The following is a 72,089-nucleotide window of genomic DNA, read 5'->3' as shown; positions in this document are numbered from 1 at the left end:
GGCACCAGTACAACAGAAGGATTTCATCACAGATCTATATAATGCACACATGCAAATAGCACCTCAGGATTGGTTAAAGGATTCCCATAACACAATACAACGAGGTTTATTGTATCACGACAACATGCTGTTAGTGCCTACCTCTGAATTACAAACACAGGTGATAATTTGGCATCACGCCTCACCGTTGGCAGGTCATCCTGGTTGGGTAAAAACCCTGGAAAATGTGCAAAAACACTTTTGGTGGGACACTATAAGAAAGGACATTAAGCAATTTGTCACTACCTGTCCAATTTGTGCAAGAAATAAATCTTCTCATAAGGCCCCTGACGGCTTGTTAATACCAATGCCAACACCCAAACAACCTTGGCACACTGTGAGCGTAGACTTTATTGTAGGTTTACCACCTGTAAAATCTTTCACAACAGTGTTGGTTATAGTGGATTTTTTATCTAAAATGGCACATTTTGTACCATTACGGAAATTACCCACGGCAGCAGAATTTGCCGATATTTTTATAAGGGAAATTGTGCGTTTACATGGTTTGCCAAGCAAAGTGGTGTCAGACCGAGGGAGCCAGTTCAACTCTAAATTTTGGAAAAAATTATGTAAAAAACTGAAAATAGATGTGGCATTATCCACTGCTTTCCACCCAGAGACAGATGGACAGACTGAACGACTGAACCAAACCTTACTTCAAACGCTACGTTGTTTATTGGCTGATTATTCTAGTGAATGGTTGGAAGCTCTCCCTGTAGCGGAGTTTGTTTATAATAATACTGAGCATTCAGCTCTACTGTGCTCACCATTCTATTTCTTGCAGGGGTATCATCCAAGAGCTATACCCATTTTGTTAGAAGATTCTCTGTTACCTACAGTAACGGATAGACTAACGAGGTTAGGTGACATACAAGACAAAGCCAGGAAACATTTATTAAAGTACAAGGAAAGCATGAAAAGACAAGCAGACAAACACAGATCTGAGGCCCCAATGTATAAAATTGGTGACAAGGTATGGCTCTCCACAAAGAACCTAAACATAGAGGGATCCCGAAAGCTGCAACCACGTTTCATTGGACCCTTTAGTATAACTGCCACAGTAAACCCGGTAACAGTAAAATTAGATTTACCAAAAGAATATCCAGTACATACTACATTCCATGTGTCCTTGCTTAAGCCGTACAATCCAAAAACCCGACCTGAACCACCACCTCCACCCATACCAATTAAGGGAAATCTAGAATATGAAGTGAAAAGCATAAAAGACTCAAAAAGAATTAGTGGACGTCTGTTTTATTTAGTAGAATGGAAAGGATATGATGAATCTGAGAATTCATGGGAACCAGCATCATATGTACATGCCCCACAGCTGATTAGACGGTTTTATTTAAAAAATCCAGGAAAACCCCATCCTGTAGGAGGGCCTTTGAGGGGGGCAACTGTTAGGGTTTGTGCACAGCAAAGAGCATGTCCCCTCTCACTGCACTAGTGGGTTCTGTAATAGCTCCCTTTTAAACTTACTATTGAAAGCCTTTCTTGTTATCTCACCTTCCCCCCTAGGCTTCTGTGTATGTTGTTTAATGTGCTGTTTTGTTTACACATTGGGCCTTGCTTTTACCAAGGCTTCTTTAAAACACTCCTCTCTAGGCCATGTGTTAATTTAACTCATTTGCATAATAACTGAAACTCTGCACACCTTTCAAGAACATGTGCAGCATGTGAGGACCACACCCAGCTCTTTAAACCACACCCAGCTCTGCACACCTTTCAAGAACATGTGCAGCATGTGAGGACCACACCCAGCCCTGTCTATAAAAGGCAGCCCCCGAGCCTCACCCAGTGCTTGTGCTCGTCTACCTCCCGCTTACCTGAGGACAGATCCCTCGGCGCTGGCACTCCTGCTCTCTACAGACTTTCATTGGCTTCAATGGGCGCAGCTGCTGGCTCTTCCTTCTTCCGGTTTCCGGTTCCTCCTTGCCTCAGCCTGTCTCCTGCAAGCAACCCGCAAAAGAGAAAGAACACAAGGTTAGACTGATCAGTATCTCTTGCCAGCAACAAGTAAGTGCAAAACTTTTATTACCTGAAAGAACTTTGACAACAATTTCTGGATTTGTGTATAGACAATTTGAAACAAGATACCTTCCACGAACATTGTGATTCAAACTCTTTGTTACAAGAATACTTTGCGGAACTTTGCAAAGCAAACATACTTTTTTTTTATGGAACTTTTAAGAATCGAACTGTGGAAACCATTAACAGCAAGGCAAACAGTAAATCAAGGACTTGCACAAATTACATGCTGTATTTTGACGTAAAAGTACAGTATTTGTTTTATAAAAGATTCTGGAAATATGGGAAAAGTGAGTCTGCTATTGGGAATTTAGGCTTTAGTTATATTAAGATGAATGTTTGATATTGGTAATTCTGATAACGGTATTTGTTTAATGTTTTAGAAGCTTTAGAGTAATAGAAAGCACATCCCAGAGCAGTAACACATTCCAAACCTGGAAACTAGACACCAAGATCCAAGAGGTACTTTTAGAAGAAATGTTTTAATAAATGAAGGGATAGTCAGGAACCCAGTTAGGAATAGGTTGTACTTATCTGTTCTTTGTTTATGTTTCATTAGGCACTAGTTTCTACAGAAGTCAGAGAGGGCCGCAGATTTGTGCAGCACTTCAACAGTGGAAACGCAAGAACAGTGTTGTCTCTTTATTTTATTTTATCCACTTCCCCCCTTCCCTTGAGCTTCTGTTCTTAGTGCACTGTTTTAAAAACTAGTGTGCTGGAACAAGCAGTTTCAGGGTGGGGTCGGATTGTCTTCAACCTCCATCAGAACTGAACAAGGACTCAGGTGAGCTGGGCTTTGACAGAAGCACAAGCCTTAAAAAAAAAAAAATCAGTTCTGGTGGACGATGAATATCGGGGAAGAAATAGAGGGCATTGACGTCACGGATATGGCGCAGGCCCTAAATGAGGACTTGGCTCCTAATGAATCAGTGTCTGGCATCTTGCAACATATGCAAGAGGAAATCGAGAGATTAAAGATGGAGAATACCTCTTTAAAACAGGATTTAAGCAGGTATAAATTTAGGGTATCTCAGTGGAACACAGCTTTTACGCCTTTGTTTAAAACCTCCTCAGAGACAGGGGCGCCATCAAAACATACAACTTTGCCTCCCCCAGTTGAGGTCACTGTTAATGTTCCTAATGCTGTGCCCTTAGCAGCACCTGAACGTTTTCATGGAGATAGTAACAAATTCAATGTTTTTATCAATCAATGTCAATTACACTTCGTTTGTAAGCCACAACAGTTCCCTACTGATGCTACGAAAGTGGCATTCGTCTTGTCTTATTTGGGTGGCACAGCAGCCAATTGGTCAATTCCTTTCGTGGAGAGGGATGATCCCATCCTCCATAATTGGAATCAATTTAAACGTACCATGACCAGCCTTTTTGCAAAACACATTTTCATGCAGGCAAGTGATAATGAGCTTTTAAATCTTATACAAGGTAACAAGGATTTATTGACCTATCTCACTAGTTTTAATCGTTAAGCGTGTCTCCCTTTTCTATAAAGGTTTGAGAGATGATTTAAAAGACGCGCTGGCTCATATCGTTGATTTGCCAGAAGACTATTCGGACTTTGTAGATTTAGTTGTGAAATTAGAACATAGACTAGGAGAAAGAAAGGGAGATAAATACAAACTGGAATCACAGTTAACTTTTATTAGACACGAGAAGAAAGACCCAGATAATAAACTCCCTGAACCTGAGCCTATGCAAATAGGGACACTCAGAGGTCCACTCACATCAGAGGAAAAAGAAAGAAGGAGAAAACTTCAATTATGTTTATATTGTGGAAGGGCAGGTCACTTTGCCAGAGAATGTCCAGTAAAGCCTAAAAATCCACGAAAGGGTGCTGTTTCCTCCACCTCCTTAACTGAATCGAGAAACGATTAAGCTCGACAAGGGGAGAGGTTACTTGTTCGAGAAAACATCTTAATCAAACCTCTAATGCTGCAGCCTTCATGGTACCGCACATACCTAGACATTTCATAATTCAGGTCGTTTTAATTGTTACTACCCAAGTGAGGCATTCTCTCCCTGTCCTACTGGACTCAGGCGCGACAGGAAATTTTGTGGATAATAAGTTAGCTGAAAACTTAGGACTTCCTATGTGCCTAAAGCCTTGTCCAGAAGCAGTATGTGCAGTGGATGGGTCAGAATTGACCTCTGGATTAATCACAAAACAAACAAGTCCACTTGTTATGGTCTGTCAGAACGGGCACACAGAGGTGATTAGCTTTGATCTGATAGATACTCCTAATTTTGGTTTGATTCTCGGGGTACCCTGGTTAACAACTCATAACCCAAAAATTGATTGGGTGAATAGAACTGTTACTTTGGATTCCTCTTTCTGTAGAACCAATTGCTATCAAGAAGCAGGTACAGAACAGAGCACAGTATTACACTGAGCTAGTGTTACACAAGATGAACCAAGTCTCCCTCCTGAATATTCTGACTTTAAAGACGTCTTTGATCCAGTAAAGGCTAGTGTGCTGCCCCCACATAGGTCTTATGACTGTCGTATAGATCTTATCCCAGGGGCCCCTTTACCTAATAACAGAGTATATGCTTTGACTGACGAAGAAACCAAATACTTAAGAACCTACCTAGATGACCTACTACAGTCTGGGTTCATCCGTCATTCCACATCTCCGGTGTCATCTCCACTCTTTTTTATCCCGAAGCCGGATAAATCCCTGCGCACGTGTATCGATTATAGAAGACTAAATAAGGCTACAATAAAGAATAAATATCCTCTTCCTCTAATACCTGTGTTGTTGGATCAATTAAGACATTCTACTGTATACACTAAACTAGATCTGCGGGGAGCTTACCACCTGGTCCGAGTAAAAGAGGGGGATGAGTGGAAGACAACTTTCAAGACAAAGTTTGGTTTATTTGAGTACACAGTAATGCCCTTTGGGTTATGTAATGCCCCTGCGGCCTTTCAGTTCTTTATAAATGAGGTCCTACACAAATTCCTGGACGTTTGTGTCATAGTATACATAGACGACATCCTCATTTACTCTAAGAACTCAGAAGAACATACCCAACATGTTCGTGCAGTATTATCAAAGTTAAAAGAAAATCATCTTTTTGCTAAGTTAGAAAAGTGTACTTTTAATGTCAGCAAGGTGGACTTTTTAGGATACTGCCTGTCACCTCAAGGAATAACTATGGATGTAAAGAAAATCAGTGCTATTGCTGATTGGCCAGAACCATCCTCTGTAAAAGATATTCAGAAATTTCTGGGTTTCGCCAATTTTTATAGGAGGTTTATTGCACATTTTGCAGACATTGCGGCCCCAATAACTACCTTGTTGCGGAAAGGGAAACCATTTCTTTGGACTGATGAGGCGGCACACGCCTTTCAACTCCTAAAACAAAAGTTCACTTCAGCCCCAATTCTGAAACATCCTGATCCTGACTTGCCTTTTTTTGTTGAAGCGGATGCTTCACAAGTAGCTTTAGGAGGAGTTCTCTCTCAACGAGATGCAGTAGATGGCCAGTTACATCCTATAGCCTTCTATTCCAAAAAGTTATTACCAGCTGAACAAAATTACACTGTGGCTGAATGGGAACTACTAGCTATCAAAGTAGCCTTTTCAGAATGGAGGCACCATTTAATGGGAGCCAAGTACCCAGTTACAATCTTTTCTGACCACAGGAACCTACAGTTTTTTGGATCACTTAAAGCACTAACACCACGTCAGATGCGCTGGTTAATTGTTTTTAGCACATTTGACTTTGTAATAACCTATAGACCAGGTGCACAACAAATTCAATCTGATGTGTTATCTAGATACGGACATACCTCAGACATGAAACAAGATAAAATAGGAGAACCCATTATTCCTCCCCAAAAGTTTTTGGCACCAGTACAACAGAAGGATTTCATCACAGATCTATATAATGCACACATGCAAATAGCACCTCAGGATTGGTTAAAGGATTCCCATAACACAATACAACGAGGTTTATTGTATCACGACAACATGCTGTTAGTGCCTACCTCTGAATTACAAACACAGGTGATAATTTGGCATCACGCCTCACCGTTGGCAGGTCATCCTGGTTGGGTAAAAACCCTGGAAAATGTGCAAAAACACTTTTGGTGGGACACTATAAGAAAGGACATTAAGCAATTTGTCACTACCTGTCCAATTTGTGCAAGAAATAAATCTTCTCATAAGGCCCCTGACGGCTTGTTAATACCAATGCCAACACCCAAACAACCTTGGCACACTGTGAGCGTAGACTTTATTGTAGGTTTACCACCTGTAAAATCTTTCACAACAGTGTTGGTTATAGTGGATTTTTTATCTAAAATGGCACATTTTGTACCATTACGGAAATTACCCACGGCGGCAGAATTTGCCGATATTTTTATAAGGGAAATTGTGCGTTTACATGGTTTGCCAAGCAAAGTGGTGTCAGACCGAGGGAGCCAGTTCAACTCTAAATTTTGGAAAAAATGATGTAAAAAACTGAAAATAGATGTGGCATTATCCACTGCTTTCCACCCAGAGACAGATGGACAGACTGAACGACTGAACCAAACCTTACTTCAAACGCTACGTTGTTTATTGGCTGATTATTCTAGGGAATGGTTGGAAGCTCTCCCTGTAGCGGAGTTTGTTAATAATAATACTGAGCATTCAGCTCTACTGTGCTCACCATTCTATTTCTTGCAGGGGTATCATCCAAGAGCTATACCCATTTTGTTAGAAGATTCTCTGTTACCTACAGTAACGGATAGACTAACGAGGTTAGGTGACATACAAGACAAAGCCAGGAAACATTTATTAAAGTACAAGGAAAGCATGAAAAGACAAGCAGACAAACACAGATCTGAGGCCCCAATGTATAAAATCGGTGACAAGGTATGGCTCTCCACAAAGAACCTAAACATAGAGGGATCCCGAAAGCTGCAACCACGTTTCATTGGACCCTTTAGTATAACTGCCATAGTAAACCCGGTAACAGTAAAATTAGATTTACCAAAAGAATATCCAGTACATACTACATTCCATGTGTCCTTGCTTAAGCCGTACAATCCAAAAACCCGACCTGAACCACCACCTCCACCCATACCAATTAAGGGAAATCTAGAATATGAAGTGAAAAGCATAAAAGACTCAAAAAGAATTAGTGGACGTCTGTTTTATTTAGTAGAATGGAAAGGATATGATGAATCTGAGAATTCATGGGAACCAGCATCATATGTACATGCCCCACAGCTGATTAGACGGTTTTATTTAAAAAATCCAGGAAAACCCCGTCCTGTAGGAGGGCCTTTGAGGGGGGCAACTGTTAGGGTTTGTGCACAGCAAAGAGCATGTCCCCTCTCACTGCACTAGTGGGTTCTGTAATAGCTCCCTTTTAAACTTACTATTGAAAGCCTTTCTTGTTATCTCACCTTCCCCCCTAGGCTTCTGTGTATGTTGTTTAATGTGCTGTTTTGTTTACACATTGGGCCTTGCTTTTACCAAGGCTTCTTTAAAACACTCCTCTCTAGGCCATGTGTTAATTTAACTCATTTGCATAATAACTGAAACTCTGCACACCTTTCAAGAACATGTGCAGCATGTGAGGACCACACCCAGCTCTTCAAACCACACCCAGCTCTGCACACCTTTCAAGAACATGTGCAGCATGTGAGGACCACACCCAGCCCTGTCTATAAAAGGCAGCCCCCGAGCCTCACCCAGTGCTTGTGCTCGTCTACCTCCCGCTTACCTGAGGACAGATCCCTCGGCGCTGGCACTCCTGCTCTCTACAGACTTTCATTGGCTTCAATGGGCGCAGCTGCTGGCTCTTCCTTCTTCCGGTTTCCGGTTCCTCCTTGCCTCAGCCTCTCTCCTGCAAGCAACCCGCAAAAGAGAAAGAACACAAGGTTAGACTGATCAGTATCTCTTGCCAGCAACAAGTAAGTGCAAAACTTTTATTACCTGAAAGAACTTTGACAACAATTTCTGGATTCGTGTATAGACAATTTGAAACAAGATACCTTCCACGAACATTGTGATTCAAACTCTTTGTTACAAGAATACTTTGCGGAACTTTGCGAAGCAAACATACTTTTTTTTTATGGAACTTTTAAGAATCGAACCGTGGAAACCATTAACAGCAAGGCAAACAGTAAATCAAGGACTTGCACAAATTACATGCTGTATTTTGACGTAAAAGTACAGTATTTGTTTTATAAAAGATTCTGGAAATATGGGAAAAGTGAGTCTGCTATTGGGAATTTAGGCTTTAGTTATATTAAGATGAATGTTTGATATTGGTAATTCTGATAACGGTATTTGTTTAATGTTTTAGAAGCTTTAGAGTAATAGAAAGCACATCCCAGAGCAGTAACACATTCCAAACCTGGAAACTAGAGACCAAGATCCAAGAGGTACTTTTAGAAGAAAATTTTTAATAAATGAAGGGATAGTCAGGAACCCAGTTAGGAATAGGTTGTACTTATCTGTTCTTTGTTTATGTTTCATTAGGCACTAGTTTCTACAGAAGTCAGAGAGGGCCGCAGATTTGTGCAGCACTTCAACAGTGGAAACGCAAGAACAGTGTTGTCTCTTTATTTTATTTTATCCACTTCCCCCCTTCCCTTGAGCTTCTGTTCTTAGTGCACTGTTTTAAAAACTAGTGTGCTGGAACAAGCAGTTTCAGGGTGGGGTCGGATTGTCTTCAACCTCCATCAGAACTGAACAAGGACTCAGGTGAGCTGGGCTTTGACAGAAGCACAAGCCTTAAAAAAAAAAAAAAACAGTTCTGGTGGACGATGAATATCGGGGAAGAAATAGAGGGCATTGACGTCACGGATATGGCGCAGGCCCTAAATGAGGACTTGGCTCCTAATGAATCAGTGTCTGGCATCTTGCAACATATGCAAGAGGAAATAGAGAGATTAAAGATGGAGAATACCTCTTTAAAACAGGATTTAAGCAGGTATAAATTTAGGGTATCTCAGTGGAACACAGCTTTTACGCCTTTGTTTAAAACCTCCTCAGAGACAGGGGCGCCATCAAAACATACAACTTTGCCTCCCCCAGTTGAGGTCACTGTTAATGTTCCTAATGCTGTGCCCTTAGCAGCACCTGAACGTTTTCATGGAGATAGTAACAAATTCAATGTTTTTATCAATCAATGTCAATTACACTTCGTTTGTAAGCCACAACAGTTCCTTACTGATGCTACGAAAGTGGCATTCGTCTTGTCTTATTTGGGTGGCACAGCAGCCAATTGGTCAATTCCTTTCGTGGAGAGAGATGATCCCATCCTCCATAATTGGAATCAATTTAAACGTACCATGACCAGCCTTTTTGCAAAACACATTTTCATGCAGGCAAGTGATAATGAGCTTTTAAATCTTAAACAAGGTAACAAGGATTTATTGACCTATCTCACTACTTTTAATCGTTTACTCACCGAGACACAGTGGCCAGAAGAAAAGCGTGTCTCCCTTTTCTATAAAGGTTTGAGAGATGATTTAAAAGACGCGCTGGCTCATATCGTTGATTTGCCAGAAGACTATTCGGACTTTGTAGATTTAGTTGTGAAATTAGAACATAGACTAGGAGAAAGAAAGGGAGATAAATACAAACTGGAATCACAGTTAACTTTTATTAGACACGAGAAGAAAGACCCAGATAATAAACTCCCTGAACCTGAGCCTATGCAAATAGGGACACTCAGAGGTCCACTCACATCAGAGGAAAAAGAAAGAAGGAGAAAACTTCAATTATGTTTATATTGTGGAAGGGCAGGTCACTTTGCCAGAGAATGTCCAGTAAAGCCTAAAAATCCACGAAAGGGTGCTGTTTCCTCCACCTCCTTAACTGAATCGAGAAACGATTAAGCTCGACAAGGGGAGAGGTTACTTGTTCGAGAAAACATCTTAATCAAACCTCTAATGCTGCAGCCTTCATGGTACCGCACATACCTAGACATTTCATAATTCAGGTCGTTTTAATTGTTACTACCCAAGTGAGGCATTCTCTCCCTGTCCTACTGGACTCAGGCGCGACAGGAAATTTTGTGGATAATAAGTTAGCTGAAAACTTAGGACTTCCTATGTGCCTAAAGCCTTGTCCAGAAGCAGTATGTGCAGTGGATGGGTCAGAATTGACCTCTGGATTAATCACAAAACAAACAAGTCCACTTGTTATGGTCTGTCAGAACGGGCACACAGAGGTGATTAGCTTTGATCTGATAGATACTCCTAATTTTGGTTTGATTCTCGGGGTACCCTGGTTAACAACTCATAACCCAAAAATTGATTGGGTGAATAGAACTGTTACTTTGGATTCCTCTTTCTGTAGAACCAATTGCTATCAAGAAGCAGGTACAGAACAGAGCACAGTATTACACTGAGCTAGTGTTACACAAGATGAACCAAGTCTCCCTCCTGAATATTCTGACTTTAAAGACGTCTTTGATCCAGTAAAGGCTAGTGTGCTGCCCCCACATAGGTCTTATGACTGTCGTATAGATCTTATCCCAGGGGCCCCTTTACCTAATAACAGAGTATATGCTTTGACTGACGAAGAAACCAAATACTTAAGAACCTACCTAGATGACCTACTACAGTCTGGGTTCATCCGTCATTCCACATCTCCGGTGTCATCTCCACTCTTTTTTATCCCGAAGCCGGATAAATCCCTGCGCACGTGTATCGATTATAGAAGACTAAATAAGGCTACAATAAAGAATAAATATCCTCTTCCTCTAATACCTGTGTTGTTGGATCAATTAAGACATTCTACTGTATACACTAAACTAGATCTGCGGGGAGCTTACCACCTGGTCCGAGTAAAAGAGGGGGATGAGTGGAAGACAACTTTCAAGACAAAGTTTGGTTTATTTGAGTACACAGTAATGCCCTTTGGGTTATGTAATGCCCCTGCGGCCTTTCAGTTCTTTATAAATGAGGTCCTACACAAATTCCTGGACGTTTGTGTCATAGTATACATAGACGACATCCTCATTTACTCTAAGAACTCAGAAGAACATACCCAACATGTTCGTGCAGTATTATCAAAGTTAAAAGAAAATCATCTTTTTGCTAAGTTAGAAAAGTGTACTTTTAATGTCAGCAAGGTGGACTTTTTAGGATACTGCCTGTCACCTCAAGGAATAACTATGGATGTAAAGAAAATCAGTGCTATTGCTGATTGGCCAGAACCATCCTCTGTAAAAGATATTCAGAAATTTCTGGGTTTCGCCAATTTTTATAGGAGGTTTATTGCACATTTTGCAGACATTGCGGCCCCAATAACTACCTTGTTGCGGAAAGGGAAACCATTTCTTTGGACTGATGAGGCGGCACACGCCTTTCAACTCCTAAAACAAAAGTTCACTTCAGCCCCAATTCTGAAACATCCTGATCCTGACTTGCCTTTTTTTGTTGAAGCGGATGCTTCACAAGTAGCTTTAGGAGGAGTTCTCTCTCAACGAGATGCAGTAGATGGCCAGTTACATCCTATAGCCTTCTATTCCAAAAAGTTATTACCAGCTGAACAAAATTACACTGTGGCTGAAAGGGAACTACTAGCTATCAAAGTAGCCTTTTCAGAATGGAGGCACCATTTAATGGGAGCCAAGTACCCAGTTACAATCTTTTCTGACCACAGGAACCTACAGTTTTTTGGATCACTTAAAGCACTAACACCACGTCAGATGCGCTGGTTAATTTTTTTTAGCACATTTGACTTTGTAATAACCTATAGACCAGGTGCACAACAAATTCAATCTGATGTGTTATCTAGATACGGACATACCTCAGACATGAAACAAGATAAAATAGGAGAACCCATTATTCCTCCCCAAAAGTTTTTGGCACCAGTACAACAGAAGGATTTCATCACAGATCTATATAATGCACACATGCAAATAGCACCTCAGGATTGGTTAAAGGATTCCCATAACACAATACAACGAGGTTTATTGTATCACGACAACATGCTGTTAGTGCCTACCTCTGAATTACAAACACAGGTGATAATTTGGCATCACGCCTCACCGTTGGCAGGTCATCCTGGTTGGGTAAAAACCCTGGAAAATGTGCAAAAACACTTTTGGTGGGACACTATAAGAAAGGACATTAAGCAATTTGTCACTACCTGTCCAATTTGTGCAAGAAATAAATCTTCTCATAAGGCCCCTGACGGCTTGTTAATACCAATGCCAACACCCAAACAACCTTGGCACACTGTGAGCGTAGACTTTATTGTAGGTTTACCACCTGTAAAATCTTTCACAACAGTGTTGGTTATAGTGGATTTTTTATCTAAAATGGCACATTTTGTACCATTACGGAAATTACCCACGGCAGCAGAATTTGCCGATATTTTTATAAGGGAAATTGTGCGTTTACATGGTTTGCCAAGCAAAGTGGTGTCAGACCGAGGGAGCCAGTTCAACTCTAAATTTTGGAAAAAATTATGTAAAAAACTGAAAATAGATGTGGCATTATCCACTGCTTTCCACCCAGAGACAGATGGACAGACTGAACGACTGAACCAAACCTTACTTCAAACGCTACGTTGTTTATTGGCTGATTATTCTAGTGAATGGTTGGAAGCTCTCCCTGTAGCGGAGTTTGTTTATAATAATACTGAGCATTCAGCTCTACTGTGCTCACCATTCTATTTCTTGCAGGGGTATCATCCAAGAGCTATACCCATTTTGTTAGAAGATTCTCTGTTACCTACAGTAACGGATAGACTAACGAGGTTAGGTGACATACAAGACAAAGCCAGGAAACATTTATTAAAGTACAAGGAAAGCATGAAAAGACAAGCAGACAAACACAGATCTGAGGCCCCAATGTATAAAATTGGTGACAAGGTATGGCTCTCCACAAAGAACCTAAACATAGAGGGATCCCGAAAGCTGCAACCACGTTTCATTGGACCCTTTAGTATAACTGCCACAGTAAACCCGGTAACAGTAAAATTAGATTTACCAAAAGAATATCCAGTACATACTACATTCCATGTGTCCTTGCTTAAGCCGTACAATCCAAAAACCCGACCTGAACCACCACCTCCACCCATACCAATTAAGGGAAATCTAGAATATGAAGTGAAAAGCATAAAAGACTCAAAAAGAATTAGTGGACGTCTGTTTTATTTAGTAGAATGGAAAGGATATGATGAATCTGAGAATTCATGGGAACCAGCATCATATGTACATGCCCCACAGCTGATTAGACGGTTTTATTTAAAAAATCCAGGAAAACCCCATCCTGTAGGAGGGCCTTTGAGGGGGGCAACTGTTAGGGTTTGTGCACAGCAAAGAGCATGTCCCCTCTCACTGCACTAGTGGGTTCTGTAATAGCTCCCTTTTAAACTTACTATTGAAAGCCTTTCTTGTTATCTCACCTTCCCCCCTAGGCTTCTGTGTATGTTGTTTAATGTGCTGTTTTGTTTACACATTGGGCCTTGCTTTTACCAAGGCTTCTTTAAAACACTCCTCTCTAGGCCATGTGTTAATTTAACTCATTTGCATAATAACTGAAACTCTGCACACCTTTCAAGAACATGTGCAGCATGTGAGGACCACACCCAGCTCTTTAAACCACACCCAGCTCTGCACACCTTTCAAGAACATGTGCAGCATGTGAGGACCACACCCAGCCCTGTCTATAAAAGGCAGCCCCCGAGCCTCACCCAGTGCTTGTGCTCGTCTACCTCCCGCTTACCTGAGGACAGATCCCTCGGCGCTGGCACTCCTGCTCTCTACAGACTTTCATTGGCTTCAATGGGCGCAGCTGCTGGCTCTTCCTTCTTCCGGTTTCCGGTTCCTCCTTGCCTCAGCCTGTCTCCTGCAAGCAACCCGCAAAAGAGAAAGAACACAAGGTTAGACTGATCAGTATCTCTTGCCAGCAACAAGTAAGTGCAAAACTTTTATTACCTGAAAGAACTTTGACAACAATTTCTGGATTTGTGTATAGACAATTTGAAACAAGATACCTTCCACGAACATTGTGATTCAAACTCTTTGTTACAAGAATACTTTGCGGAACTTTGCGAAGCAAACATACTTTTTTTTTATGGAACTTTTAAGAATCGAACTGTGGAAACCATTAACAGCAAGGCAAACAGTAAATCAAGGACTTGCACAAATTACATGCTGTATTTTGACGTAAAAGTACAGTATTTGTTTTATAAAAGATTCTGGAAATATGGGAAAAGTGAGTCTGCTATTGGGAATTTAGGCTTTAGTTATATTAAGATGAATGTTTGATATTGGTAATTCTGATAACGGTATTTGTTTAATGTTTTAGAAGCTTTAGAGTAATAGAAAGCACATCCCAGAGCAGTAACACATTCCAAACCTGGAAACTAGACACCAAGATCCAAGAGGTACTTTTAGAAGAAATGTTTTAATAAATGAAGGGATAGTCAGGAACCCAGTTAGGAATAGGTTGTACTTATCTGTTCTTTGTTTATGTTTCATTAGGCACTAGTTTCTACAGAAGTCAGAGAGGGCCGCAGATTTGTGCAGCACTTCAACAGTGGAAACGCAAGAACAGTGTTGTCTCTTTATTTTATTTTATCCACTTCCCCCCTTCCCTTGAGCTTCTGTTCTTAGTGCACTGTTTTAAAAACTAGTGTGCTGGAACAAGCAGTTTCAGGGTGGGGTCGGATTGTCTTCAACCTCCATCAGAACTGAACAAGGACTCAGGTGAGCTGGGCTTTGACAGAAGCACAAGCCTTAAAAAAAAAAAAATCAGTTCTGGTGGACGATGAATATCGGGGAAGAAATAGAGGGCATTGACGTCACGGATATGGCGCAGGCCCTAAATGAGGACTTGGCTCCTAATGAATCAGTGTCTGGCATCTTGCAACATATGCAAGAGGAAATCGAGAGATTAAAGATGGAGAATACCTCTTTAAAACAGGATTTAAGCAGGTATAAATTTAGGGTATCTCAGTGGAACACAGCTTTTACGCCTTTGTTTAAAACCTCCTCAGAGACAGGGGCGCCATCAAAACATACAACTTTGCCTCCCCCAGTTGAGGTCACTGTTAATGTTCCTAATGCTGTGCCCTTAGCAGCACCTGAACGTTTTCATGGAGATAGTAACAAATTCAATGTTTTTATCAATCAATGTCAATTACACTTCGTTTGTAAGCCACAACAGTTCCCTACTGATGCTACGAAAGTGGCATTCGTCTTGTCTTATTTGGGTGGCACAGCAGCCAATTGGTCAATTCCTTTCGTGGAGAGGGATGATCCCATCCTCCATAATTGGAATCAATTTAAACGTACCATGACCAGCCTTTTTGCAAAACACATTTTCATGCAGGCAAGTGATAATGAGCTTTTAAATCTTATACAAGGTAACAAGGATTTATTGACCTATCTCACTAGTTTTAATCGTTAAGCGTGTCTCCCTTTTCTATAAAGGTTTGAGAGATGATTTAAAAGACGCGCTGGCTCATATCGTTGATTTGCCAGAAGACTATTCGGACTTTGTAGATTTAGTTGTGAAATTAGAACATAGACTAGGAGAAAGAAAGGGAGATAAATACAAACTGGAATCACAGTTAACTTTTATTAGACACGAGAAGAAAGACCCAGATAATAAACTCCCTGAACCTGAGCCTATGCAAATAGGGACACTCAGAGGTCCACTCACATCAGAGGAAAAAGAAAGAAGGAGAAAACTTCAATTATGTTTATATTGTGGAAGGGCAGGTCACTTTGCCAGAGAATGTCCAGTAAAGCCTAAAAATCCACGAAAGGGTGCTGTTTCCTCCACCTCCTTAACTGAATCGAGAAACGATTAAGCTCGACAAGGGGAGAGGTTACTTGTTCGAGAAAACATCTTAATCAAACCTCTAATGCTGCAGCCTTCATGGTACCGCACATACCTAGACATTTCATAATTCAGGTCGTTTTAATTGTTACTACCCAAGTGAGGCATTCTCTCCCTGTCCTACTGGACTCAGGCGCGACAGGAAATTTTGTGGATAATAAGTTAGCTGAAAACTTAGGACTTCCTATGTGCCTAAAGCCTTGTCCAGAAGCAGTATGTGCAGTGGATGGGTCAGAATTGACCTCTGGATTAATCACAAAACAAACAAGTCCACTTGTTATGGTCTGTCAGAACGGGCACACAGAGGTGATTAGCTTTGATCTGATAGATACTCCTAATTTTGGTTTGATTCTCGGGGTACCCTGGTTAACAACTCATAACCCAAAAATTGATTGGGTGAATAGAACTGTTACTTTGGATTCCTCTTTCTGTAGAACCAATTGCTATCAAGAAGCAGGTACAGAACAGAGCACAGTATTACACTGAGCTAGTGTTACACAAGATGAACCAAGTCTCCCTCCTGAATATTCTGACTTTAAAGACGTCTTTGATCCAGTAAAGGCTAGTGTGCTGCCCCCACATAGGTCTTATGACTGTCGTATAGATCTTATCCCAGGGGCCCCTTTACCTAATAACAGAGTATATGCTTTGACTGACGAAGAAACCAAATACTTAAGAACCTACCTAGATGACCTACTACAGTCTGGGTTCATCCGTCATTCCACATCTCCGGTGTCATCTCCACTCTTTTTTATCCCGAAGCCGGATAAATCCCTGCGCACGTGTATCGATTATAGAAGACTAAATAAGGCTACAATAAAGAATAAATATCCTCTTCCTCTAATACCTGTGTTGTTGGATCAATTAAGACATTCTACTGTATACACTAAACTAGATCTGCGGGGAGCTTACCACCTGGTCCGAGTGAAAGAGGGGGATGAGTGGAAGACAACTTTCAAGACAAAGTTTGGTTTATTTGAGTACACAGTAATGCCCTTTGGGTTATGTAATGCCCCTGCGGCCTTTCAGTTCTTTATAAATGAGGTCCTACACAAATTCCTGGACGTTTGTGTCATAGTATACATAGACGACATCCTCATTTACTCTAAGAACTCAGAAGAACATACCCAACATGTTCGTGCAGTATTATCAAAGTTAAAAGAAAATCATCTTTTTGCTAAGTTAGAAAAGTGTACTTTTAATGTCAGCAAGGTGGACTTTTTAGGATACTGCCTGTCACCTCAAGGAATAACTATGGATGTAAAGAAAATCAGTGCTATTGCTGATTGGCCAGAACCATCCTCTGTAAAAGATATTCAGAAATTTCTGGGTTTCGCCAATTTTTATAGGAGGTTTATTGCACATTTTGCAGACATTGCGGCCCCAATAACTACCTTGTTGCGGAAAGGGCAACCATTTCTTTGGACTGATGAGGCGGCACACGCCTTTCAACTCCTAAAACAAAAGTTCACTTCAGCCCCAATTCTGAAACATCCTGATCCTGACTTGCCTTTTTTTGTTGAAGCGGATGCTTCACAAGTAGCTTTAGGAGGAGTTCTCTCTCAACGAGATGCAGTAGATGGCCAGTTACATCCTATAGCCTTCTATTCCAAAAAGTTATTACCAGCTGAACAAAATTACACTGTGGCTGAATGGGAACTACTAGCTATCAAAGTAGCCTTTTCAGAATGGAGGCACCATTTAATGGGAGCCAAGTACCCAGTTACAATCTTTTCTGACCACAGGAACCTACAGTTTTTTGGATCACTTAAAGCACTAACACCACGTCAGATGCGCTGGTTAATTGTTTTTAGCACATTTGACTTTGTAATAACCTATAGACCAGGTGCACAACAAATTCAATCTGATGTGTTATCTAGATACGGACATACCTCAGACATGAAACAAGATAAAATAGGAGAACCCATTATTCCTCCCCAAAAGTTTTTGGCACCAGTACAACAGAAGGATTTCATCACAGATCTATATAATGCACACATGCAAATAGCACCTCAGGATTGGTTAAAGGATTCCCATAACACAATACAACGAGGTTTATTGTATCACGACAACATGCTGTTAGTGCCTACCTCTGAATTACAAACACAGGTGATAATTTGGCATCACGCCTCACCGTTGGCAGGTCATCCTGGTTGGGTAAAAACCCTGGAAAATGTGCAAAAACACTTTTGGTGGGACACTATAAGAAAGGACATTAAGCAATTTGTCACTACCTGTCCAATTTGTGCAAGAAATAAATCTTCTCATAAGGCCCCTGACGGCTTGTTAATACCAATGCCAACACCCAAACAACCTTGGCACACTGTGAGCGTAGACTTTATTGTAGGTTTACCACCTGTAAAATCTTTCACAACAGTGTTGGTTATAGTGGATTTTTTATCTAAAATGGCACATTTTGTACCATTACGGAAATTACCCACGGCGGCAGAATTTGCCGATATTTTTATAAGGGAAATTGTGCGTTTACATGGTTTGCCAAGCAAAGTGGTGTCAGACCGAGGGAGCCAGTTCAACTCTAAATTTTGGAAAAAATGATGTAAAAAACTGAAAATAGATGTGGCATTATCCACTGCTTTCCACCCAGAGACAGATGGACAGACTGAACGACTGAACCAAACCTTACTTCAAACGCTACGTTGTTTATTGGCTGATTATTCTAGGGAATGGTTGGAAGCTCTCCCTGTAGCGGAGTTTGTTAATAATAATACTGAGCATTCAGCTCTACTGTGCTCACCATTCTATTTCTTGCAGGGGTATCATCCAAGAGCTATACCCATTTTGTTAGAAGATTCTCTGTTACCTACAGTAACGGATAGACTAACGAGGTTAGGTGACATACAAGACAAAGCCAGGAAACATTTATTAAAGTACAAGGAAAGCATGAAAAGACAAGCAGACAAACACAGATCTGAGGCCCCAATGTATAAAATCGGTGACAAGGTATGGCTCTCCACAAAGAACCTAAACATAGAGGGATCCCGAAAGCTGCAACCACGTTTCATTGGACCCTTTAGTATAACTGCCATAGTAAACCCGGTAACAGTAAAATTAGATTTACCAAAAGAATATCCAGTACATACTACATTCCATGTGTCCTTGCTTAAGCCGTACAATCCAAAAACCCGACCTGAACCACCACCTCCACCCATACCAATTAAGGGAAATCTAGAATATGAAGTGAAAAGCATAAAAGACTCAAAAAGAATTAGTGGACGTCTGTTTTATTTAGTAGAATGGAAAGGATATGATGAATCTGAGAATTCATGGGAACCAGCATCATATGTACATGCCCCACAGCTGATTAGACGGTTTTATTTAAAAAATCCAGGAAAACCCCGTCCTGTAGGAGGGCCTTTGAGGGGGGCAACTGTTAGGGTTTGTGCACAGCAAAGAGCATGTCCCCTCTCACTGCACTAGTGGGTTCTGTAATAGCTCCCTTTTAAACTTACTATTGAAAGCCTTTCTTGTTATCTCACCTTCCCCCCTAGGCTTCTGTGTATGTTGTTTAATGTGCTGTTTTGTTTACACATTGGGCCTTGCTTTTACCAAGGCTTCTTTAAAACACTCCTCTCTAGGCCATGTGTTAATTTAACTCATTTGCATAATAACTGAAACTCTGCACACCTTTCAAGAACATGTGCAGCATGTGAGGACCACACCCAGCTCTTCAAACCACACCCAGCTCTGCACACCTTTCAAGAACATGTGCAGCATGTGAGGACCACACCCAGCCCTGTCTATAAAAGGCAGCCCCCGAGCCTCACCCAGTGCTTGTGCTCGTCTACCTCCCGCTTACCTGAGGACAGATCCCTCGGCGCTGGCACTCCTGCTCTCTACAGACTTTCATTGGCTTCAATGGGCGCAGCTGCTGGCTCTTCCTTCTTCCGGTTTCCGGTTCCTCCTTGCCTCAGCCTCTCTCCTGCAAGCAACCCGCAAAAGAGAAAGAACACAAGGTTAGACTGATCAGTATCTCTTGCCAGCAACAAGTAAGTGCAAAACTTTTATTACCTGAAAGAACTTTGACAACAATTTCTGGATTCGTGTATAGACAATTTGAAACAAGATACCTTCCACGAACATTGTGATTCAAACTCTTTGTTACAAGAATACTTTGCGGAACTTTGCGAAGCAAACATACTTTTTTTTTATGGAACTTTTAAGAATCGAACCGTGGAAACCATTAACAGCAAGGCAAACAGTAAATCAAGGACTTGCACAAATTACATGCTGTATTTTGACGTAAAAGTACAGTATTTGTTTTATAAAAGATTCTGGAAATATGGGAAAAGTGAGTCTGCTATTGGGAATTTAGGCTTTAGTTATATTAAGATGAATGTTTGATATTGGTAATTCTGATAACGGTATTTGTTTAATGTTTTAGAAGCTTTAGAGTAATAGAAAGCACATCCCAGAGCAGTAACACATTCCAAACCTGGAAACTAGAGACCAAGATCCAAGAGGTACTTTTAGAAGAAAATTTTTAATAAATGAAGGGATAGTCAGGAACCCAGTTAGGAATAGGTTGTACTTATCTGTTCTTTGTTTATGTTTCATTAGGCACTAGTTTCTACAGAAGTCAGAGAGGGCCGCAGATTTGTGCAGCACTTCAACAGTGGAAACGCAAGAACAGTGTTGTCTCTTTATTTTATTTTATCCACTTCCCCCCTTCCCTTGAGCTTCTGTTCTTAGTGCACTGTTTTAAAAACTAGTGTGCTGGAACAAGCAGTTTCAGGGTGGGGTCGGATTGTCTTCAACCTCCATCAGAACTGAACAAGGACTCAGGTGAGCTGGGCTTTGACAGAAGCACAAGCCTTAAAAAAAAAAAAAAACAGTTCTGGTGGACGATGAATATCGGGGAAGAAATAGAGGGCATTGACGTCACGGATATGGCGCAGGCCCTAAATGAGGACTTGGCTCCTAATGAATCAGTGTCTGGCATCTTGCAACATATGCAAGAGGAAATAGAGAGATTAAAGATGGAGAATACCTCTTTAAAACAGGATTTAAGCAGGTATAAATTTAGGGTATCTCAGTGGAACACAGCTTTTACGCCTTTGTTTAAAACCTCCTCAGAGACAGGGGCGCCATCAAAACATACAACTTTGCCTCCCCCAGTTGAGGTCACTGTTAATGTTCCTAATGCTGTGCCCTTAGCAGCACCTGAACGTTTTCATGGAGATAGTAACAAATTCAATGTTTTTATCAATCAATGTCAATTACACTTCGTTTGTAAGCCACAACAGTTCCTTACTGATGCTACGAAAGTGGCATTCGTCTTGTCTTATTTGGGTGGCACAGCAGCCAATTGGTCAATTCCTTTCGTGGAGAGAGATGATCCCATCCTCCATAATTGGAATCAATTTAAACGTACCATGACCAGCCTTTTTGCAAAACACATTTTCATGCAGGCAAGTGATAATGAGCTTTTAAATCTTAAACAAGGTAACAAGGATTTATTGACCTATCTCACTACTTTTAATCGTTTACTCACCGAGACACAGTGGCCAGAAGAAAAGCGTGTCTCCCTTTTCTATAAAGGTTTGAGAGATGATTTAAAAGACGCGCTGGCTCATATCGTTGATTTGCCAGAAGACTATTCGGACTTTGTAGATTTAGTTGTGAAATTAGAACATAGACTAGGAGAAAGAAAGGGAGATAAATACAAACTGGAATCACAGTTAACTTTTATTAGACACGAGAAGAAAGACCCAGATAATAAACTCCCTGAACCTGAGCCTATGCAAATAGGGACACTCAGAGGTCCACTCACATCAGAGGAAAAAGAAAGAAGGAGAAAACTTCAATTATGTTTATATTGTGGAAGGGCAGGTCACTTTGCCAGAGAATGTCCAGTAAAGCCTAAAAATCCACGAAAGGGTGCTGTTTCCTCCACCTCCTTAACTGAATCGAGAAACGATTAAGCTCGACAAGGGGAGAGGTTACTTGTTCGAGAAAACATCTTAATCAAACCTCTAATGCTGCAGCCTTCATGGTACCGCACATACCTAGACATTTCATAATTCAGGTCGTTTTAATTGTTACTACCCAAGTGAGGCATTCTCTCCCTGTCCTACTGGACTCAGGCGCGACAGGAAATTTTGTGGATAATAAGTTAGCTGAAAACTTAGGACTTCCTATGTGCCTAAAGCCTTGTCCAGAAGCAGTATGTGCAGTGGATGGGTCAGAATTGACCTCTGGATTAATCACAAAACAAACAAGTCCACTTGTTATGGTCTGTCAGAACGGGCACACAGAGGTGATTAGCTTTGATCTGATAGATACTCCTAATTTTGGTTTGATTCTCGGGGTACCCTGGTTAACAACTCATAACCCAAAAATTGATTGGGTGAATAGAACTGTTACTTTGGATTCCTCTTTCTGTAGAACCAATTGCTATCAAGAAGCAGGTACAGAACAGAGCACAGTATTACACTGAGCTAGTGTTACACAAGATGAACCAAGTCTCCCTCCTGAATATTCTGACTTTAAAGACGTCTTTGATCCAGTAAAGGCTAGTGTGCTGCCCCCACATAGGTCTTATGACTGTCGTATAGATCTTATCCCAGGGGCCCCTTTACCTAATAACAGAGTATATGCTTTGACTGACGAAGAAACCAAATACTTAAGAACCTACCTAGATGACCTACTACAGTCTGGGTTCATCCGTCATTCCACATCTCCGGTGTCATCTCCACTCTTTTTTATCCCGAAGCCGGATAAATCCCTGCGCACGTGTATCGATTATAGAAGACTAAATAAGGCTACAATAAAGAATAAATATCCTCTTCCTCTAATACCTGTGTTGTTGGATCAATTAAGACATTCTACTGTATACACTAAACTAGATCTGCGGGGAGCTTACCACCTGGTCCGAGTAAAAGAGGGGGATGAGTGGAAGACAACTTTCAAGACAAAGTTTGGTTTATTTGAGTACACAGTAATGCCCTTTGGGTTATGTAATGCCCCTGCGGCCTTTCAGTTCTTTATAAATGAGGTCCTACACAAATTCCTGGACGTTTGTGTCATAGTATACATAGACGACATCCTCATTTACTCTAAGAACTCAGAAGAACATACCCAACATGTTCGTGCAGTATTATCAAAGTTAAAAGAAAATCATCTTTTTGCTAAGTTAGAAAAGTGTACTTTTAATGTCAGCAAGGTGGACTTTTTAGGATACTGCCTGTCACCTCAAGGAATAACTATGGATGTAAAGAAAATCAGTGCTATTGCTGATTGGCCAGAACCATCCTCTGTAAAAGATATTCAGAAATTTCTGGGTTTCGCCAATTTTTATAGGAGGTTTATTGCACATTTTGCAGACATTGCGGCCCCAATAACTACCTTGTTGCGGAAAGGGAAACCATTTCTTTGGACTGATGAGGCGGCACACGCCTTTCAACTCCTAAAACAAAAGTTCACTTCAGCCCCAATTCTGAAACATCCTGATCCTGACTTGCCTTTTTTTGTTGAAGCGGATGCTTCACAAGTAGCTTTAGGAGGAGTTCTCTCTCAACGAGATGCAGTAGATGGCCAGTTACATCCTATAGCCTTCTATTCCAAAAAGTTATTACCAGCTGAACAAAATTACACTGTGGCTGAATGGGAACTACTAGCTATCAAAGTAGCCTTTTCAGAATGGAGGCACCATTTAATGGGAGCCAAGTACCCAGTTACAATCTTTTCTGACCACAGGAACCTACAGTTTTTTGGATCACTTAAAGCACTAACACCACGTCAGATGCGCTGGTTAATTGTTTTTAGCACATTTGACTTTGTAATAACCTATAGACCAGGTGCACAACAAATTCAATCTGATGTGTTATCTAGATACGGACATACCTCAGACATGAAACAAGATAAAATAGGAGAACCCATTATTCCTCCCCAAAAGTTTTTGGCACCAGTACAACAGAAGGATTTCATCACAGATCTATATAATGCACACATGCAAATAGCACCTCAGGATTGGTTAAAGGATTCCCATAACACAATACAACGAGGTTTATTGTATCACGACAACATGCTGTTAGTGCCTACCTCTGAATTACAAACACAGGTGATAATTTGGCATCACGCCTCACCGTTGGCAGGTCATCCTGGTTGGGTAAAAACCCTGGAAAATGTGCAAAAACACTTTTGGTGGGACACTATAAGAAAGGACATTAAGCAATTTGTCACTACCTGTCCAATTTGTGCAAGAAATAAATCTTCTCATAAGGCCCCTGACGGCTTGTTAATACCAATGCCAACACCCAAACAACCTTGGCACACTGTGAGCGTAGACTTTATTGTAGGTTTACCACCTGTAAAATCTTTCACAACAGTGTTGGTTATAGTGGATTTTTTATCTAAAATGGCACATTTTGTACCATTACGGAAATTACCCACGGCGGCAGAATTTGCCGATATTTTTATAAGGGAAATTGTGCGTTTACATGGTTTGCCAAGCAAAGTGGTGTCAGACCGAGGGAGCCAGTTCAACTCTAAATTTTGGAAAAAATGATGTAAAAAACTGAAAATAGATGTGGCATTATCCACTGCTTTCCACCCAGAGACAGATGGACAGACTGAACCAAACCTTACTTCAAACGCTACGTTGTTTATTGGCTGATTATTCTAGGGAATGGTTGGAAGCTCTCCCTGTAGCGGAGTTTGTTAATAATAATACTGAGCATTCAGCTCTACTGTGCTCACCATTCTATTTCTTGCAGGGGTATCATCCAAGAGCTATACCCATTTTGTTAGAAGATTCTCTGTTACCTACAGTAACGGATAGACTAACGAGGTTAGGTGACATACAAGACAAAGCCAGGAAACATTTATTAAAGTACAAGGAAAGCATGAAAAGACAAGCAGACAAACACAGATCTGAGGCCCCAATGTATAAAATCGGTGACAAGGTATGGCTCTCCACAAAGAACCTAAACATAGAGGGATCCCGAAAGCTGCAACCACGTTTCATTGGACCCTTTAGTATAACTGCCATAGTAAACCCGGTAACAGTAAAATTAGATTTACCAAAAGAATATCCAGTACATACTACATTCCATGTGTCCTTGCTTAAGCCGTACAATCCAAAAACCCGACCTGAACCACCACCTCCACCCATACCAATTAAGGGAAATCTAGAATATGAAGTGAAAAGCATAAAAGACTCAAAAAGAATTAGTGGACGTCTGTTTTATTTAGTAGAATGGAAAGGATATGATGAATCTGAGAATTCATGGGAACCAGCATCATATGTACATGCCCCACAGCTGATTAGACGGTTTTATTTAAAAAATCCAGGAAAACCCCGTCCTGTAGGAGGGCCTTTGAGGGGGGCAACTGTTAGGGTTTGTGCACAGCAAAGAGCATGTCCCCTCTCACTGCACTAGTGGGTTCTGTAATAGCTCCCTTTTAAACTTACTATTGAAAGCCTTTCTTGTTATCTCACCTTCCCCCCTAGGCTTCTGTGTATGTTGTTTAATGTGCTGTTTTGTTTACACATTGGGCCTTGCTTTTACCAAGGCTTCTTTAAAACACTCCTCTCTAGGCCATGTGTTAATTTAACTCATTTGCATAATAACTGAAACTCTGCACACCTTTCAAGAACATGTGCAGCATGTGAGGACCACACCCAGCTCTTCAAACCACACCCAGCTCTGCACACCTTTCAAGAACATGTGCAGCATGTGAGGACCACACCCAGCCCTGTCTATAAAAGGCAGCCCCCGAGCCTCACCCAGTGCTTGTGCTCGTCTACCTCCCGCTTACCTGAGGACAGATCCCTCGGCGCTGGCACTCCTGCTCTCTACAGACTTTCATTGGCTTCAATGGGCGCAGCTGCTGGCTCTTCCTTCTTCCGGTTTCCGGTTCCTCCTTGCCTCAGCCTCTCTCCTGCAAGCAACCCGCAAAAGAGAAAGAACACAAGGTTAGACTGATCAGTATCTCTTGCCAGCAACAAGTAAGTGCAAAACTTTTATTACCTGAAAGAACTTTGACAACAATTTCTGGATTCGTGTATAGACAATTTGAAACAAGATACCTTCCACGAACATTGTGATTCAAACTCTTTGTTACAAGAATACTTTGCGGAACTTTGCGAAGCAAACATACTTTTTTTTTATGGAACTTTTAAGAATCGAACCGTGGAAACCATTAACAGCAAGGCAAACAGTAAATCAAGGACTTGCACAAATTACATGCTGTATTTTGACGTAAAAGTACAGTATTTGTTTTATAAAAGATTCTGGAAATATGGGAAAAGTGAGTCTGCTATTGGGAATTTAGGCTTTAGTTATATTAAGATGAATGTTTGATATTGGTAATTCTGATAACGGTATTTGTTTAATGTTTTAGAAGCTTTAGAGTAATAGAAAGCACATCCCAGAGCAGTAACACATTCCAAACCTGGAAACTAGAGACCAAGATCCAAGAGGTACTTTTAGAAGAAAATTTTTAATAAATGAAGGGATAGTCAGGAACCCAGTTAGGAATAGGTTGTACTTATCTGTTCTTTGTTTATGTTTCATTAGGCACTAGTTTCTACAGAAGTCAGAGAGGGCCGCAGATTTGTGCAGCACTTCAACAGTGGAAACGCAAGAACAGTGTTGTCTCTTTATTTTATTTTATCCACTTCCCCCCTTCCCTTGAGCTTCTGTTCTTAGTGCACTGTTTTAAAAACTAGTGTGCTGGAACAAGCAGTTTCAGGGTGGGGTCGGATTGTCTTCAACCTCCATCAGAACTGAACAAGGACTCAGGTGAGCTGGGCTTTGACAGAAGCACAAGCCTTAAAAAAAAAAAAAAACAGTTCTGGTGGACGATGAATATCGGGGAAGAAATAGAGGGCATTGACGTCACGGATATGGCGCAGGCCCTAAATGAGGACTTGGCTCCTAATGAATCAGTGTCTGGCATCTTGCAACATATGCAAGAGGAAATAGAGAGATTAAAGATGGAGAATACCTCTTTAAAACAGGATTTAAGCAGGTATAAATTTAGGGTATCTCAGTGGAACACAGCTTTTACGCCTTTGTTTAAAACCTCCTCAGAGACAGGGGCGCCATCAAAACATACAACTTTGCCTCCCCCAGTTGAGGTCACTGTTAATGTTCCTAATGCTGTGCCCTTAGCAGCACCTGAACGTTTTCATGGAGATAGTAACAAATTCAATGTTTTTATCAATCAATGTCAATTACACTTCGTTTGTAAGCCACAACAGTTCCTTACTGATGCTACGAAAGTGGCATTCGTCTTGTCTTATTTGGGTGGCACAGCAGCCAATTGGTCAATTCCTTTCGTGGAGAGAGATGATCCCATCCTCCATAATTGGAATCAATTTAAACGTACCATGACCAGCCTTTTTGCAAAACACATTTTCATGCAGGCAAGTGATAATGAGCTTTTAAATCTTAAACAAGGTAACAAGGATTTATTGACCTATCTCACTACTTTTAATCGTTTACTCACCGAGACACAGTGGCCAGAAGAAAAGCGTGTCTCCCTTTTCTATAAAGGTTTGAGAGATGATTTAAAAGACGCGCTGGCTCATATCGTTGATTTGCCAGAAGACTATTCGGACTTTGTAGATTTAGTTGTGAAATTAGAACATAGACTAGGAGAAAGAAAGGGAGATAAATACAAACTGGAATCACAGTTAACTTTTATTAGACACGAGAAGAAAGACCCAGATAATAAACTCCCTGAACCTGAGCCTATGCAAATAGGGACACTCAGAGGTCCACTCACATCAGAGGAAAAAGAAAGAAGGAGAAAACTTCAATTATGTTTATATTGTGGAAGGGCAGGTCACTTTGCCAGAGAATGTCCAGTAAAGCCTAAAAATCCACGAAAGGGTGCTGTTTCCTCCACCTCCTTAACTGAATCGAGAAACGATTAAGCTCGACAAGGGGAGAGGTTACTTGTTCGAGAAAACATCTTAATCAAACCTCTAATGCTGCAGCCTTCATGGTACCGCACATACCTAGACATTTCATAATTCAGGTCGTTTTAATTGTTACTACCCAAGTGAGGCATTCTCTCCCTGTCCTACTGGACTCAGGCGCGACAGGAAATTTTGTGGATAATAAGTTAGCTGAAAACTTAGGACTTCCTATGTGCCTAAAGCCTTGTCCAGAAGCAGTATGTGCAGTGGATGGGTCAGAATTGACCTCTGGATTAATCACAAAACAAACAAGTCCACTTGTTATGGTCTGTCAGAACGGGCACACAGAGGTGATTAGCTTTGATCTGATAGATACTCCTAATTTTGGTTTGATTCTCGGGGTACCCTGGTTAACAACTCATAACCCAAAAATTGATTGGGTGAATAGAACTGTTACTTTGGATTCCTCTTTCTGTAGAACCAATTGCTATCAAGAAGCAGGTACAGAACAGAGCACAGTATTACACTGAGCTAGTGTTACACAAGATGAACCAAGTCTCCCTCCTGAATATTCTGACTTTAAAGACGTCTTTGATCCAGTAAAGGCTAGTGTGCTGCCCCCACATAGGTCTTATGACTGTCGTATAGATCTTATCCCAGGGGCCCCTTTACCTAATAACAGAGTATATGCTTTGACTGACGAAGAAACCAAATACTTAAGAACCTACCTAGATGACCTACTACAGTCTGGGTTCATCCGTCATTCCACATCTCCGGTGTCATCTCCACTCTTTTTTATCCCGAAGCCGGATAAATCCCTGCGCACGTGTATCGATTATAGAAGACTAAATAAGGCTACAATAAAGAATAAATATCCTCTTCCTCTAATACCTGTGTTGTTGGATCAATTAAGACATTCTACTGTATACACTAAACTAGATCTGCGGGGAGCTTACCACCTGGTCCGAGTAAAAGAGGGGGATGAGTGGAAGACAACTTTCAAGACAAAGTTTGGTTTATTTGAGTACACAGTAATGCCCTTTGGGTTATGTAATGCCCCTGCGGCCTTTCAGTTCTTTATAAATGAGGTCCTACACAAATTCCTGGACGTTTGTGTCATAGTATACATAGACGACATCCTCATTTACTCTAAGAACTCAGAAGAACATACCCAACATGTTCGTGCAGTATTATCAAAGTTAAAAGAAAATCATCTTTTTGCTAAGTTAGAAAAGTGTACTTTTAATGTCAGCAAGGTGGACTTTTTAGGATACTGCCTGTCACCTCAAGGAATAACTATGGATGTAAAGAAAATCAGTGCTATTGCTGATTGGCCAGAACCATCCTCTGTAAAAGATATTCAGAAATTTCTGGGTTTCGCCAATTTTTATAGGAGGTTTATTGCACATTTTGCAGACATTGCGGCCCCAATAACTACCTTGTTGCGGAAAGGGAAACCATTTCTTTGGACTGATGAGGCGGCACACGCCTTTCAACTCCTAAAACAAAAGTTCACTTCAGCCCCAATTCTGAAACATCCTGATCCTGACTTGCCTTTTTTTGTTGAAGCGGATGCTTCACAAGTAGCTTTAGGAGGAGTTCTCTCTCAACGAGATGCAGTAGATGGCCAGTTACATCCTATAGCCTTCTATTCCAAAAAGTTATTACCAGCTGAACAAAATTACACTGTGGCTGAAAGGGAACTACTAGCTATCAAAGTAGCCTTTTCAGAATGGAGGCACCATTTAATGGGAGCCAAGTACCCAGTTACAATCTTTTCTGACCACAGGAACCTACAGTTTTTTGGATCACTTAAAGCACTAACACCACGTCAGATGCGCTGGTTAATTTTTTTTAGCACATTTGACTTTGTAATAACCTATAGACCAGGTGCACAACAAATTCAATCTGATGTGTTATCTAGATACGGACATACCTCAGACATGAAACAAGATAAAATAGGAGAACCCATTATTCCTCCCCAAAAGTTTTTGGCACCAGTACAACAGAAGGATTTCATCACAGATCTATATAATGCACACATGCAAATAGCACCTCAGGATTGGTTAAAGGATTCCCATAACACAATACAACGAGGTTTATTGTATCACGACAACATGCTGTTAGTGCCTACCTCTGAATTACAAACACAGGTGAAAATTTGGCATCACGCCTCACCGTTGGCAGGTCATCCTGGTTGGGTAAAAACCCTGGAAAATGTGCAAAAACACTTTTGGTGGGACACTATAAGAAAGGACATTAAGCAATTTGTCACTACCTGTCCAATTTGTGCAAGAAATAAATCTTCTCATAAGGCCCCTGACGGCTTGTTAATACCAATGCCAACACCCAAACAACCTTGGCACACTGTGAGGGTAGACTTTATTGTAGGTTTACCACCTGTAAAATCTTTCACAACAGTGTTGGTTATAGTGGATTTTTTATCTAAAATGGCACATTTTGTACCATTACGGAAATTACCCACGGCGGCAGAATTTGCCGATATTTTTATAAGGGAAATTGTGCGTTTACATGGTTTGCCAAGCAAAGTGGTGTCAGACCGAGGGAGCCAGTTCAACTCTAAATTTTGGAAAAAATTATGTAAAAAACTGAAAATAGATGTGGCATTATCCACTGCTTTCCACCCAGAGACAGATGGACAGACTGAACGACTGAACCAAACCTTACTTCAAACGCTACGTTGTTTATTGGCTGATTATTCTAGTGAATGGTTGGAAGCTCTCCCTGTAGCGGAGTTTGTTTATAATAATACTGAGCATTCAGCTCTACTGTGCTCACCATTCTATTTCTTGCAGGGGTATCATCCAAGAGCTATACCCATTTTGTTAGAAGATTCTCTGTTACCTACAGTAACGGATAGACTAACGAGGTTAGGTGACATACAAGACAAAGCCAGGAAACATTTATTAAAGTACAAGGAAAGCATGAAAAGACAAGCAGACAAACACAGATCTGAGGCCCCAATGTATAAAATCGGTGACAAGGTATGGCTCTCCACAAAGAACCTAAACATAGAGGGATCCCGAAAGCTGCAACCACGTTTCATTGGACCCTTTAGTATAACTGCCATAGTAAACCCGGTAACAGTAAAATTAGATTTACCAAAAGAATATCCAGTACATACTACATTCCATGTGTCCTTGCTTAAGCCGTACAATCCAAAAACCCGACCTGAACCACCACCTCCACCCATACCAATTAAGGGAAATCTAGAATATGAAGTGAAAAGCATAAAAGACTCAAAAAGAATTAGTGGACGTCTGTTTTATTTAGTAGAATGGAAAGGATATGATGAATCTGAGAATTCATGGGAACCAGCATCATATGTACATGCCCCACAGCTGATTAGACGGTTTTATTTAAAAAATCCAGGAAAACCCCGTCCTGTAGGAGGGCCTTTGAGGGGGGCAACTGTTAGGGTTTGTGCACAGCAAAGAGCATGTCCCCTCTCACTGCACTAGTGGGTTCTGTAATAGCTCCCTTTTAAACTTACTATTGAAAGCCTTTCTTGTTATCTCACCTTCCCCCCTAGGCTTCTGTGTATGTTGTTTAATGTGCTGTTTTGTTTACACATTGGGCCTTGCTTTTACCAAGGCTTCTTTAAAACACTCCTCTCTAGGCCATGTGTTAATTTAACTCATTTGCATAATAACTGAAACTCTGCACACCTTTCAAGAACATGTGCAGCATGTGAGGACCACACCCAGCTCTTCAAACCACACCCACCTCTGCACACCTTTCAAGAACATGTGCAGCATGTGAGGACCACACCCAGCCCTGTCTATAAAAGGCAGCCCCCGAGCCTCACCCAGTGCTTGTGCTCGTCTACCTCCCGCTTACCTGAGGACAGATCCCTCGGCGCTGGCACTCCTGCTCTCTACAGACTTTCATTGGCTTCAATGGGCGCAGCTGCTGGCTCTTCCTTCTTCCGGTTCCTCCTTGCCTCAGCCTCTCTCCTACAAGCAACCTGCAAAAGAGAAAGAACACAAGGTTAGACTGATCAGTATCTCTTGCCAGCAACAAGTAAGTGCAAAACTTTTATTACCTGAAAGAACTTTGACAACAATTTCTGGATTCGTGTATAGACAATTTGAAACAAGATACCTTCCACGAACATTGTGATTCAAACTCTTTGTTACAAGAATACTTTGCGGAACTTTGCGAAGCAAACATACTTGTTTTTATGGAACTTTTAAGAATCGAACCGTGGAAACCATTAACAGCAAGGCAAACAGTAAATCAAGGACTTGCACAAATTACATGCTGTATTTTGACGTAAAAGTACAGTATTTGCTTTATAAAAGATTCTGGAAATATGGGAAAAGTGAGTCTGCTATTTGGAATTTAGGCTTTAGTTATATTAAGATGAATGTTTGATATTGGTATTCTGATAACGGTATTTGTTTAATGTTTTAGAAGCTTTAGAGTAATAGAAAGCACATCCCAGAGCAGTAACACATTCCAAACCTGGAAACTAGAGACCAGGATCCAAGAGGTACTTTTAGAAGACATTTTTTAATAAATAAAGGGATAGTCAGGAACCCAGTTAGGAATAGATTGTACTTATCTGTTCTTTGTTTATGTTTCATTAGGCACTAGTTTCTACAGAAGTCAGAGAGGGCCGCAGATTTGTGCAGCACTTCAACAGTGGAAACGCAAGAACGGTGTTGTCTCTTTATTTTATTTTATCCACTTCCCCCCTTCCCTTGAGCTTCTGTTCTTAGTGCACTGTTTTAAAAACTAGTGTGCTGGAACAAGCAGTTTCAGGGTGGGGTCGGATTGTCTTCAACCTCCATCAGAACTGAACAAGGACTCAGGTGAGCTGGGCTTTGACACTTACTTACTAATCTAACTAACGCAAGTAGTGATTTGAAGGAGTTGAAAGAACCAGGTGTTTGGGAAAAGGTTGGTAAGGGGTTTGCTTCAGTGGGAAATTGGCTTAGTAGTATTTGGAATGGGGTACTGTTGAAAATCATACAGGGAATATTAATAGTTATAGGTTGCCTATTAGAGATATGGGGATTATGTAAATTATGTAAAAGAATTACATTGAAAAGGACTAAAAGCAATCAGAGGAGGGAAGAAAAGAAAAGGGAAAGAATCTAAAGGGAAAATTCAAGGAGAAGACAAAATGTTGAAGAAATTGAACTGTAAAATTGTGGGTGGTAAATTTGGTGTGATGACACATTTCGTCATCAAAGGAGGGATTGCTGAAGCAGATGTTTTAGTAATAAATCACTAATAAAATGTTTACATATTTTGAATAATGACTTATGTAGAAAAATGAATAACGTAGAAAAATAATGTGCATGTTTGAAAATGTGACCTCGAAGAATGGCCACCAGTGTTGAAATGTACTAAATTATGATTAATACGTACGAAATATTAAAACTTTATTAGATTAATGTAGTAATATGTCATAATAAGGGTTATGAATTATGTTCTTGCTTATTAATTATAGGCCTTAACTTAGCGAGAGTCTTGGCCTAGTTTTGCCAGGCCTCATGCAGTAGCTGTATTCCTCAGTGTTTAATGTAAAATGTTGACAGAGTGAACTAACTGTGAAATGCCAATTGTTTTAATAAAATGCTTAGCAGAAGCTTTCTATGGGAAACAACAGATAGGAGATGAGTATCCAAATCTGTGTAATGTGCATGAGATGTATTTTCCCAGGACGTGAACAACGAAGACACTGACTGGAGACGAAGATGCAACAAAATTGATACCTGACGAGCTGGATGATCAGAACATCGTAAAGCGGACCAATCAACAGCATGTGAACTGTGAAATATTAGAATTCATAGATTTGGTATATGGACATCATTGGACAGAGTAATAACATACGAATAATTGACCAACTGGAAATTGGGGGATAGTTTGGGGAACTTTGATATAACAACGTGACAAAGGGAAAAGAGCTCAGATCTTACCCCGTTAGGAGATGCGATATTGACTTAAAAGAGATTTGAGATTCTATCATTGGGCTCATACTCTCTGCCCGAGAACCTGATGTGTTGCTGATCGATTGATAACCTGAGGACGAAGACTGATTCTGCTTGCTGACTTATACCGTGGCTAGGTAGATATGACAATTACTGAATTGCATTTTTATGCCTTTTCCTTCTAGTTACCAACTGCGCAGTCTTAATACTTTCTTTAGGTCAGTGTTTTCCAAATTTGTGTTCTAAATTGTTCTGCATGAAGCCCCACATGCTGATACTAATGTGGTTTAGTTGAGGTTATTGACATGACGACTGATGAATTACAGAGCCAAATGGTTGACGGATTATTTTGCTTAACTTTATGGACATCTTAGCCTTGCTTAAATGGGTCTTACTAATGATTTGCGCTGATGCATTGGAATATATTTTGATTCAAGCTTTGATTAGAGCTTGTTTCTTGCAAGTTATTGATTAACAAGCATTAGTAAATAGTTTGATTTGAGTTGATGATTACGATTCATGACTTAGCATTGTTAATATAAGGGAAAAAAAACTTACTAAACTTATAATTAAAGGTGTGGTTATTCATGGCTGAAGAGCCATGGTGTGTGAAATTTACTGACTCCACTGATTATTGATTTGACTAATGATTATTGATTATGGTGCATTGATTATTGTCTCTGTACTAGAACTATGGTAAGAACACCTCAAATGAATCAAAAGGTTCATCGACCTATAGGCGTCCCCTTGTACGTTTACTTATTAAGGACTGACGCACTAACAGGGGTATATCCATACACCCACCCCAAATAAATGGGGACAAAGTTGTTCTGCTCAGATGGGGCAATTACCCCTGATCCACTCCCCAGGGGAGCAGGAGGCCTACTAGATGCCTAGGGAAAAAAATAGTGGGGTTGTGGCTACCAACCAGTAAGAGCATGGTTATGCCACCACCCCAACTGAAGGGGGTAACATTCTTTCAGCTCTCCCCTCACACACTAAGAAAACTTATCCCAATGGCAAGCAAGAGGAAACTTTATTATTTTGTGTTTTTGTTTTACGTCTGGGCCATGAGAGCTTGGCTAACTCTCAAAATCGTCCCACTTGGAATGGTGAGGGCTGCACTTTTTGGACTTTGACGCTGCATTGTAGAAAAATCTACAAGACCTAGACATATCTGAAAACTAAAGATCTGGGTGACTCCAGGGTGGTGTGCTTCACATGCACCCCACACCATTTTCTTACCCACAATGCCATGCAAACCTCCAACTGTGCATGAAATCCCACATTTTCCCACATTTTTGTGATGGAACCTTCCAGAATCTGCATGAATCCACAAAATTGCTACCACCCAGCATTGTCACATCTATACCAATAAAAATTCTAACATTTATTTCAAACTGTCCTTTTGGACCCGCTTTGGTTCCCCCTCAATTTCAACATGTTTTTGGCTCTTACCTGTTACAGGCACTTGGCCCACCTACACAACTGAGGTATAATTTTTATCGGGAGACTGAGGGGTACGTTGGGGGGTAGGAAATGTGTACCAAAGTGGTGAGCCCACATAGAAATGTGGGGAAAATGTGATTTCTTTTTTTTGTAGCTAAATTTGAGGTTTGCTGAGGATTCTGGGTAAGAAAATTCCAGGGGATACATGCAAGTCACACCTCCCTGAACTCCGGGTGTCTAGTTTTCAGAAATGGCTGGGGTTGGTAGGCTTCCCTAGATGGATGCTGAGCCCAGGACCAAAAACACAGGTGCCCCCCCACAAAAACAGGTAGTTTTGTATTTGATAATTTTGATTTGTCCGCATAGTGTTTTAGGGCATTTCCTGTTGCGGGAGGCCTACCCACACAATTGAGGTACCATTTTTATCAACAGACTTGGGGGAATGCTGAGTGGAAGGAAATGTGTGCCTCCTCTCAGATTCCAGAACTTTCTACCACCGAAATGGGAGGAAAAAGTGTTTTTTTCTGCCAAATTTTGAGGTTTGCAAATGATTCTGCGTAACAGAACCATGTGAGAGCACCACATGTTACCCCATCCTGGGTTCCCCTACATGTCTAGTTCAAAAAAATGCACAGGTTCCATGGGTTTTCCTAGGTGCCGGCTGAACTAGAGTCCAAAATCCACAGCAAGTCACTTTCCCAAAAACACGTCAGTTGTCAATGTAAAAATTGGATGTGTCCATGTTGCGTTTGGGGCGTTTCCTGTTGCGGGCACTAGGCCTACCAACACAAGTGAGGTACCATTTTTATTCGGAGACTTGGGGGAATTCTGCAAGGAAGGAAATTTGTGGCTCCTCTCAGATTCCAGAACCTTCTATCATTCAAATGTGAGGAAAAAGTGTTTTTTTGCCAAATTTAGAGGGTTGAAAAGGATTCTGGGTAACAGAACCTGGTAAGAGCCCCACAATCCTGGATTTCCCTAGGTGTCTAGTTTTAAAAAATGCACAGGTTTGGTAAATTTCCCTAGGTGCCAGCTGATGTAAAGGCCAAAATCCACAGCTAGGGACTTTCACAAAAACATGTCAGATTTCAATGTAAAAATGTGATGTGTCCATGTTGTGTTTCCTGTCGCGGACAAGTGAGGTACCATTTTTATTGGGAGACTTTCGGGAACACAGAATTTAAATACAAGTGTTATTGCCCCTTGTCTTTCTCTACATTCTTTCCTTCCAAATGTAAGATAGAGTGTAAAAAAGACGTCTGTTTGAGAAATGCCCTGTAATTCACATGCTAGTATGGAGACCCCGGAATTCAGAGATGTGTAAATAACCACTGCTTCTCAACACCTTATCTTGTGCCCATTTCTGAAATACAAAAGTTTCCATTATACCTATTTTTCACTGTTTATATTTCACCAAATGAATTGCCGTATACCCGGTATACAGTGAAAACCCATTGCAAGGTGCAGCTCATTAATTGGCTTTGGGTACCTAGAGTTCTTGATGACCTACAAGCTCTATATATCCCCACAACCAGAAGAGTCCAACAGACATAACAGTATATTGCTTTAAAAAATCTGCCATAGCTGGAAAAAAGTTATAGAAAAAAATGTGGACAGAAATTGCTCTTTTTTTCACCTCAATTTCAATATTTTTTTAATTTAGCTGTTACTTTCTGTAGGTAAACCTTCAAGGATCTACACAAAAGACTCCTTGCTGAATTTAGAATTTTGTCTACTTTTTAGAAACATTTAGCTGTCCCGGATCTAGTATTAGTTTTACACCCATTTCTGGCACTAACTGGAAGGAGGCTGAAAGCACACAAAATAGTAAAAATGGGGTATGTCCCAGTAAAATGCCAAAATTGTGTTGAAAAATGTGGTTTTCTGATTCAAGTCTGCCTGTTCCTGAAGTCAGGAAAGATGGTTATTTTAGCACCAGAAACCATTTGTTGATGCCATTTTCAGGGACAAAAACCACAAGCTTTCTTCTGCAGCCCTTTTTTCCCATTTTTGTTTTTACAAAATTATATCTTCACAGTATTTTGGGCTAATTTCTTGGTCTCCTCCAGGGGAACCCACAAACTCTGTGTACCTCAAGAATCCTTAGGGTGTTGGAAAAAAAGGACGTATATTTGGCATGGGTAGCTTATGTAAGCAAAAAATATGAGGGCCTAAGCGCAAACTGCCCCAAATAGCCAGAAAAAGGCCTGGCACCTGAGGGGAAAAGGCCTGGCAGCAAAGGGGTTAAAGGGAAAGGAGGAAGAGTTTGGAAGGATGCATGGTAGTCCATCATGGACAGAACGGTTTGGGATGGGTCAGAGAGTGGAGAGAAAGGAAGAGGATGATTTTTTAAATGACATTTTTAAATTTAACACTCACACCCACATATTAGTGTCTGCACACACATAATGCTCAATTATTACATTATTACTTGTTTATGTCTATCTCTTAAATAACAAATGAATATATACATGTATGTAGGCATAGACACATATATCTCAATATAAAATAAATATTCATATATACAGACAAGTGAATATTAAAAACAGTCCTAGCGCTATGCAATGCATTAACCTATAAATACATAGATATGTCCATATGTAAATACATTTAATAATTTATCAATCATATATGTATGTTGTGCAAAATATACATAGGCTTTCAAATGTTCTTTATTTTTTTATGTTTTCTTCAATTTTCTTTAATTTCTCCATATACGTATATGCAGAAGCATACATCTGTATACATCCTGTCATGCATATAGACAATCACATCTATGTAATAAGACAATATTATTTTATTATGTTATTATATACATGGCATGCCTTTTTTTTACCTAAATATATTGTGATACCCTTATAGAAGAATATGTAAACCATTATGCATAGGTACAAGTACCTATCCAATAATCATATTTACATCATCTGATATGTATGTATCAGAATGCAATAAAGCATACAAACACATACAAACACTCAAGTACATATGTAAGGTAGATAATATAGCATTTGCATAAACATACATTTATTGTCTTATGCATAGCAATTTTTTTATATGCATAAATCTTATATCCTTATACAATGCATAATCTCAAGTACATAGACACATCAACATGAACATAGCCATATTTACATAGACATGCATGTGATTGATTTTCTTAATCATTTTTGTTATATACACACATACTTATATATTGTTTAAGTTTTTGTGTATATCTATATATATATATATATATATATTACCTACTGGCGGTCATAAGTAGGTAGTTATAGTTATGACCTAGTTTCCATGGACTAATTTGTTTTGTTTTGCCTATAACTTTGGCGCCCCTTGATGAAACTTCACAACATTTTCAAAACTTATACTTTGGTCAGTTCAGCTGCTGTCTTGAAGGTTTTGGGGTGATCTTTCAAGCAGGGGGTGAGAAAAAGGGCAGTCCCAAAACACATTTTCCTCATTGATTTTTGTATAAGGTGTTTAGACAAACCTACAGCCTAATCTGCTGAACCAAATTACACCAAATTTGTCAGGAAGCTAGGCCCCTTTCTCCAGATTATGCTTTTTGTGGTTTGCTGTAAATCCATTCAGTAGTTTTGGAATAATTTAAGACAAAAAATATAGCTATATAGGGACGTGGACCTGCGGATCTAGATTTGGGGGAAAAGCAAGGCCCCGAATGGCTGGCCACAAACCGACAGAAAAGTTGCTGCTGCCATTTTGTTTGTTGCATTGGTTCGGAGGTGGTAAAATAAGAGTGCAAAAACACATAAGGGGTCAGGATACAGGTATTCTGACCATGTAGGACATATAGAGGGGTCCCTTAGGGATTCTGCGTGGGCAAAAAACTGCCCAATTTGTTTTTTTTATCCAGACCGCCAATCTGCGTATCCAAGCTACCAGAGCAAAATTTGAAAAAAAAACACCCACTGCATCCAACCTCAGCCTTTGGGTGTGCGCAGCTTGGGTTTGCGTGCATGCAGGAGTGTTGGCCGCCGGGCCTGGCCAAAGGCCATGTGAAGCACTGATTATATTTATATCTGTGCATGCTAAAAACCCTTGAATTTCCCCCAAAAAACAAAAGGTTTTCATAGCTATATAACTTGTGCCCTAAGATAACTACAACTTGCGCCTTTGCCATGCACAGCTAATTAGTCCACATATTACATCATTGATGACATAGTCTATTGCATCATTGATATGATTACTGCAACATTTATAATAAAATTATTGATTAGAAAACTGTGTATGGTGGGGGCACAAGTTATAGTTACCTTAGGAAAGTTATATTTACTTGAGTTAACCATAACTATAACTGCTGAATTTCTATGGTTTTGTGTTTGGAAGTTCAGAACCTAACTATAACGTCCCTGTAACCTTTGTTTTTTCAGTCAATATAGATATGTACAGGGACTTGCATACACATGTAACTACACAAGGGCTACATCCATATATGCATAATCTATGTAATGTATAAATATACCTACATTACCCTATATAGCATACCTTTTAGTATATAAAGAGTTGTTAGGTTTAAAAAGATTCAAATAATTTTTTTGGGCCACAATCGCGAAGTTGTGACTCTTGCCGGGAGAGGAAAAAAAATAGAGATTTACACACACTCCCTCACACACTAATGGACACTACTGACAGACACACTGAGACTGTGACTTACTCTCTCACACCTCTATAAGTACATTCATACAAAGACACACCCACTCACACACACAGACCCCTCAGTCACTTTTGCACCCACTCATAGACCCACTCAGATACTGACACAGCCACTCACAGACTCATTAAGACACTTATGCACCCACTCACAGACCCACTAAGAGACAGTCACCCACTCATAGACCCATATAAATACTCACATCCACTCAAAGATACACTCAGAGACTCACACACTCATGCCCTAAGGTAACTACGACGTTCGCCCTCGCCATGCACAGTTTTTTCCTAAAACAATTGACTGCGAATATTACATTGATATTACCAGTGATGCTATCAAACATGCCATAAGTGCTGTAATTTGTGGGGTAATTAGCAGTGCATGGCGAGAGCATGAGTTATAGTTACCTAAGGGCACGAGTAATAGTTTCTTGAGATAACTCTAACTATAAAAGGTGAATTTCTATGGTTTTGTATGTTTAAAATGTGAGTCTAACTGTATCGTCCCTGTAACCTTTGTTTTTCGGTGAATATGTATGTGTGTGTGTATATATATATATATATATATATGTATATATATATATTAGAAATGGGGTCTCTGGTTGGCAGTCAGTTTGCAATTTGTCCAACCTGGCACCCTCACTCTAGTCAGGGTAAAGGAGAAACACACCTGTTTAACCCCCGCTCACCCCCTTGGTAGCTTAGAACGAGCAGAAAGGCTTAACGCAGAATGTTTAAAGTATTTGGACCAACACACTCAGTAATACAGTGAAAACACTACAAAATGGACACCAGACCATTTTAGAAAAATAGCTAATATTTATCTAAATTAAATAAGAACAAAACAACAAAAATCCAGCATACACTAATCATGTTGTTGTTACACAAGTACCTATTTTGCGTCAAAAATAAAGCTGCATGGGCGAGCTTGCATCGGAAAAGTCAGCAATGCGTCGATTCCTTATTCAGAAGTGAGGATGTGCGTTGTTTCTTCTCCGGTCAGGTCGGCGATGCATTGTTTTTCTCTCTCGCAAGAGAGCGATGTGTGGATTTCCATACCTGCACCTCGGGTCTGGACAGGGTTTGTGTCGATTTTTCACACCTAGCAATGTTCCTTCTGAAATCCGGTTGTACAGTGTTAGGAAACCGCACTGTGTGGGGTTTAGATCGTTATCAGTAGCCGCAACTGGGTGTTGCATGTTGTTTCTCCAGTGCGATGCATCGATCTTTCAGCCGTGATGCAGGTGGGGCGTCGATTTCAGCAGCGAGGACAGCGGTGCATTGTTTATCAGCCACTTTGCGGATGGTGCTTCGAAAAATTCCCCGCAAAGGCAGTCTGTGCATGGATTTCTGTCCTTTAACACCAGCTTCATCTTTCAAGGACCCAGGGTCTGGATGGGACAGCATTTGGCAGGACAGGAGTGTCAACAGAGAGCTCAGGTGCTGGCAGGACAAGTCTTTGATGGCCATGAGTCTTCAACAACAAGAGGCAAGCTCAGTTCAAGCCCTTGGAGCTTCCTCTCAAGCAGAAATGCAAAACAAAGTCCAGTCTTTTTCCCCTTTCACAGGCAGAAGCAGCAACTGTAGGATGGCCCAACAAAAAGCACAAACACAGGCAGGAGCAGCACTTCCCCTCAGCTCTTCTCCTTGGCAGAGGTTCTTTTTAAATTCTTGAAGAAATCTGATTTTCAGGGGCTTTGGATCCACTACTTATGTAGTTGTCAAATTTCAAAGGGAAGTCTCTGTTGTTCACAAGATTCTGCCTTGCCCAGGCCAGGTTCCAGACTTACAAAGAGGGTTGGAGACTGCATTGTGTGAGGGCAGGCACAGTCCATTCAGGTGTAAGCGACCACTCCTCCCTCCACTCCAGCCCAGATGGCCCATCAGGATATGCAGGCTACTCCTCAACTCCCTTTGCCTCACTGTCTAGAGGGGATTCGCAAACAGCCCAACTGTCAGTCTGACCCAGACAGGTAATCCACAAACATGCAGAGTCACAGAATGGTTGAAGCAGGAAAATGCCCACTTTCTCTAAGTGGCATTTTCAAACTGACAATTTCAAAACCAACTTTACCAAAAGATGCATTTTTAAACTGTGAGTTCAGAGACACCAAACTCCAAATTTCTATTTGCTCCCAAAGGAAATCTGCACTTAAAAGTTATTTAAAATAGCCCTCATGTTAACCTATGAGAGAGATAGGCCTTGCAGCAGTGAAATCCAAATTTGGTAGTATTTCACTGTTAGGACTTGTGAAACACACCAGTACATGTCCCACCTTCAACACACACTGCACCCTGCCCATGGGGCTGCCCAGGGCGTACCTTAGGGGTGCCTTACATGTATAAAAAGGGAACGTTTAGGCCTGGCAAGTGGGTGCACTTGCCAGGTCAAATTGTCAGTTTAGAACTGCACACGCATACACTGCAGTGGCAGGTCTGATCCATGTTTACAAGACTACTTATGTGGGTGGCACAACAAGTGCTGCAGGCCCACTAGTCTCATTAGATGTATAGGCCCTAGGCACCTCTAGTGCATTTGACTAGGGTCTTACCAGTAAATCAAATATTCCAATCAGAAATAAGCCAATTACACATACAATTACACAGGAGAACTTGCACTTTAGCACCGACGAATCTTTCAAAACTGGTACACCAGTTAGTGCAGGTGCTATCTAGAAACATTTGGGGTGATTTGTGAAGTGGTGCCCGAGAAAAAGGGAGGGTCCAAAACACTTTTTAGGTCGCAAACATCTTGGGGACATTCAGAACGTTGACCTAGGGATGCATTTTGCCTGTTGCGTGCTATTGGCTTTGTGCTTCATAATTCACATTTTCTTGCTTTCCATTTGCTGGCTTTATTTGTTTTAGGCTGTGCAGCTTGAGTTTGGCCCTTTCCTTGACAAAACCTTATTTACAGAATCCTTTTGAGTGCTCCCTTCCTGTGAACAGGCCTGTAAATCTTGTTCTTATCTCATCACATTTGCCGGTGCATTTAAAGACTGAGGTCAATTGCCAGGCACTATCTTCTGAGGACGCTTGTTTACTTTTTGTTCTCTGACTTTAAAGTGAGAGTATTTATGTGGCAATCTTGCTGGATAGTTGGGATAGGATTTTTTTTTTCCCAGCACATAACTTTTAAATAAACTGTGGAAGTATTTCAAAATGAATCAAAACGAATCATTAAACAAATATTTTAATCTGATCATAACAAATAATTGAACTAGGTGATGCGATGTTGACACAGTTTTATCTGTGCACTGTATAATTTTATTAGTAAAACTGTATGTGTCAATGTAATGGTCATTTCAATTGAAAATGTGTTATCTGTAATAGCAGTGTGCTAACACACCATGAATCCTCCACTCTACTCCACTCCACCTCTACTCTGCACCACTCACCACCACTGCACTCTATTCTGCACACTTCACGTTTCATCACTCCATGCCGCTGCACTCTGCATCACTCGCTCTGCACCTCTGCACTCTATGCCACTTCGCACTATGCCTCTCTACTCTACCTTGCACCACTCTACTCTATGCCAGTGCACTCTTTGCCTCTTTACTCTACACCACTGCACTTTTTTCCACTGAAATCTACAGCACTCGAGTGTAGGCCACACCAATCTACTCTGCACAACTCCATTTTATGCTGCTGTACTCTATGACACTTTGCAACACTGCACTCCATGCCAATACACTTTACGCCAATGCACTTTACTATGTAATACTCAACTCTATACCACTGCACTCTATGCCACTCCAGTGTATGTCACTCTAATCTACTCTGCACCACTGTACTCTACACTACTTTACTCTATGCATTACATTCTATGCCACTCTACACACCTGCACTCTACCCTGCACCACTCCACTCTACGCCACTTCACTCTACTATGAAACAATCTACTCTGCACCACTGCACTCAGTCACCCTCTCCACTCTATACCACTCCACTCTATGCCACTGCAGCCTATGCCACTCTACTCTTAACCACGACACTGTACACCAATGCACTCTTCACAACTGCACTCTGTCACTGCACACTATGCAACTGCACTCTACTACACTCTGGCACTCTACTCTGCAACACTGCACTATCTGTCACTAAACTCTATGCCACTCTACTCTGCATTACTCCACTCTAGTCCACTGCAGTCTATGGCAATATACTCTCAGAACCTCTCTATGCTACCCTATTCTGCACCACTCTATGCCACTGCACTCTATGCCACTTGACTCTACTCTGCACTCTACGCCACTGCACTCTATACCACTCAACTCTACTTGGAGCCACTGCCGTCTGCATCACTCGAGTCAACTACACTCTGTGCCACTCTACACCACTCACTCTGTGCTGCTGCACTCTACCCCACTCTACTCTAATCTTCGCCACCCTTCACCACTCTACTCTGCACCACTGCATTCTACAATGCTGCATTGTATGCTGCTGAATTCAATGCCACTTATCTCAGTGCTACTGTACTCTATGCCACTGTGCAACAATCTATGCCAATGCACTCTACAGCAGTCCACTATGCTCTATTTCACTCCAGTGTGAGCCACTGTACGTAACTCCACACTATGCTACTCCAATACACAACACTCTCTGCCAATCCGCTCTACAACACTCTACTCCACTGTTCACCATTCCACTCTACGACACTCCACACCACTCTTCTCCATGCCACTAACTTTTAGCCATGCTGAATAGCCACCACACTGGCGTACAGTATGGCTAAAACACAATGGCAATGCCAATAGCTCTTGCATAGGTAAGGCCTATTGGCTTTGCCAATGCATGTTCCCCATGCAATACATATGGGGATTTTGCAAGTTTTTTGCTGCTACACCCTGAAGTGCTGAATGGAATTACACTAAATTTAGCAGAAAGGTAGATCTTAGTCCATAGATTGTGCTTTTTGTGATTTGGTGTGAATCTGTTCAGTAGTTTCAGAGTTTTTAAGGGAAGAAAAATATAGATATCAGGGGACCTATGGATCCGGGTGAAGAGGAAGACCCTGATTGGCTAACCACAACCTGAGAGAAAAGTTGCAGTCACCATTTTGTTTCTCGGTCAGCCCAGGTTGGTTGGGGGGAGGGGAAGAAGGTGAAAAATTACATAAGGGGTCAAGATAGAGTTATCCTGACACTATTGGCCATATAGAGGGGGCTCTAAAGGATCCCTCATGGGCATCAATTGCCCAATTTATATTTTGTTTGGTCCATCCACAGATCCACCACGGGGCTCTGTGCGACCCACAGTGTAAGTTTGCGACAGAAGGATCCATGGATCTAAAGTGCAATGAAAAAAATACACCCACTCACACACCAAATCCCCACCGCAAAGGGTGTGCGTCCTTGTAGGGGACATAAAGCAGCTTGAAGAAGGCTCTTCTAGCAACTGTAGCTAGTGGGGGCTACTTATTGCAGGGGAAATATGGGCTTGTGGCATTACATGTAATATTAGCCTGGCAGCAGAGTTCTGAATTCTCTGTAATCTTCCCATGGTTGATGAAGGTGAGCCCTGATCTAGGACATTAGCGTAATCTAGTTTTGATAGGCGAAGAGAGTTTGTCACTTGTACCTGGTGGGTGAATCCAATATGTAGGAAGATGCATCTCAGCATTTGCATGGTAATGAAGCTTGATCTGAAAAGCATATCCAATTTAGCATTCATGGACAGCCTGGATTTCATGGTAATTCCAAGTGGTGGCTCAATGTTATCCACCAGTCAACAACCAAGGGGCATCTGCCAATTTTGCATTTTCCAATGTCCGTGAGGGCTTTCAGATTTAAGAAGCATCTGTGTGCCATCTGCGTAGGTATAGAGTTATAGCAGGTGAAGTCAAAAATAATTATCAGTCTGATAATGATTTCATGTAGATGGTGAAAATTAGAGGTTAGATGATAAAACCTTGATGGACTCCTGCTTTTATTTTGTAGGGTTTGGATGTGAAAGGAGGAGTATAACTTACATTTGTTCTATTGTGAAAGTAAGATGAGTTTCAAGTGACAGTGGTACCATCTTTGCGGGCTTCCTCAAGTCTTGGTCCAGGGTGTCATGATCCTCGTTGTCAAAGCCAATTGAAAGGTCCGATTGAAATACACTGCTAAACTCCATTCACGTCTACTGTGTTTTTGAGGTGCTCTCAGGTCGAGATTAGGGTCTATTTTAGTACGCCTTGGCAAAATCCTGTTTGAAATGCAGAAAATAGTTAGATGTTTTCAATTAATTGTGAGAACTGGGTGAACTGGGTGAAGGCTGCTCTTTCTATGGATATAGGTCTGTAATTGTCAGAGTCTTGAGGGTCCAGGTTTGTTTTCCTTAATAACGAGCATTTGTACACCTTTTTAAGTCTTATGGAAAATGCCCGTTGTTAAGGAGTTCTTTAATCAGTGATCTGACTGGAATTGCTGCTGAGGTTGTTAGCAGAATGTTTTTGAAGATTTGAGTAGAACAAGAGTCAGATGGGCAACTGTCTGGTTTGCTTGCTTTGACAAGATTCATAAAATCAGATAATAAACATTCTTTGAAGTAGTGCAAAGGATGTGTTAACCTTCCCCTGGAGGGTCTTGTTGGAAAAGGGTTAGTGCTATTATTTTCTTCTGTATTAAATATGAGTACAACATGTTTGCTTTTGTTTTGTAATGAGTTGCCAGCTTGCAACAAACTTCCAATGACATGGTATGGGTTCCTTAAGCACATTTGGAATTGCGAAATTGTGTGAGTATTTAAAAAAATCTTTATTTGGCCTTTTAATGTTCTGGAGTCTTCTTGATTAGTATGTTTTTAGGTTTTTTGATTGTTGACTTGCACAATCTGTTATATCTGTGTCTGTGTTTTTTTCTTAAGCATTGTTTGTTTTAAGCCAGGTATGTTGACGCTTAGCGATTTGTTGGTTTAGTCTGCATTCATCCAAGAGGCTTCTTTTTCTTTTGTTCAGTTTTTATGTTTTTTTGTGGGATTAATCTATCAAAAGCTTCTATATTTTTGAACCATGTTTATTGTGTCCAGGTCTGCGTTGGAAGTAAGCTGGGTTTCTAGGCCCTCAAAAATCAGCTTGTTTCAAGTATAATATGTAGTTGCAGGTAAACTAAGTTTAGCTGGCGTGAGTTATGGCCCCTTGTGTTGAAGGCCACCAGGCTTTGGTTTGACCATGTGCCTGAGTAACCCTTTGGAATGTGATCAGGTCTGGGTTGCCAAAAATGACATCTGAGGTGTGTCCTGCAAAGTGTGTAGGTTTGGGAACAATATATTTTGTTATTAGGCAGGGTGTATCTTGGCCAGTGAGGATTGTTCTGGAGTAGGGTATATTAGGTTTCTCAAATCATGACCTCTGGTCACCAAGGATGCACAGATTTGAGTATTTTATAAGTAGGTTTGAAATTGTGGCTAGAAAGGTGTCTTTCACAAATGATGTGGTCTGTAAAGAAGGAGAAAGTCAGAGAAAAATGTTGGTGTAGGGTTGCACCTGAAAAGGAGGGCTCCACAGCCTTGCAATGAAACATCCTGGACATGATGACTAAGCCACGTCCTCTTTTGTCTATGGGATTTTGTGTGACAGTCTTATAGTCTGGTAGAACTGCTTCCTGAAATAATGGGGTGATGACTTCCCTCAGGCATGACTGAGTGAGGAAGAGTACATCAGGTTGTCTGCCTAACAATAGTTCAAGATGTAGTACTTGTTTTTGGACATAGATCAGGCATTTATTAGTAGGTAGTTTAAAGAAGGTGTTTTGAAGGTGGTATTATTTTGTGCTGCAGAAAAGTGGATGTTGTCCCTGGAGGTTGTAGGTGGTATACTATTGCTTATTGTGTTTTCCTTAACATACATAAAGAGGGGTTTGGTTGTTATCTGTATCCAATCGACTTTGACGGCATTTAATAGGATGTGTGGGTGTGGGGATGTGTGTTTGAGAGACCTGTTGAAAATGAGGGGATGGGCTGAGTGGATGTTTTTGCATAGTAGCACCGTTGTGTGATAGACAAGAGGAAGTGAAGTTATGAAGAGTAGTGTGGGGTGGCTTCCCTTTGCGTGTGTTGAAGGCGAAAGGGGTATTAGTGAAAGGTGGAAGTGGAGCATGAGAGTTTTCTTCTACGGCTCTAAAAAAATATATAAATATATATATATTTATATATATATAAACACAAAACCTAGTGGCAGTCGCCACTAGGTAGTTATAGTTAGGACTCAGGCCCTCATAATGAGTATGGAGGTCTCACTGCCGTGGAACTTGTGGTGAAGACCCAGTATAATGAGTAGTGGGGTTTAACTGAAGCCAAACCTCCACAACTCCGCCTGGCCCGCCAGGGCATTGCACCGCCACGGCCAGTGGTGACATCCTCCAATCCAGGGATAGGCCTCAGGCCTTAGTCCAGATTACAAGGTTGCACACCGCCAGGCTTTCCGTGGTGGTCACCCCGCCACGAAAAGCCTGGTGGTCACGCACCCGGCAACAGGAATCTTCATTCCTGTCACTGGCACACACACACGTCACCACACATGCACACATCCCCCACCCATCCATACACTCACAGGCAGCCCCTTCATGCACACATGCATTCACATACACACCCATTCAGCATACGCATACATGCACTCAGACACACCCACTCACTCGTATTCATCCATACAGACACCCCCATACACGCACACACACTTACACATACACTCGCAGACACGCACGCATCAAGCACCCTCTTCCCCTTTCGCAAACACACGCACCCAAACACACCTCACACCCCCTCCCCCTCCTTTCGGATGCCCACTTACCTCTTCAATTGAGGAGGACATCCGGTAGGGGATCGGCCCTGGCGGTCTTTCCTCTCTCCCACCACCAGGCCAGAAGGACAAAGCGGACTCATAATATGGCTGGCGGAGTCCTGCTGGCATGCGGTGCTGGCGAGGGAACAGCCTTAGCACCACCCACCGCCAGAAAGAATGATGGCTCCTCTCTGCCTCAAAAATGGAGGTGAGCAGCCACCACTCGTAATGCGGGTTCGGCATTGTAATGAGGGCCCTAGTTTTTATAGAAAAAGCATTTTTGTTTTGATAATAACTTTGGAGCTGTTCGTTGAATCTTCATGGAATTTTCCAAAAAAAAGGAAGCTCACTTCAGCTGCTGACTGGAAAGTTTTGGGGTGATCCGTCAAGCGGGGGCAGAGAACAAAGGGGGGGTCCCAAAACATTTCTTTCCCAAGCATTTTTCCCACCTTGATTTTGAACACAACTGCATCCTGAATCTCTGGATGAATTACACCAAATTTTGCAGAAAGCTAGCTTTCGGTCCAGAAGAGCTCTTTTGTTTTTTTGCTGTAAATGCATTCAGAAGGTTTTGAAATATTAAAGAAAAAACAAATTTGTATATGTAGGGACGTGAAGGTTCCACAAACCCTCTCAATATCATGTGGAGGTCTGATTGGTTACTAACACATCAACAAGGAAACTTTGGCACCCATCTTGGGACTCTGCTTCAGCCAAGTCCTATGAACAAAGAATGGAAAAGAGGGCAGGTTAGGAACACTCTGAACCCTTAGCTCTGGTGCTGGGATCCCCAAGGGTCCTCACCAGAGCAAAAAAGCATTTTTTTTATTTCACCAACAGTTGCAGTAGATCTCCACAGTTCTCCACAGATCTGGAGAGCATAATTAAGTGCAGGCTCCCATGCTTGTTTTGTAAACAGCCCCCTGGTAGGTCAGGTTCCGGGCGCATTGAAAAAGGAGGGGGTGCACTGGGCCAACCTCCTAGGGGTAGATTAGCCCCAATGCACCACCACCTCCCCAAGGCTATAATAAACTAATTTGTTGGGGGGGGACTACATGGCCCCCTGTGCCCTGGGGACCATCACCTCCCCAGGGCAAAGTGTTTATTTAAAATGGGAGAGGCCCAGATGTCCTCCTCCAAAGCCCCGGGGACCTCCACTTCCATGTGGCTAAATATGAATTCTTGTAGGGGAGTCTGTCCGCCTTCACCCCCTCAGCCCCAGGGAATGCCATCTCCTCAGGGCTAAATCAATCATTAGAGGGGGGCCGTGACTGTAGGAGGCTGGACTGGCTTGTAGTGAGTACCAAGGGGTACTTGCACCTTGCACCAGGCCCAGTTATCCCTTATTAGTGTATAGGGTGTCTAGCAGCTTAGGCTGATAGATAATGGTAGCTTAGCAGAGCAGCTCAGGCTGAACTAGGAGACGTGTGAAGCTACTACAGTACCACTTAGTGTCATATGCACAATATCATAAGAAAACACAATACACAGTTATACTAAAAATAAAGGTACTTTATTTTTATGACAATATGCCAAAGTATCTTAGAGTGTACCCTCAGTGAGAGGATAGGAAATATACACAAGATATATAGACACAATAGCAAAAATATGCAGTATAGTCTTAGAAAACAGTGCAAACAATGTATAGTTACAATAGGATGCAATGGGGAAACATAGGGATAGGGGCAACACAAACCATATACTCCAAAAGTGGAATGCGAACCACGAATGGACCCCAAACCTATGTGACCTTGTAGAGGGTCGCTGGGACTATTAGACAATAGTGAGAGTTAGCAAAATAACCCTCCCCAAGACCCTGAAAAGTGAGTGCAAAGTGCACTAAAGTTCCCCTAAGGACAAAAGAGTCGTGTTAGAGGAATAATGCAGGAAAGACACAAACCAGCAATGCAACAACTGTGGATTTCCAATCTAGGGTACCTGTGGAACAAGGGGACCAAGTCCAAAAGTCACAAGCAAGTCGGAGGTGGGCAGATGCCCAGGAAATGCCAGCTGCGGTGCAAAGAAGCTTCAACTGGACAGAAGAAGCTGAGGTTTCTGCAAGAACGAAAAGGGCTAGAGACTTCCCCTTTGGTGGACGGATCCCTCTCGCCTTGGAGAGTCGTGCAGAAGTGTTTTCCCGTCAGAAGGACGCCAACAAGCCTTGCTACACGCAAATCGTGCGTTTGGCGTTTTTGGACGCTACTGGGGCCCAGGAGGGACCAGGAGGTCGCAAGTTGGACCTGCAGAGAGAGGGGACGTCGTGCAAGACAAAGAGCCCTCACTGAAGCAGGTAGCACCCGGAGAAGTGCCAGAAACAGGCACTACAAGGATGCGTGAAACGGTGCTCGCCGAAGTTGCACAAAGGAGTCCCACGTCGCCGGAGACCAACTTAGAAAGTCGTGCAATGCAGGTTAGAGTGCCGTAGACCCAGGCTTGGCTGTGCACGAAAGATTTCCGCCGGAAGTGCACAGGGGCCAGAGTAGCTGCAAAGTCGCGGTTCCCAGCAATGCAGCCCAGCGAGGTGAGGCAAGGACTTACCTACACCAAACTTGGACTGAAGAGTCACTGGACTGTGGGGGTCACTTGGACAGAGTCGCTGGATTCGAGGGACCTCGCTCGTCGTGCTGAGAGGGGACCCAAGGGACCGGTAATGCAGCTTTTTGGTGCCTGCGGTTGCAGGGGGAAGATTCCGTCGACCCACGGGAGATTTCTTCGGAGCTTCTGGTGCAGAGAGGAGGCAGGCTACCCCCACAGCCTGCACAAGCAGGAAAACAGTCGAGAAGGCGGCAGGATCAGCGTTACAGAGTTGCAGTAGTCGTCTTTGCTACTATGTTGCAGGTTTGCAGGCTTCCAGCGCGGTCAGCGGTCGATTCCTTATCAGAAGGTGAAGAGAGAGATGCAGAGGAACTCGGCTGAGCTCATGCATTCGTTATCTAAAGTTTCCCCAGAGACAGAGACCCTAAATAGCCAGAAAAGAGGGTTTGGCTACCTAGGAGAGAGGATAGGCTACTAACACCTGAAGGAGCCTATCAGCAGGAGTCTCTGACGTCACCTGGTGGCACTGGCCACTCAGAGCAGTCCAGTGTGCCAGCAGCACCTCTGTTTCCAAGATGGCAGAGGTCTGGAGCACACTGGAGGAGCTCTGGACACCTCCCAGGGGAGGTGCAGGTCAGGGGAGTGGTCACTCCCCTTTCCTTTGTCCAGTTTCGCGCCAGAGCAGGGGCTAAGGGGTCCCTGAACCGGTGTAGACTGGCTTATGCAGAATTGGGCACATCTGTGCCCAACAAAGCATTTCCAGAGGCTGGGGGAGGCTACTCCTCCCCTGCCTTCACACCATTTTCCAAAGGGAGAGGGTGTCACACCCTCTCTCAGAGGAAGTTCTTTGTTCTGCCATCCTGGGCCAGGCCTGGCTGGACCCCAGGAGGGCAGCTGCCTGTCTGAGGGGTTGGCAGCAGCAGCAGCTGCAGTGAAACCCCAGGAAGGGCAGTCTGGCAGTACCAGGGTCTGTGCTACAGACCACTGGGATCATGGAATTGTACCAACAATGCCAGGATGGCATAGAGGGGGCAATTCCATGATCATAGACATGTTACATGGCCATATTCGGAGTTACCATGGTGAAGCTACATATAGGTAGTGACCTATATGTAGTGCACGCGTGTAATGGTGTCCCCGCACTCACAAAGTTCAGGGAATTGGCTCTGAACAATGTGGGGGCACCTTGGCTAGTGCCAGGGTGCCCTCACACTAAGTAACTTTGCACCTAACCTTTACCAGGTAAAGGTTAGACATATAGGTGACTTATAAGTTACTTAAGTGCAGTGTAAAATGGCTGTGAAATAACGTGGACGTTATTTCACTCAGGCTGCAGTGGCAGGCCTGTGTAAGAATTGTCAGAGCTCCCTATGGGTGGCAAAAGAAATGCTGCAGCCCATAGGGATCTCCTGGAACCCCAATACCCTGGGTACCTCAGTACCATATACTAGGGAATTATAAGGGTGTTCCAGTAAGCCAATGTAAATTGGTAAAAATGGTCACTAGCCTGTCAGTGACAATTTGGAAAGAAATGAGAGAGCATAACCACTGAGGTTCTGATTAGCAGAGCCTCAGTGAGACAGTTAGTCACTACACAGGTAACACATTCAGGCACACTTATGAGCACTGGGGCCCTGGGTTACCAGGGTCCCAGTGACACATACAACTAAAACAACATATATACAGTGAAAAATGGGGGTAACATGCCAGGCAAGATGGTACTTTTCTACACAACCCCCCCCCAAATGAAGGACAATAAGACTAGCCATGACCTGATGAGTCTTCATTGTCTAAGTGGAAATATCTGGAGAGTCCATCTGCATTGGAGTGGCTACTCCCAGGTCTATGTTCCACTGTATAGTCCATTCCCTGTAGGGATATGGACCACCTCAACAATTTAGGATTTTCACCTTTCATTTGTTTTAGCCAAAGTAGAGGTTTGTGGTCTGTCTGAACAATGAAGTGAGTGCCAAACAGGTATGGCCTCAACTTCTTCAGAGCCCAGACCACAGCAAAGGCCTCCCTCTCAATGGCAGACCAACGCTTTTCTCTAGGGGTCAACCTCCTACTAATAAAAGCAACAGGTTGATCCTGGCCCTCAGAATTAAGTTGTGATAGGACTGCCCCTACTCCTAATTCAGATGCATCAGTTTGGACATAGAATTTTTTAGAGTAACAAGGGCTTTTCAGGACAGGTGCAGAGCACATGGCCTGCTTCAGCTCCTCAAAAGCTTTCTGACAGCTTGCTGTCCATAATACCTTTTTAGGCATTTTCTTGGATGTGAGGTCATTAAGAGGGGCTGCAATGGAGCCATAGTTCTTAATGAACCTCCTGTAATTCCCAGTGAGGCCTAGGAAGGCTCTCACCTGAGTCTGAGTGGTAGGGGGAACCCAATCAATAATAGTTTGGATTTTCCCCTGAAGTGGTGCAATCTGTTCCCCACCAACAAGGTGTCCCAGATAAACCACCTTACCCTGCCCTATCTGGCACTTTGAAGCCTTGATAGTGAGGCCTGCCTTTTGCAGAGCCTCCAAAACTTTCCATAGGTGGACCAGGTGATCATCCCAGCTGGAGCTAAAGACAGCTATATCGTCAAAATATGCTGCACTGAAAGCTTCCAGCCCTTGCAGGACTGTGTTCACCAACCTCTGAAAAGTGGCAGGTGCATTTTTCAAACCAAAAGGCATTACAGTAAACTGGTAATGTCCTCCAATGGTAGAAAATGCAGTCTTAGGTTTAGCATCTTCTGACAATTTGATCTGCCAATACCCTGCAGTCAAATCAAAAGTGCTTAGATACTTGGCAGATGCCAGTGTATCTATGAGCTCATCTGCCCTGGGTATAGGGTGAGCATCAGTTTTGGTTACCAAGTTGAGACCTCTATAGTCTACACAAAACCTCATTTCCTTCTTTCCATCTTTAGAATTGGGTTTTGGTACCAGTACCACAGGAGAAGCCCATGGACTGTCAGAGTGCTCAACCACTCCTAGTTCCAACATTTTCTGAACTTCTTGCTTTATGCAGTCCCTGACATGGTCAGGCTGCCTATAGATCTTACTTTTGACAGGTAAACTGTCTCCAGTATCTATAGTGTGCTCACACCAAGAAGTGGTGCCTGGCACAGTGGAGAAGAGTTCTGAAAATTGTCCTAGGAGATTTATGCAATTGTCTTTCTGCTCAGCAGTAAGACAATCAGCCAAAACTACACCTTCCACAAGAGCATCTTGATCTGTGGAAGAGAAGAGATCAGGTAGAGGATCACTGTCTTCTTCCTGTCCCTCATCTGTTGCCATGAGCAGGGTGAGATCAGCCCTGTCATAGTAGGGTTTCAGGCGGTTGACATGGAGCACCCTAAGGGGACTCCTGGCAGTGCCTAAGTCAACCAAGTAGGTGACTTCACCTTTCTTTTCAACAATTGTGTGGGGACCACTCCATTTATCTTGGAGTGCTCTTGGGGCCACAGGCTCCAAGACCCACACTTTCTGCCCTGGTTGGTACTGAACCAAAACAGCCTTCTGATCATGCCATTGCTTCTGGAGCTCTTGGCTGGCCTGAAGGTTTTTACTGGCCTTTTTCATGTACTCAGCCATCCTTGATCTGAGGCCAAGTACATAATCCACAATATCCTGCTTAGGAGCTTTTAAAGGTTGTTCCCAACCCTCCTTTACAAGTGTGAGTGGACCCCTAACAGGGTGTCCAAAAAGAAGTTCAAAGGGGCTGAAGCCCACTCCTTTCTGGGGTACCTCCCTGTAGGCAAAAAGGAGGCATGGTAGAAGGATATCCCATCTCCTGCGGAGTTTTTCAGGGAGACCCATAATCATGCCTTTGAGAGTTTTATTAAATCTCTCCACCAGTCCATTTGTTTGTGGATGATAGGGTGTTGTGAACTTGTAAGTTACACCACACTCCTTCCACATGGCCTTTAAGTATGCAGACATGAAATTGCTTCCTCTGTCTGATACTACTTCCTTTGGGAAGCCCACCCTGGAAAATATTCCCAGGAGGGCCTTTGCCACTGCAGGAGCTGTAGTGGTCCTTAAAGGAATAGCTTCAGGATATCTTGTGGCATGGTCCACTACCACCAAGATAAACCTATTGCCTGAAGCAGTAGGAGGGTCAAGGGGGCCAACTATGTCAACCCCTACCCTTTCAAAGGGAACCCCAACCACAGGCAGTGGGATAAGGGGTGCCTTTGGAGTGCCACCTGTCTTGCCACTGGCTTGACAGGTTTCACAGGACTTACAAAATTCCTTTGTGTCCTCAGACATCCTAGGCCAATGAAACAATGGTACCAATCTGTCCCAAGTTTTCATTTGACCCAGGTGCCCAGCTAAGGGAATGTCATGTGCCAGTGTTAGGAGGAACTTTCTGTACTCCTGATGGATCACTAATCTCCTGGCAGCTCCAGGTTTAGGATCCCTATGCTCAGTGTACAAGAGGTTGTCCTCCCAGTAAACTCTGTGAGAGTCACTGACATCCCCATTAGCCTGTTTGACAGCTTGCTGTCTGAGACCCTCTAATGTGGGACAGGTTTGCTGTGCCACACTCAGCTCCTCCCTGGCAGGCCCCCCTTCACCCAAAAGCTCAGCAGTGTCTGCTTCCAGCTCCTCTGGTGTAGGTTCTGCACAGGGAGGGAATTCTTCTTCCTCAGAATTAGAATCCACTGTAGAGGGAGGGATAGAAGGAAGTGGCTTGCTTCTACTAGCCCTAGCTTTAGGGAGCACTTGGTCCATTGTTCCAGGATCCAAGCTTCCCTGTCCTTTTTGCTTTTTGGCCTGAGCCCTTGTCAAAGCAAAAATATGCCCTGGGATGCCCAGCATTGCTGCATGGGCCTCCAACTCCACATCTGACCAAGCTGATGTCTCCAAATCATTCCCTAATAGACAGTCTACAGGTAAATCTGAAGCTACCACAACTTTCTTTGGACCAGTTACCCCCCCCCAGTTGAGATTTACAACAGCCATGGGGTGGCTTTGTGTTATGTTGTGAGCATCGGTTACTTGGTACTGGTGTCCAAGTATGTGTTGTTCAGGGTGCACCAGTTTCTCAATCACCATTGTGACACTGGCACCTGTGTCCCTGTAGGCCTGGACCTCAACACCATTTATTAGGGTTAGTTGCTTGTACTTCTCCAAGTTATGGGGGCAAGCAACCAAAGTGGCTAAATCAATAGCCCCTTCAGAGACTAAAGTAGCCTCTGTGGTCTCCCTAATCAGACCAACCCCAACTAAATTACCAAAAGTGAGCCCAGCTACTCCCTCGGATTGGCTATTAGTAGGTTTGCTCCCACCACCACTGCTATTAGTAGGGACACTAGGTGTAGCAGTAGGGGTTGTAGTGGTAGGAGCTGTGGTGCCTTTCTTTGGACAACTGGGATCTGTTGTCCAATGGCCTTTTATTTTACATAAATAGCACCATGGTTTCTTTTCCTTGTTCTGATTAAAGGAGGATTTGGACCCACCACCCCCACCAGGGTGTTTTTGTGGGCCTGATGAAGACTCATTTTTAGATTTGTCCCCACCCTTGTCAGAAGACTTACCATCCTTCTTTTTGTTGCCATCTTTGTCACCCCCTGTATGAACTTTTCTGTTCACTCTTGTTCTGACCCATTTGTCTGCCTTCTTTCCCAATTCTTGGGGAGAGGTCAGATCAGAGTCCACCAAGTACTGGTGCAACAAATCAGACACACAATTATTAAGAATATGCTCTCTCAGGATTGAGTTATACAGGCTGTCATAATCAGTAACTTTACTGCCATGTAACCACCCCTCCAAGGCCTTCACTGCCTGGTCAATGAAATCAACCCAGTCTTGTGAAGACTCCTTTTTGGTCTCTCTGAACTTTATCCTGTACTGTTCAGTGGTTAAGCCATAACCATCCAGGAGTGCATTCTTAAGAACTGTAAAATTATTGGCATCATTTTCTTTCACAGTAAGGAGCCTATCCCTACCTTTTCCACTAAATGATAGCCATAGGATAGCAGCCCACTGCCTTTGAGGGACATCCTGTACAACACAGGCCCTCTCAAGTGCAGCAAACCACTTGTTAATGTCATCCCCCTCCTTATAAGGGGGAACTATCTTGTGCAGATTCCTGGAATCATGCTCTTTTGCAGGATGACTATGGGGAATACTGCTGCTGCCACCATGGGTATCTAAACCCAACTTCTGTCTTTCCTTCTCTAATTCTAAAGACTGTCTATCCAAATCCAGCTGTTGCTTCTTGAGCTTCAGTCTGGTTTGTTCCACTCTCAATCTATTGAGCTCCCTTTCTAACAATCTGTCATCAGGGTGGGTGGGAGGGACATTTCTAGATACAGAGGTATGATGGGAATGAACAGAAGGAGACCTGTCCCTTACAGAGGGCACCCTAACAGCTTGGCTACCAGTATAATGTGAGAGCACACCATCAGTATGGTGTGATTCAACCTCTGTACCAACTATGCTAGACTGTCTAGTAATGGGCAGGCTGAGAAGTTTCTTTCCTGAACCTTTTCCTGGGGGAGTCCCTGGATCAGATTGAGAACCATTAGCTACTTTTTCACCAGATTTGGCACTCATGGCCTTATCCTGTACTCTAAGCATATTAATTAACAGTTCTAAGGAAGGATTCTTCCCTACACTCAAACCTCTCTCTATGCAGAGACTCCTTGCTCCTTTCCAGCTAAGGTGATCATATGCAAGTTTGGACAGTTCAACATTTTTGCCTGTGCCAGACATTTTTTAGAGAGAGTTAAAGTGATAGAAAAAGAGAAAAAAGTTTTCAGAACTTTTTGGAAAGACAGAAAAAAACTTTTTAAACTTTTAAGAACTTTTTGAAAGTTTAGGAGTACTTTTCAGCACTTAGAAAAGAGTGAAAAGAGGAAATGCAAAATTTTTTGGCTATGTGTATATACACTGACCTTGTTTTGTATATTTTTCTCTTATGAAAAGTACAATGACAAGAGTGGTAAGTAGTCTCAAGCACTTATCCCACCACTGCACAACCAATGTAGGAGGCTGGACTGGCTTGTAGTGAGTACCAAGGGGTACTTGCACCTTGCACCAGGCCCAGTTATCCCTTATTAGTGTATAGGGTGTCTAGCAGCTTAGGCTGATAGATAATGGTAGCTTAGCAGAGCAGCTCAGGCTGAACTAGGAGACGTGTGAAGCTACTACAGTACCACTTAGTGTCATATGCACAATATCATAAGAAAACACAATACACAGTTATACTAAAAATAAAGGTACTTTATTTTTATGACAATATGCCAAAGTATCTTAGAGTGTACCCTCAGTGAGAGGATAGGAAATATACACAAGATATATATACACAATAGCAAAAATATGCAGTATAGTCTTAGAAAACAGTGCAAACAATGTATAGTTACAATAGGATGCAATGGGGAAACATAGGGATAGGGGCAACACAAACCATATACTCCAAAAGTGGAATGCGAACCACGAATGGACCCCAAACCTATGTGACCTTGTAGAGGGTCGCTGGGACTATTAGACAATAGTGAGAGTTAGCAAAATAACCCTCCCCAAGACCCTGAAAAGTGAGTGCAAAGTGCACTAAAGTTCCCCTAAGGACAAAAGAGTCGTGTTAGAGGAATAATGCAGGAAAGACACAAACCAGCAATGCAACAACTGTGGATTTCCAATCTAGGGTACCTGTGGAACAAGGGGACCAAGTCCAAAAGTCACAAGCAAGTCGGAGGTGGGCAGATGCCCAGGAAATGCCAGCTGCGGGTGCAAAGAAGCTTCGACTGGACAGAAGAAGCTGAGGTTTCTGCAAGAACGAAAAGGGCTAGAGACTTCCCCTTTGGTGGACGGATCTCTCTTGCCTTGGAGAGTCGTGCAGAAGTGTATTCCCGCCGGAAGGACATCAATAAGCCTTGCTACACGCAAATCGTGCGTTTGGCGTTTTTGGACGCTGCGGGGGCCCAGGAGGGACCAGGAGGTCGCAAATTGGACCTGCAGAGAGAGGGGACGTCGAGCAAAACAAAGAGCCCTCACTGAAGCAGGTAGCACCCAGAGAAGTGCCAGAAACAGGCACTACGAGGATGCGTGAAACGGTGCTCGCCGAAGTTGCACAAAGGAGTCCCACGTCGCCGGAGACCAACTTAGAAAGTCGTGCAATGCAGGTTAGAGTGCCGTAGACCCAGGCTTGGCTGTGCACGAAGGATTTCCGCCGGAAGTGCACAGGGGCCGGAGTAGCTGCAAAGTCGCGGTTCCCAGCAATGCAGCCCAGTGAGGTGAGGCAAGGACTTACCTCCACCAAACTTGGACTGAAGAGTCACTGGACTGTGGGGGTCACTTGGACAGAGTCGCTGGATTCGAGGGACCTCGCTCGTCGTGCTGAGAGGGGACCCAAGGGACCGGTAATGCAGCTTTTTGGTGCCTGCGGTTGCAGGGGGAAGATTCCGTCGACCCACAGGAGATTTCTTCGGAGCTTCTGGTGCAGAGAGGAGGCAGGCTACCCCCACAGCCTGCACAAGCAGGAAAACAGTCGAGAAGGCGGCAGGATCAGCGTTACAGAGTTGCAGTAGTCGTCTTTGCTACTATGTTGCAGGTTTGCAGGCTTCCAGCGCGGTCAGCGGTCGATTCCTTATCAGAAGGTGAAGAGAGAGATGCAGAGGAACTCGGCTGAGCTCATGCATTCGTTATCTAAAGTTTCCCCAGAGACAGAGACCCTAAATAGCCAGAAAAGAGGGTTTGGCTACCTAGGAGAGAGGATAGGCTACTAACACCTGATGGAGCCTATCAGCAGGAGTCTCTGACGTCACCTGGTGGCACTGGCCACTCAGAGCAGTCCAGTGTGCCAGCAGCACCTCTGTTTCCAAGATGGCAGAGGTCTGGAGCACACTGGAGGAGCTCTGGACACCTCCCAGGGGAGGTGCAGGTCAGGGGAGTGGTCACTCCCCTTTCCTTTGTCCAGTTTCGCGCCAGAGCAGGGGCTAAGGGGTCCCTGAACCGGTGTAGACTGGCTTATGCAGAATTGGGCACATCTGTGCCCAACAAAGCATTTCCAGAGGCTGGGGGAGGCTACTCCTCCCCTGCCTTCACACCATTTTCCAAAGGGAGAGGGTGTCACACCCTCTCTCAGAGGAAGTTCTTTGTTCTGCCATCCTGGGCCAGGCCTGGCTGGACCCCAGGAGGGCAGCTGCCTGTCTGAGGGGTTGGCAGCAGCAGCAGCTGCAGTGAAACCCCAGGAAGGGCAGTCTGGCAGTACCAGGGTCTGTGCTACAGACCACTGGGATCATGGAATTGTACCAACAATGCCAGGATGGCATAGAGGGGGCAATTCCATGATCATAGACATGTTACATGGCCATATTCGGAGTTACCATGGTGAAGCTACATATAGGTAGTGACCTATATGTAGTGCACGCGTGTAATGGTGTCCCCACACTCACAAAGTTCAGGGAATTGGCTCTGAACAATGTGGGGGCACCTTGGCTAGTGCCAGGGTGCCCTCACACTAAGTAACTTTTCACCTAACCTTTACCAGGTAAAGGTTAGACATATAGGTGACTTATAAGTTACTTAAGTGCAGTGTAAAATGGCTGTGAAATAACGTGGACGTTATTTCACTCAGGCTGCAGTGGCAGGCCTGTGTAAGAATTGTCAGAGCTCCCTATGGGTGGCAAAAGAAATGCTGCAGCCCATAGGGATCTCCTGGAACCCCAATACCCTGGGTACCTCAGTACCATATACTAGGGAATTATAAGGGTGTTCCAGTAAGCCAATGTAAATTGGTAAAAATGGTCACTAGCCTGTCAGTGACAATTTGGAAAGAAATGAGAGAGCATAACCACTGAGGTTCTGATTAGCAGAGCCTCAGTGAGACAGTTAGTCACTACACAGGTAACACATTCAGGCACACTTATGAGCACTGGGGCCCTGGGTTACCAGGGTCCCAGTGACACATACAACTAAAACAACATATATACAGTGAAAAATGGGGGTAACATGCCAGGCAAGATGGTACTTTCCTACAGTGACCCCCCCTATGAACCCAACAATGGCCCTGGAGACCACCACTCCTCCCGGGCCTGCTCCTGCTATGTCCTAGGGTGCCCACCCCGGGCATAGCTGTTTGCTCTGACTTGACAGGAGATTTGACAGCTCCCACCAAGTCAGGCAAACAATCCAGTTCAAGCAAGCATCACTTCCTGGAAGTGGAGGTTTCCTCCATTTGCCAGCTTGCAGAGATGGGGGCAGGGAAAGAGAGGAAACTATTGCTCTCACAGACAGGGAGCTGCATGTTTAGCAGCTCCCTCTCTGACAGCAATGCCGGATCCCTCAGGGGGCGGGGACCCGGATGGGACCACAGGGGCCTTGCGACTCACCCTGCGGTCCCCAATAGTGGTGCCTGAGTGCCCTGGAGGGCACCCAGGTGACATGGCCTGGCCCCGGGGATTCGATCCCCTGGGCCAAATTGTCCAGGGGAGTGGGGCTGAGTGGCTCCCTTCCATCCCTCAAAAAGTATACAGTGGGGAAGGGGTCCCCGTGTTGTAAATCATTAGCGATTAGATTAAGCATTAGCAGAAGACATCTTGTATTTAGCAACTATTGTGAACATTTTGCGGAATCCATTTTGTATTCATGGCAGCCATTTTCTCTGCCATGTGCTTGCCATGTGCTCTGTCCTACCTTTCAGTTAACTACTCATTAAAATCTGTCTAGTGACAAGTTATATTTAGCATCTCCCACTTTCGCACATGCCCAGTAAGATCTGCAGCTGTTAGTAATCAGTAACAGACAGTATTGTGTCAACTAGTCCTTGAAAACTGTTAGCCCCTCCTACCTGTCGAATGTGCATTTCCATATGACCTTATACCTTATATGTATGTAAGTCTTGCTTCTATAATTGTACCACCTTCTTTTAGCCCCTGCGTGGGTATAAAAGGACCATGCTCTCTTAGTTCAGTGTTGTAACACAGCACTCTGACGCGGTGTCTCTTTCTGTCCTCGCGGGTGGAACGCGCTACCGATTTTCGGAGCGCTGTTCCCCGTGTTTTTTGACTATACTTTCTGGGAAGCATATATTTTGCTCCCGGTCGCGCTACACTTACTTGTAGCCTTTTTTCTTCTTTTGTTGTTGGTGGTGGGTTTTTTGTTGGCCCTTTTGCCTGTCTCTATCCATGTTGTTTCCATCTTGTCTTCTTTGTGTGTTTGTCCCAGCATGCTCTGTTTTTCTTTTATACTACTTTCTTTTTCCTATACTGGTCTACGGGCTTTTCCCAATCCAAGATGGTGTTACTTCCCTTTCCTGTGATGTCACTTCCCTTTACTCAGTATATAAGTCAGTCAGTCTTGTTCCTCCTTGCGTTGTAAACACTTCCTTCTGGTTGTGCTGTTTGCTCCTGTTCTTTGTTCCTGCTTTTTACCTTGAGAGATTTTTGCCTGTTCTTTGTTCCTGCTTTTTGCCTTGGGAGATTTTTGCCTGTTCTTTGTTCCTGCTTTTGCCTTAGGAGATTTTTGCCTGTTCTTTGTTCCTGCTTTTGCATTGGTATATTTTTGTCTGTTCCTTTTTTCCTGCCTTTTACCCTGGATATTGCCTATTTTTATTTCCTGTTGTCAAGTCCTGTTTTTTCTTGTTTTCGTTCAGGAGTTCCTGTTAGAGGTTTTTTCCCCAGTGCTGGGGTTTTTTCCCTCTGGGACTCCTTCTGGAGGGTACGGTCTGCTTTGGCGTAGCCTGTCAAGCGGCACCGTGGCTACTAGAAGGGGTCGCCCTTATCTGGGAGTATCCAGGACCTGTAGAAGACTTGGTGTATTCACCAATCCAATATCCAGAGGTGAGAAGTCCAGTGCAGTATGTGACAAGTGTGCTACTTCAAACATTACCAAAGGGTGCTGTTGAACTGAAGTACCACCTCATGAGGTTTAATAAACTTTGTCTTTTATTTCAGTTTCTGTGCCAACTTCTTCCTATATGGTCTGAGGACTTTGTGCAGAGAAGGGCGAACCTCTTGCACTAGTAGGCCTTGCTGAGGCTTTACTTCGACAAATTGGCACCCGAAAAGGGACTCATCGGCGACTCGGATGCCTGACGGATTGGTCACGACGAAGGATTGGGATCTCGCTGCGGACGATCAATGCCTGAGGAGACCCAAGTCTTGGCAACCACGGCGTTTTTCCCTTATTTCTGATTTGACCATCCAGGTGGCACCGGTCCTCGACTGAGATCCTTTTTGTTCATTCGTCATGCAGTGACCATTTGGTCAATTTTAGAACTTGGATGTTGGAACCTGGATGCCTTGTGATTGGTAAGAGCCGTTTTACGGCACTTGCTGTGGGTTTTGATGCCTTTGTTTGGTAATGAAGTTTAGCACCACTTACTGTGGCTCTCGTGTTTTGGGTGACTAGTCAATTTGTGTCCTTTGAATTGATATATAAATTGCAATTTATATAGGCAGGTATTGATTTGAATGGCACCTTAAGTGCTACTTTGATTATAATATTGCATATTCTGCACAATTTTTGGCATGCCTGTTTTCAGCGCACTTCGTAGGATGTGTTGCTTTTGTAATGGTACCAATTTGAGACTGGAAGGATCGCAACTGGCACCCCCAGAGGGGACGCCCAATAGAGATATGTATGTTAAACATGGTCTTTCTTCTATAATGTACAGCACATTACGGAAGAAATATACTCGTGCCGATCCTGAGTTACGTTGGCCTATGCATGGGTCATTTGATTTGGCAAAGATTGAGTATGTGGAACAATGTGTAAGCGAAGGTCTAGGCAAGATATGTTTGACTGTGTACGAATGTGGGAGAAAGAAGTGCGTGGACGAGTGAAGTGTGAGCAAGCCTTGCTTGAGAAAGAGCAGCGGAAGAATGTATATGTGAAAGCATTGGAAATGAGAAAGAAAGAAATAAATGACTTAAAGGAGCTAGAAGAGAAAGAAAGTAAATTACCGGTAACTGGCCAATACACTGTTAGGGAACCTCTCTAGCCTATCCTTAATAAACCACACGATTATTTTTTTTTACAAGATCGCCCTCCACCTCCTTATATCATTCCTTCTGCCCCTCATGAGTTAGCTGAGGTCTCCGGTTCGGAGCAACAGAAGATAAGAGACAATCGCTCTATGTTGCCTGCTGACCGTGCGTCTGAGCTTAGATCTATTGCTCGTAAAACAATTCGTAGCGTTGTCTCTGCTTCTGAACTTATAAACAACATGAAAGGGTGGATGGAAAAGGAGCAGCTATATTTTACTGAGGCATTTGGCACAGAAGTTATTGAACTATTTCGGAAATATTCTGATGAGTTAGAACCTGATGATGTAGCAGCTGATCATAAGCAAATGCGTGATGGTCTTTTTGTTTTCTCCCAGGTGGCTGATGCATTTGGTGGAATTATGTGTTGTGGCAGTCCGTTTGCAAGAGGAGAAAAGAGACGTAGGAAGTAGTTGCACAGACATCTCAGACCGGCGAGGTGCAAGCTTCCACCTTCGGAACAGATAAGACTATGATAGTTCACGCAAAACCAATGCGGGAGGCCGCGCCTTTGTATGTTCCTCCTAAAGGATTGGGTACAAGTGATGATAAAACTTCTGTTGATGCTAAGGGTTATTTTATTTATAATTGGGTGTATACTCCTTGGAATAGGGAAGATGTAATGTCACTTAAAACAGCATTACCTGACCCGCGGAAAAATCCAGCCGACTTTTATGAGGAAGTTGAGGGAGCAATCAGTTCTTGTACTATGACTTTGGCTGACATTGATTTATTTTTTGGATTGATAATACCGCCAGATATGAGGAGAACTGTTCGTAAAGTTGATGATCGTGTAGTTTTTGGGGCATCATGGAAAGTATTAGAACAGATGGACGGGGAGAGGGAACCTGCGAAAAAGCCATATCAGTTGACTCTAGATCTTCCCGCAGCCATATTAGTTAAGTTAAAAATGATCATTCCCCCTAAAAAGATAGATTGGACTGTTTTAGCGTCTTGTAAGCAAAAGGCAGATGAATCGGTCTCTGATTTCTTTATACGCTTTGAAGAAGTTTTTCATGATTTCAGCGGCCAGTTATTGTCAGATGATACGGGCAGACATTTGTTTGTCAATGAACATGTCACAAATCTGTTACCAGCAAAAGATAGTCATCTAAAAGCTAGTGAAAGTTCAAGGACTACCTCTACTCTGGTTTCTCTTTTGACTATGGCTCATGAACATCAGGAATTAGAAGCAAAAGGTAGCGAGGATAAAACGATTAAAGAATTAAAGACGAAGGTTATGTTGGTTCAAGCTTAGGGTCCGCCTTTTAGAGGTAGTGATAGAGGTGGACGTGGATCTTATGGTTCTTCTTACACTTGTTCAAATTTGTCTGTTGATCAGTGTGCGTATTGTAAGAAATTTGGGCTCTGGGCTGCCGATTGTCCAGCACTACGTGTTCAGCAGTTTTCATGTGGTCGGGGACAAATGAGAAATCGCTCAGGATATTCAGGGCCTAGAAGAAGCACTAATGATCATGCTAGCGTTGATGCTAATGTAGGAGGGCAGGATGGGTTTAACACTTTTGATAGACGGAACCAATACCAGATGTGTAACTATGTGCAGCCTGATTTCCAAGATTCTGCTTATGCATAGGATTGCCTAGGATGGGGAAAGGAATCAGTTGACGTTCCAGTAGATCAGAGGGGTCCCTATGTTACAGCACATGTTTTGGGTTCTACTGATCAGTTTCTGGTTGATACAGGAGCTACTCGTAGCACCTTGTCTAAACAATTGATTCCAAGGGCTCCCCTGTCTGGCTTAACCATTACATAAATAGATTTCGATGGAACACCTTCCCCTAGCCCATTGTCACAACCACTTGCATTCCATGTTGATAAATTTACTGCTCCATGTCCATTTTTGCTTTCTCCAAATACACCAGGCAATATTGTGGGTCTTGATATGCTCAAGTATTTCAGGGCTACAATACGATACTCTCCTGAAGGGGTGCATGTTATCTTGAATGATAATCATCCTGTGATGGAAAGAGTTTGTCTTGTTAAAGAGGATATTGCATTAGCTTCACTCCCTAGTACTTTGTGGGCTACTTCAGATACTGATGTGGGACAAATGATTATTCCACCGGTACATATTAGTTTCAAGGAGGTAGCTGTATTGCTACGTTTGCTTCAATACAAAATTTCACAGGAGGGCGAAGAAGCACTCACACAAATTGTGCATGATCTTATTGCAGTTGGAGTTTTTGAGGAAGTTCTGTATAATGTTTGTAACAGTCCGATTCTTCCTATTCTGAAAAAGGATACTGATACTAGGATTTACCGATTCATTATTGATTTACGAGAAGTCAGTAAGATTGTGGTACCACAATATCCTGTGGTATCTGACATCACAACACTTCTTACTTTGGTTCCCCCGACAGCAACTACGTTCTCTGTGATAGACTTGAAGAATACTTTCTTTTCGATCCCTATTCATCCTGACAGCCGATATTTGTTTGGTTTTACGTTGAATAAACAATCGTGTAGATTTTGCAGAGTTCCTCAAGGCTATACTGAGAGTCCTAGTATTTATAGTCAAGCGTTAAAACGACAACTTGATTCTTTTGTTTTGTCTGAAGGTGTGGCTCTCATACAATATGTTGATGATATTTTGTTGGCAGCTGGTACCCCTGATCAATGTGAAAAGTGCACTTTGTCCTTATTTTCTTTTCTTGCTTTACACCATCATAAAGTGTCACGAAAGAAATTGCAATATTGTAGACCAAAGGTAACCTATTTAGGTCACCTTTTGTCTGAGGAGGGCCGTGCACTTACATCAGATCGTATTCAAGCAATTTTAGACACACCAGTACCCTCTACTCAGAAAGATGTTCGTGCATTCCTTGGTCTTACTTCTTTTTGTAGGCAATGGATATTAGGGTTTTCACACATTGTCAAACCTTTGCTAGCATTTTTGACTAAAGATACTCCAATGCCCCTCCTATGGACAGATGAATGTGAGACTGCTTTCCTGCAGCTACGACAAGCCCTTTGTTCAACACCAGTGTTAGGTATTCCAGATTACACAAAGCCTTTTGCACTTTACGTACATGAGAAAGATGGGTGTGCATTGTCAGTTTTAGTACAGACACATGGTGATAAGCAGCGTCCCTGTGCATATTTTTCAGCAGTACTTGATACTGTCGCTCGAGCTTTGCCTGGGTGTTTTCGTTCAGTTGCCGCAACAGCTGTGTCAATATGTCAGAGTGAAGGGATAGTTTTGTCACATAAACTGTTGGTGTTAGTACCCCATGCGGTTGATGCTCTTTTAAATCAAACAAAGACGCAACATTTAACTAGCGCTCGCCTGACAGGATATGAATTGACATTGCTGGCTCCTCACATTACACTGAAGAGATGTGCAACACTAAATCCAGCCACTTTGTTGCCATATCCGGTGATTCAGCCTCAGTCACAAGAAACACATGATTGCATATTCCTTACCGAAGAACAGACAAAGGGTCGCATTGATTTACAAGATACGCCCATTCCAGATGCAGACGGAGAATTGTGTGTTGATGGGTCTTGTTTGAAGTTGCCAGACGGTACGACCTCAGCTGCATATGCAATCACCACAATACACACAGTAGTGGAGACAGCTTGTATACCACAGAAGTCAGCTCAAGCAGCTGAACTAATAGCTTTAACACAAGCATGTGAGCTTAGTACTGACTTATGTGTGAACATTTATACAGACAGCCACTATGCGTTTGGAGTGGCTCATGATTTTGGTTTGCTTTGGAAGGAGAGAGGCTTTCTCACATCCCACGGGATGCAGATAATGCACGGAGAATTAGTGCATAACCTCTTGACTGCATTGACATATCCAAAGAAACTAGCTATTGTGAAATGTAGTGCACACAAGAAAGTGACCGATAAGATAGGGCAAGGTAATGCCCATGCGGACCGCGTAGCACGTGAGACTGTGATGCAGCGAAGTACTACTTCTATGTATGTAGTGAAGTCACAAGCTGAACGTTGGCATAATGCTAGACAAGACGTATTAGATATACAGAAATCTGCTTCTGTGAAAGAACGTGAGCAATGGTCTGAAGAAGGAGAATTGGATGATGAGGGCTGTTGGTTGAAGTAGCAGATGGATAAATGGAAATTGCCTATAGCTTTTGTACAACTTATGGTTCAGATGGCTCATGGGCTGGCACATGTTGGAGCTTCAACAATAACGAAGTTGCTTACGCAAGTTTGGGAGCATCCAGAAATTTCCAGTACAGCTAAGAGAGTAGTACAGTCTTGTTTGATCTGTTTACGATACAATCCTGGAAAAGGGACACGAACTCCTGCGGGAGGGTTTGCTACACCAACTGCACCTTTCAAAGTTCTACAAATGGATTATATTCAGCTTGAACATTGCAACAATTTAAATTATGTCTTGATGGTGGTATGTGCCTTCAGTAAATGGATAGAGGCGTACCCCACAAAGGATAATACTGCCATTACCACAGCAAAGGTGCTTTTGAAATACTTTTTCCCTAGGTTTGGTGTTTGCAGACTTTTATGGAATGATAACGGACCTCATTTTGTTGGGGAAGTTATTAAGTATGTCCTGAAAGGATTAGGGATCAAACAGAAGTTCCATGCGGTTTTCCACCCACAATCAGCAGGGTTGGTGGAAAGGTATAATGCTACTTTGAAGCTGAAGTTAGCGAAGATACAGGCTTCCACATCCTTAACTTGGCCGGATGCATTACCATTGGCATTATTGTCTATTAGGTCAGTGCCACACTCTCGAATAGGCCTTACCCCCTATGAAATAGTATTTGGAAGGCCAATGAACATTTGGGGAGTTCCTAAGCCAAATTCTGTATATGATCTACCTTGTGTCCTGATAAATGATTATTTGGCACAGTTAACTGACAATCTGGTTTCTATTCATCTACAGGTTCAAGAAGCACTTCCTGACAGATCTACAGGTGAAGGCCATGAACTCCGACCTGGTGACTAGGTGATGATTAAGTCCTTCGAAAGATCAAGCAGCTTGGAACCAAGGTGGCGAGGCCCAGAGCAGGTGCTCCTTGTGACAAGGACAGCAGTTCGAGTGACGAACCGAAAGAATTGGGTCCATAGTACTCACTGCAAGAGAGTGCTACCTACTTTGGTGGAACCTGCTGTGCTGACCGATCATCGAGAGATTTTGACTATGGAGAAAGGCCGTGCAATAGCACCTGACGAATCTGCGGAGTTCTTCCCGGACCATACGATTTCTGGAGTGTCGCGATATAATTTGAGACCGAGGAAAGACCCCGTAGTGCTGGAGAAAACTGGTTGAGCTACCGCCCTAGGTTAGTGAAACGGAGAGCCAATGTGGCAAGGGGGGGGGATCAGCCATGCATTCGAGTAGTGACACCCGTCTTGGCCCGTGGTGAAGAAATCAGCGGCTGCCCAGGAATAAGAGCTCCAACAATTGTTTTTAATTAATTTCTGAAAGGGTCGGTTATCACTGTTGCTAAAATGAATAACAAACTGATCATTAGTACTATGGGGTTTGTTGTTGTTTTGGTGGTTCTAGCAATAATCACCTGGTTTGTTGAAAAGAAGGCTCCTGCTCGTGAGTTTTTGGTTGCCACTTCTCCAGTACCAGAGGATCACTATTACTTTACGCTTCCCTATCAGGAACAGAAGTACCGTCAATCGTACTTCAATAATACTTTCATTCAGATGTTGCATCATACTCATAATACTACTAACTGTTGGGTATGTGGAATGATACCTGCGCATCAAAAGAAATGAGGAACACCTTTCATTCTTCTTCCTTTTTCACACAATGGTTCTTGTCAAGCTTGGTATACGCTTTTGTTTGCATCTGGAAAACGTACAGAAGGCGGACTTCTTTTTCGCCTTAATAAAGTATGCTACCAAGACAAAGATGGTTATCCCCAAGCCAAAGGAACTAAATGGGAATGGGAAGAGTATCAACCGGACAATGTTTCAATACCATATGTCTTCACAAATATAAGAGACTCTGACAAGAAAGAACAATTTGTGATTTCTGTTACAAAAACTAAAGCAGATTTATGTATACGTAGCATTGGGCGAATTCCAGTGGGGATAAGCGATTGTACATTGATTTTAGCTATTGAGGGTGTAAATAATAGTAGTTTTACAGCTTCACATAATACATATTTTGTTTGTGGTAACTATGGATATTCCCAACTACCTGTTGGGTGGTCAGATGTGTGTTATGTATATTTTCTATTACCCCCTGTGTTTTTGGCCCCTGCATCATATCACCGAGATTTTAAACTGTTCAATGACATCATTAAAAATAGATATAAAAGGACAATAAGTACAAATGAGGTAGACCAAATGGGCACTAGCATGCAACAATATGTTGATTTTAATTTAGGGTTGTTCTCCTTTGTGGGTGCTGCGTTAAACAGTAGGAAAGTGAGACGATTGACTAGGGTTGTGGAAGCTATTACCAATCAGGCAGCTCTGGCACTTGGGAATATTACCGAGGAGTTCCAAATTGCGAGGATTGTAGCGCTCCAAAATCGTATGGTACTAGATGTGATATTAGCTGATCGAGGTGGTGCATATCGCATCATCGGTAGTAGTTGCTGCGTTTTCATTCCAGATCACTCACCTTCAGTATATGATGCAATATCTAAATTGCAAAAAATTGTTGCAGAAATCCACGCAGAGACTGGTACTTGGACTTTTTCTGGATGGGTCTTGGCTCTTGTTTCCGCTTGGGACTGCAAACTACTGACTATCCTGTGTGTAATGATTGCAATATTTTTCACATGCTTTATCTGTATTCAGTGTGGTCCAATGTTCTGCTCCATGTGTATTACTGCTTGTATGCTTACCAAAAGAAATATTACAGAAATCAAAGCACCACACATGTTAGATAAGGAAATAGCTGAAATGATGAGCATAAATATACAAGATGAATATTTAGATTATCCCAGAAAGACGAATGTCTACAGCTAATGCTGAAAGGGTCGTCTGTTGTAAATCAGTAGCGATTAGATTAAGCATTAGCAGAAGACATCTTGTATTTAGCAACTATTGTGAACATTTTGCGGAATACATTTTGTATTCATGGCAGCCATTTTCTCTGCCATGTGCTCGCCATGTGCTCCGTCCTACCTTTCTGTTCAATACTCTTGAAAATCTGTCTAGTGACAAGTTATATTTAGCATCTCCCACTTTCGCACATGCCCAGTAAGATCTGCAGCTGTTACTAATCAGTAACAGACAGTAATGTGTCAACTAGTCCTTGAAAACTGTTAGCCCCTCCTACCTGTCGACTGTGCATTTCCATATGACCTTATATGTATGTAAGTCTTACTTCTATAATTGTACCACCTTCTTTTAGCCCCTGCGTGGGTGTAAAAGGACCATGCTCTCTTAGTTCAGTGTACTACTTCAAACATTACCGAAGGGTGCTGTTTGAACTGTAGTACCACCTCATGAGGTTTAATAAACTTTGTCTTTTATTTCAGTTTCTGTGCCAACTTCTTCCTATATGGCCTGAGGACTTTGTGCAGAGAAGGGCGAACCCCTTGCACTAGTAGGCCTTGCTGAGGCTTTACTTTGACACCCAGGGCCGAAATTGGCTGGGGGAAAAGGGGAAAGCAGCCCCCTCCCTCCAAAACAAATAAATAATAAAAGGCTGGGCCACAGGGAACGGGGCTCCCCGGGCTGAAATCGGCTGAAGTCGGCCAGAGGAGGGGAGCTGCATGGCCACTGCCTTCCCTGCAATGGACATTTGTCAAACAAGGTAGCACTTACTATCTAACTAGTAGAAAGTGCTCTAGTTGTATAGACATTTTGTGCAAAACTGTGGACTCTTGGATAAACGACCAGGTGAGCTTCCTTTGTGGCCATGATGCTCATTTTACAGAACTTAAACCTCAACAGTAAGCCCTTATAAATATAAATGTAGCAAGTGTCCCAG

Source organism: Pleurodeles waltl, chromosome 4_1 (genome assembly GCF_031143425.1).
Source record: "Pleurodeles waltl isolate 20211129_DDA chromosome 4_1, aPleWal1.hap1.20221129, whole genome shotgun sequence".
NCBI classification, from domain to species: domain Eukaryota; kingdom Metazoa; phylum Chordata; class Amphibia; order Caudata; family Salamandridae; genus Pleurodeles; species Pleurodeles waltl.
The sequence above is the reverse complement of the archived record's forward strand: the minus strand, read 5'-3'. Positions refer to the sequence as shown.